The sequence below is a fragment of the Oryx dammah genome, unplaced genomic scaffold, assembly GCF_014754425.2.
Source record: "Oryx dammah isolate SB20612 unplaced genomic scaffold, SCBI_Odam_1.1 HiC_scaffold_3, whole genome shotgun sequence".
Taxonomy (NCBI): domain Eukaryota; kingdom Metazoa; phylum Chordata; class Mammalia; order Artiodactyla; family Bovidae; genus Oryx; species Oryx dammah.
Window position 1 is genome coordinate 107525053 of NW_024070187.1, and position 72089 is coordinate 107597141.

A 72089-nucleotide genomic window follows, 5' to 3' on the forward strand; every position below is an offset into this window, starting at 1 on the left:
CAATTCCCAGAGTCCACCCAAACCCATGTCCATTGAGTTGGTGATGCCATCCAATCATCTCATCCTCTTTTGTCCCCTTCTCCTCCTGCCCTCAATCTTTCCCAGCATCAGGGTCTTTTCAAATGAGTCAGCTCTTCGCATCAGGTGGCCAATGGAGTTTCAGCTTCGACATCAGTCCTACCAATGAACACCCAGGGCTGATTTCCTTTAGAATGGACTGGTTGGATCTCCTTGCAGTCCAAGGGACTCTCAAGAGTCTTCTCCAACCCCACAGTGCACAAGCATCAATTCTTTAGCACTCAGTTTTCTTTATGGTCAAACTCTCACATCCATACATGACCACTGGAAAAACCATAGCCTTGACTAGACGGGATCTTTGTTGACAAAGTAATGTCTCTGCTTTTTGATATGCTGTCTAGGTTGGTCATAACTTCCCTTCCAAGGAGTAAGCGTCTTTTAATTTCATGGTTGCAATCACCATCTGCAGTGATTTTGGAGCCCCCCAGAATAAAGTCAGCCACTGTTTCCACTGTTTCCCCGTCTATTTTCCATGAAGTGATGGGACCGGATGCCATGATCTTAGTTTTCTGAAGACATAACAAGATCTAATTACAAAATGAAATTTATATTCAATTACATTAAAATTAATCAAAAAGTATTGTAAAGAAAGTGGCAAGATAAACCCTTGTTGTGTGTGTGTGTGTGTGTATTTGGCAGGGTGGTATTTGCAACAGGTTTACATGAAGGTTTATTGTGCAATACATAAAGACATGGGCTTCCTTGGTGACTCAGTGGTAAAGAATCCGCCTGCCAAGGCAGGAGACGTGGGTTCAACCCCTGGGTCAGGAAGATCCCTTGGAGAGCCTGGTGGGCTACAGGCCATGGGGTTACAGAGTCAGACACAACTTAGCGACTAAACAGTAGCAACAGCAATATAAAGATATTTTCAATATAACTTTATATAAAATAATGCTTAAATATATATCTTTATATTAAATATATAAAGGGCTCCTACAAGTCGGTAAGAAAAACACAAAGAACCAATTGGGAAAATGACATGAACAGGCCTATCATGAAAGAGGAAATAAGGATAGAAAATAAACACATGAAAAGATGTTCATCCAATGCAACTGGTTGTAAGCAACGCAAATGAAGAACACAGTGAGATATTTCACATCCACTCCATAGGCGAAAATCAGGATGTCCTATCTCACCGAACATCAAGGGAAGGAAACACACTGCTGGTAGGAGTCCAACATAGCAAAAGCATTTGGGAAACAAACTGGCATTATCTTCTAGGAATCGGCTGTCAGACACTGGAGCAGAAAGCTGGGTGTGTCTCAGTGTGGAAAATGGGGACATATATTAACCCTTTAGCCTTTGAAGTGGCTGAGTGGCCTCTGGTTCACAGGCTAATGGTTACCTCAGGCAGCCGCCAGCCTGCTCTTTCTGCTTTCCTTGATGTGACAGTAAATGTCATTTTCTATGTGTACAATGATTAGTTTGGGAGGCTCTGCCCACAAAATATCATAGAATATTCACAGAAGCAACCTAAAGGCCAGTAACAGGCAAGTGAACAACTTAGTATATTGTGATGTGGACTTTGAATGGAATCCTATACAGCCTTGAAGATATACTAACCGGAGCTATGCACATTACTATGGATGAATTTCAAAGCACAGCATAGAAGGAAAAAGCAACTCAAATGAACCTTAAAATAGGATTCTATTTATAGTTTAAAAATGTATTCAAAACTTAAAATATTGCTTACAGGTGTGTGTGTGTGTGTGTGTATATATATATATATATATATATATATAGTAATGTGATAAGCTTGTGTTTAGAATGGTGGTAACCTTGGAGGGCTTCCCTGGTGGCTCAGAGGTTAAAGTATCAGCCTCCAATGCGGGAGACCTGGGTTCAATCCCTGGGTCTGGAAGATCCCCTGGAGAAGGAAATGGCAACCCACTCCAGTATTCTTGCCTGGAGAATCCCATGGAGGAGCCTGGTGGGCTACAGTCCACAGGTTCACAAAGAGTCAGACATGACTGAGCGACTTCACTTTCAACCTTGGAGGCATACAGGAAACTGTCAAGGTGTTAGTTAATAATAGTATTGGCGTTATGTTTTCAATGTGTTAGGGGCTGTAGCTGCTGTATTAAACTGCAAATATACAGATTACAACCTGCTGAACGAGGCAGCGTAAATTACCCCCATGGGGTTAGCAACAGCTCCCCCGCATTGGAGCCCCCACCCTGGGGAAGTGAAAACCCTTGGGTCCCCTTGATTGAACACATCCTCTGGGGCTGGGTGGCAGCCCAGTGCCCCACAGCTGTGTGCTGCCTGTCTGGCCACCCTCATGGTTGTGGCTTACACTTGCAGCCCCAGTGCTGGGTGAGGAGCAGCACAGATGTGCCTCTTCCCGCCCAGTGGGCCCAGTGGGAAGTTGGGAAGACGCTGCCTACACAACCATCTCCTTCCTCTGAGAAAAATGCCTCTGTCAGGGTATGGTCAAAAAATTCTTGTTGTTGATTTGGCTGAAAAAGTTCTTGTTCTTGATTTGGCTGCACACAAATAGCTCAGCAGCAGTTTTAGGGAATGAAAGATGCTCTTGCACGTGGAATGAACAGTGCAAAAAAAAAAAACAAAAAGCAAATGAGAATCAAACCATTGAGGGGACCTCCCTGGTGATCCAGTGGTTGATTTTGTGCTTTCAATGCAGGGGGCATGGGTTGGTTCAATCCCTGTTTGGGGAACTCAAAACCCACATGGTGTGTGGTACATGAAAAGAAAAAAAAAGTAAAACACACACACACATTATTGGGCTGGAATCAGCTCCCACTCCACCTCAGATCAGGTAGGTTTTATCAGCGTGTTGTCTGGGAAACCTCCACTGTCTCATGGTCTGGCCATCTGTCAGTGAGCTGCTGTGGAGGTAGGAAGACCTGTCTTCCCTCCCGTGGGGCTTGGCAGAAAAGAACCCAGACCTGGGGTTAGAAGACAGGAGGGCTGTCCCAGCTTGGCTGCCGCTGTGAGATCACAAGATCGCCGTTTCTAATGGGTGGCTTTGGCACTCTGGGGCTGGTAGGGTCTAGTCTTGAAGGGGTCCATGTGATGGTGGTCTAGCAGGATCACCCCAGGGAAGGAGGCCTGAAGCAGGGTGGCAAGGGCCAGCTTCTGCTGCAGGGGAATTGGCCATGTCACTTTCACTCTGGGACATGCTGCTCCTTCGGGACGCCTCGCCGGATGGGCCCAGCCTCATGTCAGCTCCTCAGATGGGCCACTGTTCAGGTTCTTTATGGAGAAGCAGGGAGGCATGGGGGTTGTCACTAAGCTGAGACCAGGGAAACGTGAGTTTGAAGCGGTGTGCCAGGGTTCTCAGGGGGCGCTCGGGGGGCAGCCCCTGGAACCTCGGGCTGTGGGGTCAGGGGCTGTCCTGTGTCTTGCAGGACGCGCGGCACTTCAAACCTCCTCCTTCCTACAAACGTGGACCGGTGTTGCCAAACATCATGATGCCAAGGACCGCCTGCATGCATTTCTAGAGCCTCTCGGGGTGAAACACGGGTTTCAGAACTGCTGGAGCTGCGGTGGCCCAGCTGAGGTCTCCAGCAGGCAAGTCCTTATGCAGCGCTGATGTTTGCTTTCAGCTTTGTTAAAAGAGCTGCACCCCCTTACAGCCCAGCTACGCCATCTGGTAAGGCTGGGGTGGGCGGTCCTAAACTGAGTAACACGTGGAGAACACCTTGGATAAGCAATTCTGGTGAACCAACCTAGAACCATCGAGTGCAAAGATGGTTCACCTAGGAGTATGGAGTCTTGCAACACGGTCTGGCTTCTTATCCTTAACTAACTCTAAGACAGATCACTTTAGAATTTTGAGCTTTGGTTAAATTCAAACATATCATGTTCCTTGTCTCTGAAGCCCCTTCCAGATATAACATTAATTCTACTGAGAGAGGCCATAGCCAACTCAAGTCTGAATGTGAAAATGGAATAAATAAGACCAATTATTTAAAGAGATGAAACAGCTTTCAGAGGGAGACATTTTAAAATAGGGGGGAAAAAAATCTTGACACTCAAGTTTTGGGAAACATTTTATAATTTATATATAAAATCTCAGTAAGAAACAATGTAAAATGACAGAAATATCCACCTTACATTAAGAGTCAAAAAAAAAAAATTCACACACACTGAATGTAAATTTTAATTATAAAACAAGAATATGAACAAAACATTTTAAAATAATCTCAATTATTTGGCAACTCATCACATCATTGCTAGAGACAAATTTGATCTTAAGAAAAGTTTAATTTTATGAAAAACTTAAGTTGGACAGTTTGCTCATATGGGAGTTAAAACATGTTTAAAAAAGAATCTGGCAATAAAGCCAGGTTCTATCTTGAAATAATTGTGTATAAAACAACATATAATCCTGAAGCTCAACAGACAGGGGTGACCTAATCTTCAATGCATTTCTCTTTGCTGAAAAAGACACTGTGGGAAGGATGCAGGGTAGCACAGGGACATGGGTACCGACGGGGTTTCTGCTGCAGGTGACGGACCCAGAACCCCTGACGCCAGAGGGGCTGGTAGTAAAGTCACAGATGTGAGCATCACCTACAAACGAGTTACATTCTTAAAAAACACAGTCACAACTGTGAAAGGAAAAGCAACGGAGACCCTTTCTTGAGCTAACCTACTTTACTCGGATACATGCGAGAAGCGTCTGTATTTCCTGCCAGATGAGATTCAGGTATTTACGGGGGAGGCAGAGCCCTAGAACATCTCTACTGATGACTGCATAGCATTTAAAACCCCCCTTTTATTAAAAAAACAATAATAATAAAATAAAATAAACAGATATAAAGTTCACAGATAAGTTTTCTCTGTAAAATAAATAAAGTGTTCATTGATTAGCATCATACATAGAGTAAAATACAACCTATTTTTACATGTTTATATATTGTACACAGATTACCAGTGGGCAGCCTGGTGTCTGATGGGCTGGAAGGGTTTACATGAGTGATGTGTCACATCGGGAAATCCCAATTTCGAATGTTAAAATATACAACTACTTTGTTTTGTGTTCAGATACAAAGTAAACTTATTTTCCTTTATCTGAAATTAATGTACATAATACCTCTATGAACAATAGTTTATAAAGCTGTTTAGAACGTAACAAGAAAAAGCTTGCACCAAGGTTCTTGGCGCACATGCACGGCCTTCCCCCGGTTAAACACTGCGGCCCACGGCCCCGAGGTGCGTCCCTCTTCTCGGCCCCGTGGCCCCTGCGGACCGGGTAGGGTGGCCGCGGTCCCGTTACCGCTTTGCCTTCTTCACCGGGGTCTCCTCCACCCTCTGCTGGCCTCTGGTGCGTGCCCCGGGGGGGCTGGCTTCTCTCTTGCGCTTGGCAGAAGGGGAGAGCTGTGCCTTCGATCTGCAGGAAACAGAGGTCAAGGCTGTGATTAAGACTCGACAAAAAGGACCTGCTTCAAATAATCTGGGAATTCTTCAAACACTGGAAGGTTTTTGAACTTGAGAGCCAAGAAGAGGAAAGCTGGATAAGGGCTACATGGGAAAAGGGGACTCTGGAAGAGCCTGTGCTGACTGGCTGTCTACCGACAGCCTCACTCCTAACAGGCCATGAGAAGGAGTCAGGAAGCCCCAGCTGAGGTTCTGGGTGGGTGTTGACCTTGGTCAAGTCCACTTTCTTCTCGAGCACCTAGTGCTGGTATCTCTACAGTAGAGACATCAACAACCAGTCCTGTGTTGAAACGATCATGAACACAGCGGATGGCATGATCTGAGCACACGCACACCTGTGCTCAGAGGATGCTCCCAGAGGAGAGCTGGCAGTCTTAGAGAGGGCGTGGGAACTCAAGAAGAGCTCCCCATCCAGTCTCCCGGCCAGCAGCCCAGCCTAGCCCTGCTCTCCGTCCTGCCTGCAGAATGACTTGTTGGAAATGTCAAGTTAATCACATCCACGTCATCATCTTGTTTATCTCCATCCTCAGGCTGATGCCTTCAGTGCACAACCATCCGGAGCCCAACAGAGTCCCTTACCACCTGCCCGGGATACCCTCTTGGACTGCAGCCCTGACAAAGCAGCCTCGTTTCCTAACACGCAGTGTTCTTTCACATTGTCTACTTGGGCAGGTAATTTTTTTTGGCTTCCCCGTGACTCAACGGTAAAGAATCCGCCTGCAGTGCAGAAGACACAGTAGACACAGGTTTGATCCCTGGGTAGGGAAGATGCCCTGAAGAAGGGCATGGCAACCCACTCCAGTATTCCTGCCTGGAGAGTCCCCACGGACAGAGGAGCCTTGGCGGCCTACAGTCCATAAAGTCACAAAGAGTTGGACACGACTGAAGCAATTGAGCGTGCACGCAATTTTTAAAAATACCCCACATCTTCTATCTGGCAAACTTCATTCTGGAGCTTCAGTTCAAAAACAGCTCCTTCTGGGAACAGTTTCTCATCACAGAGCAACCTGCCCTTCGGAAAACCTGCAGACAGCACTTTCTGTCTCCACCACTGCACTTCTGGTTGTTCGTTTGTCCACTGGGGTTTTCCTAATTGCAGGTTACAGCCTTTATTTTAAAACAAAGTATTAACAGAACACAATAGAAAATACCATTGTTGCCATGTCTATTTCCTGGTGGCTCAGACGGTAAAGCATCTGTCTACAATGCGGGAGACCTGGGTTCGATCCTTGGGTCGGGAAGATCCGCTGGAGAAGGAAATGGCAATCCACTCCAGTACTATTGCCTGGAAAATCCCATGAACAGAGAAGCCTGGTACGCTACAGTCCACGGGGTTGCAAAGAGTCGGACACGACTGAGCGACGTTCCTTCCTTCCTTCCCATGTCTATTCAGTTTGGACATGAAAATTTTGTTTCAGTGACAGAGGCAGTATTGCAATAGACATTCTTCCTGTGAGCCGCCTGCTGTCAAGGGAGTTTGAAAACCAGCTACACACACATCCCCCCAGTTAAGACAGGATGTTTCTCTAGGGCAGCTACAGAGGTTATTCATTTTCCTTTCTCCAAGGCCTAGTAAAAGCCCAATCTGTGTATACGAGCAATAAATGTTATACCAAAGAATGAAGATGCTTGGATAACTAAAATGACAGAAGATGGAGAAATGGGACTTCACTGATGTGAAGACCTGTCTACTCGCTGTTCCTTTGACAGCAGAGGTAAATACGCTCAGACTGACTCAGATAAAGCTGAGTCAGGTATTGTTGTATACGATGCAGTTTTAGCGTAATATTATCTAAGCATGTGTTGAGAACGGCTAACAAGCAGTTGCTTGTCAATATCCCATTTCAAGCTGTGTCCACGGAAAGCCACCAGCCAGAGTGACCAGCTGTTTATCCAGGAGTGGGTGTGTTGCCAGCACAGTGCTGACGCCATGCAGTGGAGAACAGAAGCTTGGCACAGCGGCTTCTGCCCATGGGCGTGAGCTCGGCCAGGCAGGCCCTCTCTTCCCGCCCAGAGGGTGGCCTGTGCCCAGCGGCCCTGGCAGCACCTGGGAGCTGATCAGCAATGCAGACTCTCAGGTCTTGCCCCAACACTACAGAAGTGGAGCCTGTATCTCAGCAAGAGCCTCTGTGACTGGCCTGTACATTTGAGTTTAAGAAATAACGAACCAGACCTTTGTGAGATTCTTCTCAAATACACAATAAAGATAAATACTATGTTTTACTTACTGAGGAATAATGGGAGAGAATCCACATGAAAGGTGCCTGGCATTCCAGTTTGCTTCCCTTTCTGTCATGGGGGAATAATAGTACGCATGCGTGCACACACATGCATATGCTGTGAAGACCTAATATGATTCAAGATACCTAAACAGCCTTTGTATACTGGAAGTCTTATTTTTTGATGCTATCATGTACAGAAGGTAAGTCAAGTCCCTGACCTCAAGGAAGAAGCTCATTGACCAGGGAGGAAGACAAAACGAACACCCCCACAGCAACGTCACATGCCACTGCCCACCGCACAGGCTGGGCTGGAAGGGCAGAGGACGGGGATGCGGCCGGGCGGAAGCAGGCAGGGGGTGTGTGTGCAGGACGGAGGACCTGCTGACGGGGGGGCTGGTGGCGAGCGTGCTCCTTAGGGAAGAACTGGCACAACCTGCAGGATGTGGGAAGGTGACTCGGGTGGCATGAAGGTGCCCACTGGCCCGCAGCTGTGCCTCAGGCGGGTGCCCTCCTGCTACCCCATCGCCTCTCCAGTGTTCTATGCAAAAGAGAGCTGGCTCTGGGCTGTAACCTGCTCGACCACGCTGCACTGCTTTAACCTAGCACCCAGCACTGTGCCCACTTGAGGAGAAACAAGGCGTGCCTTTGGTCCTGAGGGGCAGGAGCTGATGGCAAGGAGCACAGGATAAAGCTGGTGCAGGAGTGCTGTGAGGCAGGGAGGCCTGGCGAGGCCACTGAGACTCCCTCTGGGAGTCTCTCCTGCTCTGTCTAGAGTAGGTTTCCACTTGGGAAGCTGAGGACCCCCAAAGACAGCTGCGCGGCAAGCCAAGACTCTTAAAGAAACTTAGGGAAAAAGTATCGGTGCACCACAAAAAGCTTCAGGGGGTGACTTCAAGTGTCAGCAGAGACTTTTCCTTCCTAATGGGGGGGAAATTTACTAACTTCTTCACTGGCAGATAATTTTTCTTTTGCTAATTTTTGGTGATATCTAGTAGAAACTATTCCTGGGCTCCCAAGTTTGGATGCTGTGCATGTAGATAGCTCTCCATGCTGCTTTCTGAAACAGATGACAGAAACCCTGGGCGATGGCAGCACTGAACACCCCAGTCCCTGAGACTAGAAAGGGCGAGGCTCCTTGTGGGCAGGTTAGAGATGGGGACGAAAAGCAGGAAAATGCCTGGTTTTCTGGGTCTTGGCTGATGAGCAGAACTTCATGTCACCCAAGACTAACTGCTTCCCTGACTCCGGCTTTGCTTTCACTGTGTGGGATACTTGACCATGATTGAGAGAAAGATGAACCTGTGATAAACAGAAAACATACTGGCTGATGAAGTAAGATCCCACAATGCTCACCAGAGTAGAAGGCGGGCCAAGAGGGATGAAAGCACAGTGTGAAGGCCCGGGGACCGAGTCTAAGCAGCGGGGCCCGCACAAGCAGCAGGTGAGAGAAGGTGTGCCTCACGGGGACAAGGGACACGCTGAGCTGGTGCGCAGCCCAGGCGGAGGGAGCCCAGCAAGCTGGATGCAGGCTGAGCTTGGTCTCTAGGAAACAAGGCGGAAAGTCCTCTTCTGGATCCGTCAGCGCACACCTGGAGTCAACATTTGCTTCGTAAAGAGAATAATCAATAGATAAACTGATGAGAACAAACAGGATGATGAGGGGCCCAGTGCGAGAGAAGACCTGGAAGCTGCCCTCCGGTGTTTAAGCCAAAGTGGTACAGGAGGCTCTGAGAGCAGAAGCTATGGGGAGGCCAGTGCCCACTACACACGGAAGAAAATCTTTCCCACCCTAGGTAACACGCAGAAGCAGAAGGACTCTTCCAGAGCAGCTGGGGCACTGTTATCGAGACCCTGATGGGCCCATAGAGACCCCAGGCGACCCTGAGCACCTGGGAGATGACACAGGCACCACAGCCTAGAGCCGAAGCTCCAGCGCCAAGGTGTCTAAGGTGAGAAGGGCCCATGTAGAGACCACAGGCTGCCGCAGTGAGCCGGGAAGCATCGATGAGCCGGGGGATCCCAGAACCGTAACACAATTTACTTTGGAAGAATGGATTTGGAAAGGCACACGTCTCAGCTGCTGCCGACGCTCACTCGAGGGTGCCTCGGCGGCCCGCGGCGCGTCCTGCGTCGGGCCCTGCTCCACTGGGTGATCTCCCGTGACGCACAGAGGGCGTGGCGGCGCTGGGGGTCTGTATCTAGAGGCGCCCCCACCCTCTCGGTGCACAGTGAGGTGCACTTCTCAGTCAGCAAGTATCTTGGTTTTGTGATTTCTAGTTATCTGAGCTGCCCCGCCTAGAAAACCTTACTTTTAGCCCTGTGAGCTCCTAACATCTTTTGCCTCTAAAAATCTGACCAGGCACAGATAGCTAATGATGTCCAAGTTTAGAGAAATTAGAAATAGGCTGATTTTAAGTCTTTACATAAACACATCAGTGTCAATGTATGGCAAAAACCACTACAATAAAGTAATTAGCCTCCAATTAAAATAAATAAATTTTTAAAAAGGCAGGCAAATAAATAAATAAACACATCAGAACTACTATACTACAGTGACAGATGTTAATTAATGATACTCTTGAAATCAATATTCCTCAACTTTCTAATCGTGGATAATGAAATTATAGAAGATGGTACTAAGATTAACAGCTTGTGAATCACATTAAAAATGGGAAATATTCATGCTTCAGAAGTTATAAAACTATAAAGTGATAAAACATTTCTCAAAATGTGCTGTGGGAAAGGTACGCTGATCGATGCTACCAGGTATAACGACACAGGGAGAGGGGGTGGCACAGTAAAACTGATAAAATTGGGCAGCTTTCCTTCCTCAGGACCACGGCAAGTGCATTATAGTGGACACTGCGGCTCAGAAGGAGGGACCTCACGGGCACTCCCCAGACTCACTAAGCCCAGCCTTCTTTTCTCCAGAGGCTTCCGGCTACGTGAGGGCGTGGAAGCACGCCCCGTGGGGAGCGTAGGACGTCCCCAGCCGTGTGGTGGAGAACGGGGCGCTCGGGTGGTCTCCTGTGATGGACCTGTGACGCGGCGCCGGGAGGGGCACCGACGACGGGGACGGGTCCCAGCCTTCTCCCTCGCAGCAGCTAAGCACGCTGCACACACAGATCGTGCTGTACGCGTCCGTTTCCACCGACCGTGCTCAGCATGGCCTCTGAGATCTAATTGTACTTGATAAGTATTCATAAAGGAACTGAATAGGTTCCACCAAACAGGCATCGAAGCCTGGCAACGATTCTAAAGGGCTCCTGGAAAATGGTTTCAGAGGGAGAACAGGTTTCCCTGGGGGGGAACTGAGATGTCAGAGGGCTGGGAGCACGTGGTCTCTCTCTGGTGGGGTTTGTGTTTTACGCAAGGAGAGGGCTCACTCTGTGGCACGAGTGAGGCAAAGAAATGGAGCCCTCGCTGTGGTCTGATGGAGAGCAGCGGGAAGGTTCTGGAAGCTCCCCGCGGCCCCATTACCTCTGAGCCTCTGATCTGGTGCTGGACCTTGTGGTGGCTCCCGAAGGCTCCTCGTCCTCGTCTTCTTCCTCCTCCTCCTCAGACTCCTGGTCTTTCTTGTCCTCAGCCGCTTCAGAAACTGATTTCTGACGTTTGCGCTCTGGCTCTGAGGATTCTGTTCAGACAGAAGGGAAACATCTGGACTGTACAATTCCCAAAGACACTTCCAGAGGACAGAGTCGCAGAGTTTAGAACAAAGGAAATTAGGGACTTGGAGGCAGAAGAAGTGGTTTTCCACTTCCTTTTTGTTTCAGCACTTGCAATTCACAACTGTTTAACTTAATCTCAAACACATTTGGGATAGTTTACTTAGGCGGTTCACAGCCAGCATTTGCGAAAAATTCACATGTGCTCAGAAAAGCATCTGGAATGTGCCATTTCTGACACAGGATTATAGCCATTTCACACATATTTACGAAGCATTAATACTAGCTGGACCCCACTGGATTTTTCCTCATCCAAAGAAAAAGTCTTAAAAAGGTGACTCTGACATGATAAGACCTTGCCGGTAACATACCAGCATCATCTGACGGCGTGAGCGAACGCTTGGGCTTTCTTCCTCTCCGACGCACACCTGCCACAGATTTTTCTTCACTATCATCCTGGAAGAAATACAGTTAAAGTGGAAAGGGTGGTCACTTGAGCATTTACTAAGTTTTATTTCTAAAGGACATGCCTTGATCATAAAATTTACACTTACGTTGCTTCCACTTCGTTCTTGAAGGTTAGGTGTTTCTTTATTGGCTTCATCTTTAAGAAAAGAAAGATTTCTATATTAATATTTTATTAGTGTCAAATTAAATTTCAACAGTTTGTTGTCTGTGAATGTACCTAATTAGTGCTAATTAAGGTATCATTACACAATTCATCATTGCTTTCTTGTATCAGCCAAACAAAGATTGAGATGGAATACCTGAGCAGAGAACACATCAGAATGAAAGTCAGGACACCAAAGTTTGCATCTCAGACCTGGCATGCCTGGCATGAATAAGCTATGTGATCTGAGCCAATCACTTACATTCCTAGAGCCTTGGTTTTTTTATCAGTGAGAAGGAGTTGGGTTAGAACGCCTTCATGGTCTCTCTCTTTCAGCTCAAATATCTGAATCTTTTGAAAGGGAGGAGGAGGAGGGTATCTAGGCAGCCCCCGATACAGCAGGAACTGCAGTTCAGGATTACAGACTTCACTCAAATCCTAACACAGCTCTCTAAATAGTTTTTCCAGAGTCATGTACAGATGTAAGTTGGACCATTAAGAAGGCTGAGTGCCGAAGAATTGATGCTTTTGAATTGTGGTGTTGGAGAAGACTCTTGAGAGTCCCTTGGACTACAAGGAGATTCAACCAGTTAATCCTAAAAGAAAGCGACCCTGAATATTCATTAGAAGGACTGATGCTGAGGCTGAAACTCCAATACTTTGGCCACCTGACGGGAAGAACTGACTCATTTGAAAAAACCCTGATGCTGGGAAAGATTGAGGGCAGGAGAAGGGGACCAGAGGATGAGACGGTTGGATGGTATCACTAACTCAATGGACATGAACTTGAACCAACTCTGGGAGATAGTGAAGGACAGGGAAGCTTGGAGTGCTGTAGCACATGGGGTTGCAGAGTCAGACATGACTTAGGGACTGAACAGCAACAAACAGTACAAGCACCATTTGACAGGGAGGAAAATGAGGCTTGAGCAACCTGGTTAAGTACTTTGTACATGGGGTGGGAACTGGATTCTTAGGACTCCATATACTTCCATGATGGGATCTAGAAAAGTATACCGGATAAGTCTATTTTAGGTTGTGTATACCTATTTTTTATGTATTTGTTTCCTGTAGATGTTACCATTTTCTGAGAATGTATCTGGTAAGAAAAGTGAAATTTACTTCAATGCACTATTAGAAGCCAAAATTATGAACATGATTAGACAACTCAACAACTCAGAGGTGAACTTATCAGTAATGAAGACTGTACAGCTGCCCTTTCTGAAAGTTCACTATACGAACGATGCCAGAGTTAAAAACCAAGAAAAAGGCCCACAAAGAATCTAGTCTTAAACTGGTCATCATTACCCAGATTCAGAAAACTACTGCTGAACAACAGCATGAAAACATAATTATGCAGCTTAAAACAGAATCTTTAAAGGGCATTTAAGTTATGGAGATTTCTCCTTATGTGGATTTAAACATACAATTATGGATAAAAAGATGGTTAAAAACAAAACATTCTTTTTTTTTGTTAAAAAGAAAACCTTAACTTTCAAAGAGATAAGAAAAAGTAAAGTATGATCATAAGATCCCACACATAGGATTAAATGTGGAAAAATTCTCAAATTACACATTTGCTGTTATCTTGCTGATCAGAATATATATTTCATGATATCACCATGCTATTTATTTGATCCAAAATAGCTGTCATATTCTTTTTTTTTTCCTAATCAACACTTAAAGCCCACCAATGGCTCTTTTTGCTTGTATGTAAAAAGAAAAATTTAAACCATGAAATTAAAATATACACAATGTAAAAATTCTGGAAATGCAGGCACTAGTGAAAATATGAAATCTTCCTATTATTTCACCAAGGTGGCTCAGAAGATAAAGAATCTGCCTGCAATGTGGGAGACCTGGGTTCAATCCCTGGGTTGGGAAGATCCCCGGAGGAAGGCCTGGCAACCCACTCCAGTATTCTTGCCTGGAGAATCCCTATGGACAGAGGAGCCTGGCAGGCTACAGTTCATGGGGTCACAAACAGACACGACTGAGTGACTAAGGACAGCACAGAACTAATCATTATCAACATTTTGGGAATATTTTTTTCTCCTTGGACTGAGGAAAAAAATACCTCATCAAACAATTTTATCTCTTGCATCCTAGCTCTGTAAGCAGTACCAGCTGCTTCTGCTGAAAACAACAGGCTCTTGGGCTGAAATTTTATCTTCCTGATAAGAGCTCTCAGTCCCCAGGTTCATCAGTTTTTCCCTTAAACAAGTCCAAGAAAGTAGGGTCTGGATGTGGCCCTGCTGCCCCCCTCCTCTTTGAGGCTTCCTGGACTGACAAAGACAAGAGTGACTCAGATCACAGGAAAAACCAGCTACTAGACTCTCTCACGGCTACAAGGGCAGCTGCCTTTACCAAGGAAGCCACTCACTTCATTGCGAAACAAGGACACCCTAAACCCTCCGCAGCCTGCGGTTCCCCCGGGGCCGCCCCCTCCCTTAGGTTACACACAGAGCGATGCTTTCAGGTACACACCCGTTTGCATGACTTTCAGCTTGCTGCCAGGTGGAGATTGTTCTACCTAAGTTTAAACAAGGAAAAAAAAGAGAAGTCACTGGTTTGTGATCATCACACAGGAAATCAATCAACAATGTGAAGAAGGTTCAGGACCTCTGTTTATTATGTAGGCAGAATATCTGTAACCTCCTTCCTGAAGTGGATTAAATAGACCCAGCAAATATGGATGGCTACGAATCTGAACTCACGGGTCTTTCCACAAGGATTAGGGCTGCCACACGCCTCCTCCCCAGTCATGCTACTGCTGCTGTGAGCACTGGAGGTGACAGAGGCCTGCAGTTAACATCCCCTAAACTGGCAAACCATCTTCTGTGTGCTAGTAAAGGCACTCACACTTTTATATATGGCTCTTTGGTTTAGCTGTCTTGTACGAATTCTAGTGAGATAATGATTTCTTCGTATCCAGGGAAATGGGAATCTGGAGAGGGTCATGTGACTGGCCCCGTGTCACAGCATCTGGGAGCAAGTCATCAGTGAAGACATGTCTGTTCTCTTAATAATGCTATTACTGAAACTCATGCAATGACGTCTTGGTGCAATGATTTTGTTGGGTACACACTTCAGGGTCAAAGACAAAGAATGGTAAAAAAGATCAAACTTTCCTGCACTGAAACTAGTGTCCATTCTAATAAAAAAGGAACTCCATTGAAAGTAGTAAGACAGACACTCTGGAGGTTCCATAAAGAAGCTGTTTTCTATGTTTTAATCAAGGATGACAAGAAGATAAGTCCCTAGATAATTTTTATACAGCCGATCTGACAGGTGAGGATAGAGTCAAACTAAATTACAATGAATATAATTATGTTTATATGATGTTATTAGTAATTAAAATATTATCTGAATGGTTATTTGAGGTTTTATTTTAAAAAGTTTCTTTAAAGCTTTTCAAATACTTAAAAAAAAAAAGCTATTTGAAAATGCTAATACTGCAGTGTACTCTTTCAGGTCTAGAACAGCCAGTTGAAGAGTTTTCATCTTTCGCAATTACTTACAGTGACAAGGCCAGCATCTGTTTTGCAGTCATCTTCTGAAAAACAGGAAATAAAAATCCCACTTAGAAAATCAATTGGAAAATATCTTGTGTGTGAAATGAAAGCACACCAAATACCTACTTGTTTTTAATGATGTTTCTACAGGGTGTTTACGAGGTCTTCCTCTTTTCCTTTTAATAATTACTGGTTGATCTTCCTAAGGAGGAAAGGGAATAAAAAAGTTCTATCATCTATTACACAAATAGGCTGCTTTCTCAAAATGGAATGTAGAGTTCCCTCCCAAGAGGGTTCAAATCCCAGCTTTGTCTCTTAAGAAAACACGTGACCTGGGGCTCAGTGGTTCATTTTTCTCAGTGCAATCACTTTGAATTCATGGAGCCCCGAGGACTATGAGGTAATGAGGTAATGGGAGTGCTCAGGGTCAGCTTTTACTTCTGTAATAAATATGCACGTCCACTTCGTGTGGATTTATTCCTGGTCACTTGTGATCAAATGCCATCCCTTACAAAAAATAAAGGAGGCCTGTGAAGACAAACATAACTATTAAAAAGCTGTATCCAGACAGGCAAATTTGGCGATGGCTACCTAGAGGATCTGGCTGGGGCACAGCTTGTCTCCCTTGATTTACGGGCCATCACCTCAGGTCACTGCGACTCTGTGTCCAACTGGGTTGTCTGCAAATCCCAAGGGGCCTGGAGTAGCAGAACTGGAGGTCTGCCTCTCCTGCAGCCTCTCAGGAGTCCCTGACCTCGCCCCGTCAGGCTGGGTCCCAGCTGGCCCTTGCGGCCGGCGCTCCGCACAGCCTGCCGCTGCTCCCGTTTCGTCCCATGGGACCCCGGGGCTTGGGAGCCCCATTCTCTGTGCTGAGCTGGAGCCTGGCTTGGCTGTGCTAAGCTTCCTGGTCAGGAAGGGACATGGACACTGAGGTACAGATCTGGGCTGAACGGGGCTGACAGAAGGAGGTCTCATACAAATGTTGGGAGAAAATGAAGACACAGAGGACAAAATACATCAAAATGACACTGATAAAGTGCTCTGCGTGAAATGCTGTCCGCTGCACTAAAAAAAGAGCTACTTCAAAAGCATTTAGGAACAACTCCGGGTAAGAGCACACTGATGCATTCTGTTTTTAGTACTTGAAAAAACCTGAATAAATATGAAAAACATCTCTACCTGAGATTTTATGGTGTCATCGTCATTCTGCTCTGCCTTTTCACCGGCAGCTTCACTGCTGCTGGATTCATCTGCAGAAAGAGCAGAGTTCGTTCACTGCCAGGGCCACCCTCAGCCTCAGTGCCAGGACGCCCACCAAAGTGACCCAAGTCATCCGCATGCACACAGACTCCGTTCTCAGGGAGACACACTAAAGTGCACTAGCCAGCGTCTGGTTAACCAGTAAGCAGCACACTTAGTGTAGAACAGGACCTCGATTAAAAGCAATCTCCAGCCTGTTACACTCAGCATGACACACTGTGCTATATGGAGGGAAGAAAGATCAGCAAACTGCAGTTTCAGCTGGCAAAGCCTGGTGAGAGAGGTGCTGACTGCTTTGAAGGATTAGTCTCTCTCAAAACAGTTTAACTGCAGAGATGTCTTACTCACCTTTTTCTTCCATGGCCCTTGAAGCAGTGCTGTCTGTCTTAGAACTTGCTTTAGATAACTCTTCCAAATCTCCAGAGTTCTCTTCCTATGGAGAAGTTGAACAAGACAAGAAGCTCCCTTCTCATACCCATTTCAATATAATTACTTCAAAAATAATTTCCTAGCCTGTTTTTTGGACATTTTTTTTAAAAAAGTAACTATTTTGCTGCTTGGCAGACTATACAAAAAGATTCAAATTCTGAAGGCAGAAAAACACAAGATAAGGTTATAAAGCAACAAGGCCATTATTTTTACCCCTGCAAAATAGAAACTGCTCTTTTTGCTGACCCTGGACTTTTCAAGAGAAACTCCAAAGAAAGAACTTAAAGGAATTTCCAAGAGATATTTTTCTCTTTGCTGGTAGAGGGGAGGGACCAAAAGGAAGGGATAAAGGAGAAGGAGCCAAAAAGAACTTCTGGTGTCCAACTGGGATGATTTAGATAAACGGTCTATCAATGGTTATATTATCTGCCCTTAGTTGCAAAAAAATTTTGAGCATGAAATAACCAGTTGTTTATACTACAGTATTAATATAATGTATACACAAAATTATACAAACTAAATTTAAAATCAGAGGACTGTTTTATACATGGAATTTTTAAATACAAATAATTTAGTCAGAATATATTTAAACTTAACATTAAAAACCTTACATGAAGTTAAAAGTGAAGTGAAAGTCGCTCAGTCGTGTCGGACTCTTTGCGACCCCATGGACTGTAGCCCACCAGGCTCCTCCGTCCATGGAATTCTCCAGGCAAGAATACTGAAGTGGGTTGCCATTCCCTTCTCCAAGGGATCTTCCCAACCCAGGGATTGAACTCAGGTCTCCCGCACTGCAGGCGGGTCCTTTACCATCTGAGCCACCAGGGAAGCCCTATATGAAGTTAAAGAAAAACTTAAAAGCTACCCTTTAATCTGCTTCGCTCCAAATTATGGAGTATTGGCTTGAGATTTTTGTTTTCAATAGGTCAGGGGAAGGAGTGGGCTTTTGAAAACCTCTTTCTTTCCTTGGCCATGACCAGTGGAAATTCATGACAATGTATGACCTTCACCTCTTCGGTTGTTAAACTTCTTTTACTACTTTTTGCTTAGTATATCAGTTACTGGGGGAAAAAAGGAGACTATAAACTGGCTTCAGTGGGCTGGCAGTCAGCTGAATATATTTTTGGAAGCTAACTTAATATTTTTGGAACAAGCTGGAAAAAAATAGATTAGGAAAAGAGGGAGAAAGAGAAGATAGAGGCAGACTGGAATAGTCAGTAAGTATTGAGTCTCAGGAATGTAAGAATATCTATGAAGAGGAGAAACCTGGCCTAGAACAAAAGACAGGATGAGAACAGAAATAAATATTTGTGAGTTACTTCCCCAAGGTACAAGATGAAAGTAAGACCACAGGAAAAAAGGGCAACGAGTGAGGCCTCATCCTGGGACAATCTATGTATTAGGGGCTGGAGGTAAGGTAAAGAGAAGCCTGTGGAGGTAAGGTAAAGAGAAGCCTGTGTATTAAAAATTTTATATCACATGTATCACTGTATTTCACTGTTCTGATACAAGTATATCTGTAATAAAGCTTATTATACTTGGGAACAAAGGACCTGAAAGTCTAAAGAAGTCAATAATACCACTGAACAAAAACCTAAGCAATGATTATATCTAAACTGTGATAGTAATACAATCTTGCAGTTTATGATTATAAAGCATAACATTTTTCTTTGAGTCTAAAAACTATACACCTTTTACAATAAATACACAAAATACATATACACAGTGATGTAAACAGGCTACTCCTAAAACTTAAATTTAATATGTGGAAAAAATACCTTCGTATCCTGTGGCTCAGTTCCAGAACACTGCCTCTGTGCTGTTTCTATTTTGGAATCCAGGACATCTGGGGTATCGTCTGTAAATCAGTTTAAACAGAATCACAAAGGAATAAAAGCTAAATGAAAAATGAAATGCACAGTTCTATTTCAAGACAGTTTAAGATTCTTTCTTAGGCTTATGATACAGTGAAGCCAAAGTAATCCTGAATGTATTTATAATGTCATGTGACATGAGCACTGAGCACTGGCCTGCTGCTGCTGCTGCTCAGTCGCTTCAGCCGTGTCTGACTCTGTGCGACCCCATAGACAGCAGCCCACCAGGCTCCCCTGTCCCTGGGATTCTCCAGGCAAGAACACTGGAGTGGGTTGCCATTTCCTTCTCCAGTGCATGAAAGTGAAAAGTGAAAGTGAAGTCACTCCGTCGTGTCCGACTCTTAGCGACCCCATGGACTGCAGCCCACCAGGCTCCTCCATCCATGGGATTTTCTAGGCAAGAGTACTGGAGTGCAGTGCCATTGCCTGGGCCTTAGCAAAGCCAAAAAATAAACGACTCCAACAAAACAGGAGGTTCTGTGGAGAGGGCTTAGGGCATAGAGTTTCTAGACACACTTTTTAACTTCCTGAACAACTTACTGTCTAAGTGGTATGGCTTAGTGATGAAGATCATGATCTTGGGAATCAGATTTACTTGATAGAGAAAAAGTCACAATTTCTCAAAATCTTAATTTCTTTATTTATAAAATGGCAATATCTGACTCACATAGTTATTGGGAATGTGTATAAAGTACTAGAGACAGTATCTAGCTTTGGTATGAACTCCATAATTACTAAACATGTTCCAAACCAAAAAAGTAAAGTTTGTAACTATCCATTTTTTTCTCACATATTATTTAATATGTTATTTACTGAGTTTGCATTTTGTGTCAGGTATTAAACTATAAAAGTCTCTGCAGTGTCCAAAATGGGAGCCACAATGGCTCCTGAAATTCATTAAATTCAAATACAACTAAAAACTCAGCCTTTCATTTACAGTGACTACATTCAAGTGCTCAATAGTCGTGTGCCTCGTAGCTGCCAGTAGACAAAACAAATATGGAACGTTTCCACCTCTGAACAAGTTCTATGGGCTGGCATTGTTACAGACCGAGAGAAAATCAACAGCATGAAGCACAGAAGGGTTATTATTACATGCCTGTTACTAGAGTGCTTCACTAGTTCTGTGCGGCCTCCAGTTATGACATAAAATAAGGAACTCAGTGGCACCTGGAGCCCAGGTGACAGAGGGAGCCTGGGTTTCTGTGATTTCCAAGGGCTGGGTCTTCACCGGGAACAATCTTTCTAGATCAAGTCCAGAAAAGACCCTGGAGGAGTCAGGCTGGTCTGGAAACACACGACACTCAAGATTTGTAAACGATTACTACTCTCAATAATTTTCTATGCTACTGGCCCACTATTTGGATGTGGAATTAATAAGATTTTCAGAGACATTTAAAACAGGAACATGTGTATTCTAGATACCCAGTTCATCTTCTGAAGAGAAGTACTGCTTCTTTCTTTTTCTTTTAGGTATGTGCCTTTCTTCCTCTTCAACCTGGAATTAAGAGTGACTATATTAAAGGCAGTAGAACCTGGATCCAATTCTGCTTAAACGGGAGCACACTGTATTATTTCCTAGTCCTTGAGACAAATTTTTTGAAAAATCTAGAATGATACTCCTGTCATCTAGATTCAGACTAGAGTCATTCGTAAGGTTGAGTCTTTTTAAAGATTTGAATATAAACCCATAAAAAATATCCAAATCTATTTTTCACTACATAATGTATATCAACAATTCTAAAATATGTTAAAAATATCCTCATTTTACCACCTTTGAAGTCAATCTATGTTTTGCATTGATGGCACGTCATAAATTAATTGGCAGCATTTTTCTGCTCTCTTGGTAGCTCATTAAAAGGCTGATGAAAGGAAGTATATAAGAAAACAGTATCAGTTCAGTTCAGTTCAGTCGCTCAGTCATGTCGGACTCTTTGTGATCCCATGAATCACAGCACGCCAGGCCTCCCTGTCCATCATCAACTCCCGGAGTTTACTCAAACTCACGTCCATAGAGTCGGTGACGCCATCCAGCCATCTCATCCTCGGTCGTCCCCTTCACCTCCTGCCCCAAATCCATCCCAGCATCAGAGTCTTTTCCAATGAGTCAACTCTTCACATGAGGTGGCCAAAGTACTGGAGTTTCAGCTTTAGCATCATTCCTTCCAATGAACACCCAGGACTGATCTCCTTTAGGATGGACTGGTTGGATCTCCTTGCAGTCCAAGGGACTCTCAAGAGTCTCCTCCAACACCACAGTTCAAAAGCGTCAATTCTTCGGCGCTCAGCTTTCTTCACAGTCCAACTCTCACATCCATACATGATCACTGGAAAAACCATAGCCTTCACTAGAAGGACCTTTGTTGGCAAAGTAATGTCTCTGCTTTTTAATATGCTATCTAGGTTGGTCCTAACTTTTCTGCCAAGGAGTAAGCGTCTTTTAATTTCATGGCTACAATCACTATCTGCAGTGATTTTGGAGCCCCCCAAAATAAAGTCTGACATTGTTTCCACTGTTTCCCCATCTATTTCCCATAAAGTGATGGGACCAGATGCCATGATCTTCGTTTTCTGAATGTTGAGCTTTAAGCCAACTTTTTCATTCTCCTCTTTCACTTTCATCAAGAGGCTTTTTAGCTCCTCTTCACTTTCTGCCATAAGGGTGGTGTCATCTGCATATCTGAGGTTACTGATATGTCTCCCGGCAATCTTGATTCCAGCTTGTGTTTCTTCCAGCCCAGTGTTTCTCATGATGCACTCTGCATATAAGTTAAATAAGCAGGGTGACAATATATAGCCTTGACGTACTCCTTTTCCTATCTGGAACCAGTCTGTTGTTCCATGTCCAGTTCTAACTGTTGCTTCCTGACCTGCATATAGGTTTCTCAAGAGGCAGGTCAGGTGGCCTGGTATTCCCATCTCTTTCAGAATTTTCCACAGTTTATTGTGATCCACACAGTCAAAGGCTTTGGCATAGTCAATAAAGCAGAAACAGATGTTTTGCTGGAACTCTCTTGCTTTTTCCATGATCCAGTGGATGTTGGCAATTTGATCTCTGGTTCCTCTGCTTTTTCTAAAACCAGCTTGAACATCTAGAAGTTCACGGTTCATGTATTGCTGAAGCCTGGCTTGGAGAATTTTGAGCATTACTTTACTAGCGTGTGAGATGAGTGCAATTGTGCGGTAGTCTGAGAATTCTTTGGTATTGCCTTTCTTTGGGATTGGGATGAAAACTGACCTTTTCCAGTCCTGTGGCCTCTGCTGAGTTTTCCAAATGTGCTGGCATATTGAGTGCATCACTTTCACAGCATCGTCCTTCAGGATTTGAAACAGCTCAACTGGAATCCCATCACCTCCACTAGCTTTGTTCTTAGTGATGCTTCCTAAGGCCCACTTGACTTCACATTCCAGAATGTCTGGCTCTAGATGAGTGATCACACCATTGTGATTATCTGGGTCTTGAAGATCTTTTTAATACAGTTCTTCTGTGTATTCCTGCCACCTCTTCTTAATACCTTCTGCTTCTGTTAGGTCCAGACCATTTCTGTCTTGTTATCGAGCCCATCTTTGGAAGAAATGTTCCCTTGGTATCTCTAATTTTCTTGAAGAGATCTCTAGTCTTTCCCATTCTGTTGTTTTCCTCTATTTCTTTGCACTGATCGCTGAGGAAAGCTTTATTAACTCTTCTTGCTATTCTTTGGAACTCTGCATTCAGATGCTTATATCTTTCCTTTTCTCCTTTGCTTTTTGCCTCTCTTCTTTTCACAGCTATTTGCAAGGCCTCCCCAGACAGCCATTTTGCTTTTTTGCATTTCTTTTCCTTGGGGATGGTCTTGATCCCTGTCTCCTGTACAATGTCACGAACCTTCGAACTAGTTCATCAGGCACTCTATCTATCAGATCTAGGCCCTTAAATCTATTTCTCACTTCCACTGTATCATCATAAGGAATTTGAGTTAGGTCATACCTGAATGGTCTAGTGGTTTTCCCTACTTTCTTCAATTTAAGTCTGAATTTGGCAATAAGGAGTTCATGATCTGAGCCATAGTCAGCTCCCAGTCATTTTTTTTTTTTAACTTTTAATTTTATTTTTTTACTTTACAATACTGTATTGGTTTTGCCATACATTGACATGAATTGACTGTATAGAGCATCTCCATCTTTGGCTGCAAAGAATATAATCGATATGATTTCAGCGTTGACCATCTGGTGATGTCCATGTGTAGAGTCTTGTGTTGTTAGAAGAGGGTGTTTGCTATGACCAGTGCGTTCTCTAGGCAAAACTATTAGCCTTTGCCCTGCTTCATTCTGTACTCCAAGGCCAGATATGCCTGTTACTCCAGGTGTTTCTTGACTTCCCATTTTTGCATTCCAGTTCCCTATAATGAAAAAAACATCTTTTTTGGGTGTTAGTTCTAAAAGGTCTTGTAGATCTTCATAGAACCATCAACTTCAGCTTCTTCAGTGTTACTGGTTGGGGCACAGGCTTGGATTACTGTGATATTGAATGGTTTGCCTGGAAACCAACAGAGATCATTCTGTCGTTTTTGAACTTGCATCCAAGTACTGCATTTCAGACTCTTCTGTTGACCATGATGGCTACTCCATTTCTTGAGGGATTCCTGCCCACAGTAGTAGATATAATGGTCATCTGAGTTAAATTCACCCATTCCAGTCCATTTTAGTTCGCTGATTCCTAGAATGTCGACATTCACTCTTGCCATCTCCTGTTGGACCACTTCCAATTTGCCTTGATTCATGGACCTGACATTCCAGGTTCCTATGCAATATTGCTCTTTACAGCATCGGATCTTGCTTCTATCACCAGTCACATCCACAGCTGGGTATTGTTTTTGCTTTCGCTCCATCCCTTCATTCTTTCTGGAGTTATTTCTGCACTGATCTCTGGTGGCATATTTGGCACCTACCAAACTAGGGAGTTCCCCTTTCAGTATCCTATCATTTTGCCTTTTCATACCGTTCATGGGGTTCTCAAGGCAAGAATACTGAAGTGGTTTGCCATTCTCTTCTCCAGTGGACCACACTCTGTCAGACCTCTCCCCCATGACATATCCGTCTTGGGTGGCCCCACACAGCATGGCTTAGTTTCACTGAGTTAGACAAGGCTGTGGTCCGTGTGATCAGACTGACTAGTTTTCTGTGATTATGGTTTCAGTGTGTCTGCCCTCTGATGCCCTCTCACAACACCCTCCGTCTTACTTGGGTTAGAAAACAATATGGACATATCCAAATAATCCTGCAACCTGCTAAATTACCTAATCTTACAAAAGCATAAACAAGTAACACAGACATAGAGAACTCTTAATACCTATTAATACATTTAGTTTCTCATCTATACAGAGAGCTTAAAGCGCTTAGCACAGGAGAAAGCACTGTTCATAAAACATGAAGTGCTTGAGTTTCCTACGAAAACCCACCTCTTTAGGATTTGCTTCGACACTATGACATCTTATGGCTTCTGTGTTGTCTTTTCCACCATTGGATATCTCTGAGTAAGAAATACAAAAGAAGAAAGAAAAAACAAACCCCCGTAAGTATTCACCTCAAAACTTACTTTAGGCACATGTGTGGAATGGGAAAGGAAAAGAAGAAGGGACTTGACAAGCGATTGTGTTGTGATCCTTACACAACTACGTCCGGTTAAGTTCCACGACTTCCATTTCTAGAATGAGTGAGCGGGTTCAAGGCCGGGACAGGCTCACTGGCATTTACACGGCAGACCTCAAGGCCACTTCCCCCCAGCTCCTGAGCAGCAGAGCATGAGCAAGTGTCCAAGGAACACAGCACACCATGCATGCAGCTCTCTCTGGAACTCATGGACAAGTCACACTTGCACACTAAATGTTCACTAACAGAAGAAGCAATACAAATAAAAAATAACTGTACAGGGGATTAAGACCTCTTTCCCCATTCTTGGAACAGGTAATGAACAAAATCAGTAGGCATAAATACAACTCTGTATTTTGTTCTGAGAACAGAATTGTCCCTCTGGAGCTGGCAGTCTCTACAGGTTGCGTGGAGTAATGCCTGACTCCCGGGCAACGAGCACATAAACGTGATGGCCCTGGTCTGCTATCACACTGAGGCTGCTAGTCGAAAGGCAACACAGTCAACTACGCAGCACAGAACCTCCCCTATGAGACAAACCACAGGGGACTATACATTTTGTACTCACACTGGACAAACCCATTGTGAGGTTCCTGGCAAACTCTAGTTGTTATTTAAGGCCAAGGACCATTTATAAGGTTCATGACCTTGAACGAGCCACTGGCCCACTCTCTATGTCTGTTACCTCAACTACAGATGTGATGCTGTTGTGAACACACACTTTACTGGATTATATGAGTTACATGATTAAAAATTTTCCAAGTAATTATAATTAGCACAGGGCCTGCCACATAAAAGGCAGTCGACAAATGACAATTACAATTAATATTACAATTATACTATGAAATTCATTAACTTACCTTCTTTGCTATAAAATTTCCCATGAATTTCAGTTGTTTCTGAGCCTGCATTTTCGACCTAAACACACAATAGAAAAGCCTGTTTATGGATATTCTCACAAAAATCTTGAATATCTAGAAAATAATCTGGCCATTTATAAGAACACTTAAAGAGACTGGTGAACATTTTCTTTTAAATTTCACCCAGTTCAAGAGTAGAGGACACTTTCTTTTTGAAGAAGTTTCAGTTTAACAAATTAGCGTCCTACTGGGTTTATTCTTCTTGTTGTTAAAGCAGTTATGGTAAGAATAAGAAATAAAGAGAGAAAGAACTTTGGAAATTCTCTTCCCATCCAATGATCCTTCATGATTTTCCTTTTAAAAAATGTTAAGGGATTTTGTCAATCTGTTATAAGGTTTCCCTCAGGCAAACCTTGTCAATTTTACTTTATTTTTTGAGGGAAAGCCTCCGAATATCCCTCATGCATGCTCAGTCACTTCGGTCGTGTCCGACTCTTTGCCACCCCATAGACTGTACCCACCAGGCTCCTCTGTCCATGGGATTCTCCAGGCAAGGACACTAGAATGGGTTGCCATTCTCTCCTCCAGGGATCTTCCCCATCCAGGGACTGAACCTGAGTTTCTCATGTCTCCTGCACTGGCAGGTGAGTTCTTTATCACACTAGTGCCCCTGAGAAGCCCCCAGAACCTCCTACAACATTCTAAGCCCCAGCTACAGAATTTCCTATTTGGAAAGGACAGACATGCTCAGGTAGGAAAAAGGCAGCTGCTGGGGGCTTCAGGGAAACAAGGCAGAATGCAGCACACGGCGGGGCAGGCCTGGAGATACGCCACATTTCGAATCTTTTGAGCTCTTGAAGAGTAAACCCGAACAGAACCAAGTGGGGCTCTTCTCTCCCTTTCACTCAGCAGATTGGGTATGAGGGAGGTAAGCCCCCTGACACCACAGGTGTTTGGTGGGAAGCAGGACTCTTCTGAGTCTCCTAGTGACACCGGAAAGAATGTGACTATCTGTGATTCACAAGCATTTTACAAAATGTGCTCTTCTCTATGCATTAAGACAGACCAAAAAAAAAAAAAAAAAAAATTCCTTCAAGGACAAAAGGGATTATGAGAACCACAGCTAGGAAAAAAATATGTATTCATGGCAATTACAGTTTAATACATTCACAAACACTTTCTAAAGATATACAGTGAAGTTCTTAAAGTCGGTTTGGTCTATAGCACCAGGATAATTTAAAACACCACAGTCCAATTTGCAGTCCTATTATAGTAATAAAAAATAGAAAGCTCCCAATTCTTCAAAGAATTTCATTAAGATTACCAGGGGAGCTCCCGAGCCTGAGGGATCTGGACCTTCTTCTGTTTCCTTGGTTCTGTCTCATGATATTGGCCTAAAGAGCCACTAGAACACAGGGCTGTCGAATTCAGAGTAACTCCTTTTTTTCTGAGAAAAGCAACTAAATTTCCTGACATCAGTGGATAAAGTTGAACATGAAATTAAAGATGTGACTAGGTTGAACTTCAATGGAGAGCACACTACAAATGGCCTCATCTCCTAAAGAAATGCGTGGCCAGCCCCTCCCCTAAATGTAATCACTTTCAAAACCTCAAACCAAAATAATCCCAAATGATAACAACAAAATCCAAATAATTAAGGTGACTTACATTTGGTGATTCAATCGCCAGCGAAGGCTCCCTCTGCAGTTCAACTGTTCAAAGACAAAAATGAGAAATAAGGAAACTGAAAACTGGTTCTGAACTACAGAGAAACAAATTGAGAGCTTTTTAGTTAAGTGAGACTATGTCACTAAGTGGCCTAGCTGCCTTTGTGAATTATAAATTTTGGACCAATTATTTTCTATCAATACCATCTATGTTCTGTCACACGACCAGAAAAACAACAAGAGTAACGTTCCCTGCATTTTTAGAGTAATAGCAGGGATCCATTGGATCACTACAGTGATTTAACCATGTTGGCGATCTGAGGCTTGGAAGGAAGGTGGGGAAGGCCTGTGCTGTAACCGTTAGGTGACAAGATAACACTGGTTCATTTAAAAATAATCCCATCCAATGAAGAGTTAGAGCCTATCCCCTCAAACAGCAAAGGTCTATTTATATTCTTTGGAAGCCTGAAGTACAAGGCCTACTGTTTCTACTCAACAATGACAGAACACACATTTTTCTTTTAAACAACTTCCTTTTACGTAAGTAGATCTCTTATTGAACTGTACCTAAACACAGTCTGAAATACAACTCTGGGAACAAAGAACTTCAGAATCCAAAAATGTTACCTTCTTGACAATTAACAAATGGGATACTAATTATGTGTACTATAATACATACAGAGGAATTTTAACTAATACCATCTATCCAAGTTTTGGGAAGATTAGTCATCGTTAGGGTTTTAACATGTCAAGACGAGTGGCTTACCAGGTCTTGGGGTGGTCTTCCAGGAACCCCTGGTATTTCTGCTTATAAGGTTCCTGTGGTCATGTACTTCGAAGGCTGCCCTTTCAGATGGTTTGCCTTGGAAGGTCCCCACCCTGACAGTCCCAGATAGCCCTGGTTGAGGATTTATACACACCACTCCTCACACACTGCCTTTCTCTTTGCCTGGTCCACCAAATACACACCTACTTGTTCTTCAATATTTGTCTCCAAATTAGGGGGAATAGCAAGCGCTTGAAATGAAAATTTAAACATGTGTGTTCTTTGACCTCTCGGTTCGCTTTTTCAAAAAAAATTGGAGAAGTACATGATTATAGACATAACACTACACACACTGGAGGGCACTCAGAGACCCAACAGCAGGGGGGCCGTGTGTTGCAGACCACTATTGAAACAAAGGAAGCTGGTCTGCATACGCTGACAATGAAGGACGCCCACAACATACGGCTGAGTTTAAAAAAGAATTCTGAAAACGTAACTCAGGCACTTAAGCTGAATCACAAGTCTCAGGACTTCAGCCACGAGTGACAGCACAACGTATCTTCCTAGAGGCCAAGAATGGGAAAGCGATTACTTCTGCTGGGGATTAAGAGAGAAGGTAAGAAACTGGGCCTTTGAAAAGAGGTCTCTGCTCCTGGATCATGCTTTGCCTGAACTTTTCAGTGTTTTGAATGCTACAGGCTGGATGTTTGTGTCCCCTTCACACTGACTATACTGTCACCCACCCCATCTATTAAAAATGCAATCCCCAATGTGATGGTGCTGTAGTAAGGGTCTCTGGTGGGTGGTCAGTTTCAGATGAGGTCATGTGTAAAGTGGTCCTGAGACCGATGTGTTTGAGAGCTGCTGTCCTAACCCTGTCTGAGGCTGAGACCTTTCCCTTCACACCTTTAGTGGACACTGAAGACTGGTGCAGAGAGAGACTGAGAAGAGGCTCTGCAAGCGAGGAGGAGCTTCAGTGACACAGCAATGGCCAGATCCCAGGGGTCAAGAGCGTGAGGTTAAAATAAGTGGGCACACGGGTGCAGACTAGCCTTCTGGAAATGAGCTTGTGATGGCACCTGGAGGGACAGGAAGGGCCACAGAGACACACTTGTGGGCGAGAGCAAGGGTCTGCTCCAAAGCAGCTCGTTTGGCCACAATTATTTGGAGACATCAGATTTAAACAACAATCTTACGTGATTTTGACTGATGTTAATGCTTTATGAAGAAAAAGTATAAGGTAAAAATGAAATAGCCAAGAGTTTTCTCTAATCTATGTTAAAAAATGATAGGTAAATCCATATAGCCTGTCAATGTTTTATTACATATTAGCTATAAATTTTAAGTGGTAATAAAAGATAAACCCACACATAAGGAAAAAAAAAATGTGAACAACTGCTAAAGGAGTTTACCTGTTCCACTCAGCTTTCTCCCACCTGGATTTCCTGGTGGTACTGGCATTTCATGATTTTTCTCTTCCTCTGACGGCACAAATACCTAAAAAGTTCAAGGCACCATAACGAGGTAAATGAGGTTTTTGAAATAAGAAGGTAAGTTTAATTCACCTGAAGGGAATTAAACAAAACACTCAGCATCCTGTCAACCTTTAGGAACAAAAAGGTAAAACTAATCTCATATTTCACCCATCAGTGGCTCTCCTACTGCGCTCAAGTAAAATGCTGAGTACAACACACAAGCCGTTCCTGATCTGGTCCCATTTCTTCCAGAGGCTTGAGGTCTCAGCGCAGCTCATCCCCGAATCACTGCAGTGCCCAGGACTCACGACTGGCTCGTCCCTTCCTGTGACCACTCTAAAGGCCTCCTGCAAGCCAGCCTCTTGCACCCACTGGCCCTGCTGTGAGTCACAGCTCCTCTGCACTGCGTTCACAGCCCCCATGTCTACCGCTATCTTGTCACGTGGACTCAAAGGCGTCAGGAGATCAGGTTGGAAGGGGGCATGGAGACTAAACTGTTTCAAGCACATAGGCTGTGACAGAAGAACCAGAAAACCTCCTCCCAAACTAGATTTTATTCTAAATGCAATGAGAAGTCATTGGAAATTTCAAGCAGAGCAATGACATGACCTAATTTATGTTTTTCAAGCTAACTCTCAGGGCTGGGTGAAGACTGGAGGAAAGGCTGGAGAGGAAGCAGAATGGGGACACTACCTACCGGGGCAGAGGCTTAGACTAGGTGGCAGCTGTAGAAACAGAAATAGGTGGATTCAAGTTACATTTTGGGAATGGAAACTATGAGAACCAGCAATAGATGAAACGTGGCGTGACTGAGGGTGACCCTTGGCTTTCTGGTTTGAGTGGATGGAACTGATGATGGTGCTATCAGCTGAGACTACTGAGGTTCTGAACTCTTCCCTCACACGACGTGTCAGTAACAGAACTGAAATAGCTTCAGTACAGTGAGAGCCGGGACTGCACTCTGCTCGTGCACATGTATCTGTACATGGTGAAAAGGTATGTACCCCATTGGCAGTTCAGCATAACTGAAAGATCAGCCATACCTCAGGTGTCAAGTTGGTTTTCAGTCCCAATCTTCCCACAGCATTTGATGGAGACTCTCTGCTGCCTAAAGAAATGCAAACCATTCAATCAGTTTAAGAATTTGCTTGCAAACTACATCTTGAGTCAAAAGATAACAGAATGTCGTCTAGTTGTTATCTGGGGATGCTACGCCCTCCTCCGTCCTGTTTTAGTTTGCTGTCAGTAGAAAACAATAAAGGGGAATATATCCGAAAATTCTCAGATAAAAGGCAAGGGGTCATTCACTCATTTTGGGGGGATGGGATGTGTATAAAAATGTTTCTGGCTGTTATGCTGGCTGGCCACAAACAATGATATCCTATCATTTGCGAGGACGTCTTATGTCCAAGTATTTTTCTATAGATATCTATATCAAGCTTGTCCCTAAAAGAAAACATTCAAGGCCACTGAGACATTTTCTTAATAAAGACGGTGATTTATGAACAGATTCACTTTACTTGCTTGTGCTGACACAGCAAAGTTGAACACAAAGTTAAAAACTGTGAAACAGATAAAAAGGGAACAGAATTTTCCCTGGTAGACTCAAACCTATCCCTTTCTTTCCTTCTCTCCTCTGTCCTGAGACTTGTTCCTCTCACCTGCCCACACAGACGCCTCCCAAGAAAACCCTTCCTTTCTCCAGTAGGCTGTGGGCTTATTCCTTGCTAAAAGTCCTATTTCTGCTCCTTCAGAGGGAAGGAGAGGCAGGAGGCAGGAGGAATAACAGACTGTAGCAATGGCTGAGTCATAGAAACTTCCAGAGCAGTCAACTCACCCTAAGTTAAAGTCAACAGAAAAATTTAAAGTCATTTATTTCAACCTTGGAACATCTCTTAGTGTCACTTAAGTCCCCATAAGCAACAGGACTAAATCTACTGGCCTCAGACTCCAGAGTAGCACTTAGGTGATATCTCAGCTTAAAAGTGCAGCTTGCTCCCATTTACACAGAGTGGAGAGGAAGACAGCATCCCTGCTCACTTCCTATCCAGCCCACGTACCCCCTCCGAGTTCTCACAGCATCCTGTTAAGCCTGTCCTAAGCACCTGTCACAGTGCCGTGTCACAGCCTAAATACAATATGTAGCTGGATTCACAACCATCTTCCCATCATCTCTGAATCCACAGCGGTACCTGGTATAACGTGTCTGAAGTGGGTGGATGAGTGGTAATCAATGACTGAGCTCCAAGCTTACACCTTTGAGAAGTACCAACAAGTTTCCAACAAGACTGGCACTCTCTGGAATCTAGCAAAGATTCTTCAAATACTTCTTCAAATACTAAGCCAAAAACTAGCCTATTTACGTGGACAATAAACCCTGCTAAATAAAACATAAGGTACTTCCTCGATGAGAAGAAGCCAGCTAGACTGAACTGACACATACCTGGAATCTGTAAAAAGTCACATGAGGGCTGGAACGGGGCTTGTTTTGAGCTATTGTCCCCTTCACACACAACAGAAAGCTGAGGCTCAGATGTGATTTTTTTTTCCTAAGATGCATCTGAGTACCGTGCAAGTTATTTAAACTCTTTGAACTTTCATTTGTAAAATGAGGGTGATTTAAAAAAAAAATGCTCATCTCATACACTGCTGTAAAGTGCCTTCATTTTAATTGCTAAGAAGCCTGAAGGCCAAAGATGTTTAGTAACTTGCCCTGGACACTTGTCCAGCCGATGAGACAGCTGGCAGCCTCCTAACTGCCCACGTCGCACATGAGAAGTGGGTCTAAGACTAACCGTTTAAACATGATTTTAGAGAAGCCTGGCTCTCAAGTTGGATGACAGTGATTTTGCTATATTCTAGAATCAAAACCTCCCTGGTGGCTCAGACGGTAAAGTGTCTGCCTACAATGTGGGAGACCCGGGTTCAATCCCTGGGTCAGGAAGATCTCCTGGAGATGGAAGTGGCACCCCACTCCAGTGTTCTTGCCCGGAAAATCCCATGGATGGAGGAGCCTGGTAGGCTACAGTCCATGGGGTTGCAAAGAGTAGGACACGACTGAGCGATTTCACTTTCACAACCAAAACCATCTTAAATGTCCTCTACATACAATTATCTTTATAAAACATGAAAATTTACACTTAAAGAGTCTCACCTCGATCGCGCAAATTTTCTTCAGAAGAAACAGTGACTTGAAGACCTTCTTGCTGGCAGGATTTGGTCACGCTGTTACCTTCTCCTGTTTTCTCAGTGGATGCTGGGACAGTGCACTGGCCACGGTGGTCCCCCCTGCTAGTCAAGTTCTGCTCCTGTTTAGGAGCTGAGCGTGCTACACTGTAGGCAGTGGGAAGGGCTGCTGTGTGGGAAGGAGCCGTTTCTGACTCCTGGCCATTAGTACACGCAGCAGTGGTGGTTTTCAAGTGCTCCTCAGGCCCCCGCTGGTCATCAGCTTTTTTAGCGCCAGGAATGACTGCTGTCAAACAGCGCACACCGACGGAGGTGCCCTCGGGCGCCTGCTCTGGTCCCTGCAGGTCGACAGGCCAGTCCCCGCTCCCCCCTGCTGGGCACCTCGCTGGCGTGCTGCCCCCTGATGTCCCTGCCTCGGGCCTTTCATCTTCTCTCTGAACCCTGTCTGCACAGTCCTTGCCAGGCCTCTCGCTCTCTGCCACAATCCGGACACCTGCAGAAAGCATGCTGACTGACGCCTGGTCATGCCCTTCCCCGGTGCCCCCTGCCACCACGGGGCCCACTTCTTTTCCCCCTGTGGAGGGCCCAGGACACGGACACTTGTCTTCGGCCATTAGGCTGCACAGAGGGGCCTCAGGCTTGCTCATCTTCGTGGCTGATGGGGCATCCTTTCCTTTGGGATTGCCTGCACTCAGATGAACCTCTTCATCCCTGCTGAGGCCAGCGGGGGCCAGCAGGCATTCGGCTGTGCTGGTGGAGATGATAGCGGCATCGCTCACGTCCTCTGTGCCCGTGCCCGCGGGCAGCTCCTCCTGCGGGACGGCGCCCGCCATGACCGCCTCACAGCCTTCTGAGGTGCTGGTGGAAATCATGGCCGCGTCGCTCGCCTCTTCCGCCGGCGTGACCGAGGCCTGGGCGTCCCCTCGAGCGACAGCACTGGACACGGGGCCCTCGCAGTCCTCTCCCGAGCTTGTGGAGATGATGGCACTGCCGTCCTTCTCTTCCAGGACGGGTTGCTCATGCTCCCTTTCCCTAGCCACACCACACACAGAGGCTTCGCAATCTTCCGCGATGCTGGTAGAAATGAGCGCACATTCGTCCTTCTCCTCCTTGCTGGTTGAAGCGAGGGGGCTCTCGGCTTGCGCGGGCGCGCTGGGCATGGGCCCTTCGAAGTCGTCGGCGCTCACCGGGGCCAGCCCTTCGGCTCTGTCTTCCATGGCTGCCACTGGATGCGGACTCTGGGCAGCATGGAGGGCTGTTGCGCTGGAAATGGGCACTTCGAACTCCTCCCTGATGCTCGTGGAAATCATGGCACACTCGTCTTTCTCCTCGTTTCTCGCAGCCGTGAGTTGGCTCCTGTCACCCGATGCTGCGCTGGGCATGGGGGCTTCGAACTCCTCCATGTTCACTCTGGGGCCTGCCACGCTCTCTTCAGGTCTCGAGGTGCTTGAATGACCCGCCCTCATGTCTACCACGGTGTTGAGCTGTGGGGTGAGATCGTCTGTTGTGCTGGTGGAGATCACCAAGCCCTTCCCTTCACCTGAACCCCCAGCCACGCCAGCCTGGTTGGCGACACTGTTAATGGCTGTGGCAGCCGCAAGGCCATCACAGTCTTCGTTTTCTATGGAGGTGATGACACCCTCATCTTTTTCGCTCGGTGACGTGTGAGGAGGCTCATGTTCTGGGACAGCAGCGGACACGAGGGCCTCGTAACTGTCCCCCACCAGGCCGGTGGAGGGCGTGGTGTCGTCGGCTTTTTCCTTTCTGCTGAGCTCACCGTCCCTGCGGTCTGAAGCTGCGCTGGTCATGGGCCCCTGGCGACCCTCGGGAGTGGGAGCTGCCATGCCCTCCCCTGCAGCCCCGCTGCTCACGCTGCTCTCCACTACCCCTTTGGCGCTGGAGCAGATCTCCACGTCTTTAGCGTCCTTCTCGGCGCCGCTCACGCTGTCCACGGTACTCTCGTACGCCTGCGGGGCGGTGCCGCCTACCTCGGCGTCCACACGCCCCGCCGCAGGACCGAGCTGAGCGTCTCCTCCTGCGCTCTCGCAGACCGACACCCCTTCGCTCTCCTCCTCCATCCCTGTGCACGTGGATGCGTGCCCAACCTCGTTCCCCCGGCCCGTGCTGGTCACCACGCCCTCTCCTTCGTCCTCATCCTCCTTGGCGCCCGTGCTGGTCACCACGCCCTCATCGTCGCAGGGGCCGGGGGCCACCACCGGCGCATCAGTGGGGTCTTTGGCTACCGTACTGTCCATGGCACTCTCTTCGTTTTCTTCGGATTCGGAACTCAGGGCGAAGCCTTCGCCGCTCTCCTCCGAACCTGTGCAGCTTGCCAGGCCCTCCCCATCCTCCTCGGTTATCCCGGTGCTGGTGACGGCACTTTCACCCTCCGGGCCATCCATCACAGAACCGCTTTCCTCCTGGGCGGCGCTGGCTGCCGTGGGTGTGGGGGTATCTATGGGGCCCCCGGGGACCCCCGTCACCCTGCGCTCCTCCTGAGGCCCCACACCAGCTGCGGAGCACAGGACGTTGCCGTCTCTTCTGGCCCCTGCCCCTGTGCACGTCACCGTCCCCTCGCTTTCCTTCTTGGGACCTGCTCTCGGCGGGCTTCTCCGGAATCCATCCAACTCTTCGTTGCTTAGGGACCCCTCCCTGATGTCCATCCCCGCACTTGTTACTGCTCCATCGCTCTCAACCTCACTGATAAACCTGATCGTTCCTTCCACGAGTTCCGAGTCTCCACCTGAAGACCCATCGCATTTGCCCTCGGAACCTGCGCTGGTCACAGCGTCGTCCTTCTCCTCGGTCGCTGCGCTCCTGGCGTCAGCCTCGGTGGTCCCCACGGGGACTGTCGCGGGGTCGGCTGCTCTTTCTTCAGGCTCGGCTATGGCACATTCCCCACTTTCTCCTTCTTTGGTGCTTGTGAGGAACGTTTCGCTTTCTGCAAATCCTTCTGTGACGACACCCCCACCTTCCTCGGCTGCGGCAAAGACGGTGCCTTCTCTGGCTTCCGCCCCGACTTGAAGAGGGTGGTTTTCAGAGCAGCTGCCCGTCGTGAGGCCTTCATCCGCCTCGATGCTTGTGCAAGGCACAGCCACCCCACCCTCCACCATCTCTGCAGATGTGGTTGTGGCAGTCCCGGCCCTCACCGGGTTTCGGGGAACACCAATGTCCTTCCCCTCAGTGCTGCTGGCGATGGAAGCCTTTTCTCCTTTGCTAGGCCTGGCTGTCGGCATCTCAGCTTCCCCGCTCCTCTGATGTAGAACAGAGGGCACGGCACTGCTCTCAGCACTGGTGTCCACCTCACTGGGTCCATGCCTTCTGTCAGCATCAGCTGGTGTGCTTTTGACTTCACCTGGGCCTCTGCTCCGCTTAAGTCCAACAGTATCTGTTTCTGTACTCATGCCTACCACCTGATCAACAGCAACACCAGCCTTGTGGCCATTTTCTAAAGAAGCCCTAAGTGTCTGCTTCGAACTTGAGTTACTCCCTTTCCCATCCACATCCATCGAGCCACCTTCCTTGTCAACATTCTCACTGTCCACTGTCCTGTCCGCTGCCTCACTGCCAACAGGCATGTCTGCCTCCTCTCGTCTGCAGCACAGTGCAAAGGCCTGTGCCGCTTCTGGAGCGTGCCTTCTGCTCTCCACGCTGGCTTCTGCTGGTGCACCCACTGTGGAAACAGCATCGCCTTTTCTGCTGCCACCTGCCCTAGGGACTTCTGGTTCCTCAACAGTCCAGCTTTGCTTAGGGCTTTCAGAGTGGTGGACGAGCGAGGTGCTGGCAGTGGCACCTTCTGACCCAGTTCCTCTGTCAACTAAAGGAGACACCCTTGAATCGTGAGACTGTTTCTGAGGCCCAGCAGTCATGGAGCCTAAGGACGGGGTGGGATCTACCTTTGTGGAATGTTTAAGAGTGGGGTCTCCTGCAGCAAGGTGTTCTTCGGTGGGCCTGGTGGTGTTTTTCAAATTCTTCTGTGCCCCGTCACTTTCTGATGGGGCATGGGGTAACAAACAGTGACTCATTTTGGAGTCTACATTCATTTCGTTAGTTTCTTGTTGAGCGGACTCCTTCTCCCCGGAGTTAGGTTTGGACACAGAGCTTTGGAGATGCATTTTCTTGGTCAGGGTGCTTCTATGGTCAGCGTGCTTTTCGGAATTACCAACAGCTCCTGTTCCACGCCCTGATTTATAGGCCGGAGATGCTGTTTTTGACTCTCCCATGGGAGTCTGTAACTCCTCCTTTAGGACTGCAGTGGTAGTTTTTTGTTTCATAACATTTTCTGAGTCAAGTTCTTGCTGAGAGCTACTGCTGCCGTCTTGGGTTTTGCAGACTTCCGCTGCATTTTCCATGGCTGGCTCGGGATCAATTTCCATTGGCTCTTGTTCGGGCATCAGGGCAGGATCACAACTTTTTTTGAGTCTCTGAAGGGAGGAACTACTGGGAGCACCTGAAGGGTTTGCTGCTGGTTTTTCTTCTCCTTTAGCCATTTCTTGGGATACGCTGCCTCTTCGATTTTCACACAACCTTCTACTTAACTTCTTTTCTATGACTGAACTACTTCCTCTGGGCTTCTCATGACTGCCGTCAACTTCTTTTCCATCCTTGTCCTCTGCTTTGTTGTCTTCCTTCTTTTTCATGTCCTTACTACTGTGCTTTAAGCTCCTGCTTTTGTGCCCGTCTGACAACTTTCTCTCGAGTCTGGTGGAGCTTGACTCTTTCTCACCCTTGCACCTCTCCTTTGCTAGTGGCAACTTCGCTCTGTGACTAGACTCTCTCTGCACACTATGTGCTGAAGGGGCCACACTCTCTGACGTGGGTTCCACACCGCTTTCCTCAGAAGGTCTGTCTTCAACTCTGGACTTCCGCTGTCTCTCTGGCTCACCTTCTTCAGTGTTCTTCTCCTTCTCTGGTTTTGGAGTGGTCGCCAGTTTTGTGGTATTTTCTTGTGATTCTGTTTCAGATGCTTTCAACTGTTTGCCTTGGCTTCTGGACTTAGACTTCAACCCAAGTTTCTCTTCCAACAAGCTCTTGGTTCTTCGCCTCTCCTTGTGAACCGCCTCTTCTGGTTTTGAATTACTATCTGCGTTAGTCAAGTCATTATCACATTTATCCTCGGAGTAACTTTCGCTTCTTTTCTGTACTGTGCTTCCATGTTGCCTGGAGCTCAGAGAGTCCTTCTGAATTTTAGAATCACTTGATCTTCTTGATTTGTGCTCTGCCTTGGTTTTCTCGGCTGACCCGTGTCTCTCTTTCTTATTTTCTTTACGAACATTCTCGTCACTTTTTATAATATACTCAGAAACCGGTTTGCCATCTTTGCCCAAAACTGACAATTTCCTTTCATTCCGGTGTTTACTTCTTCGCTCAGCTTTGTCGTCTGATGAGAGTTTTGGCTGCTGACTCGCCTTCTGCGTATTCTCATCTTTCGAGCCTTTCTCGGGAGAGTGAAGCTCGGGCTCATCCCCTGCCTTATGCACACTGTCACCTCTGTACTTATGTTTTGTAGACGGTTTGTCTTCTGGCAGAGTTTTCTCTTTCTCAGGCTTTTCCTTGGAGGATTTCACGTCTTTCTTAGGCAGGCTTTTTAAATGTGGTGTTTCAGAATCATCTTTCTTTAGATGCTTTTCATTTTTAAGCGTGCTCTTCTGTTTCTGGGCTTCTTCTGTGCCACTTTCTGAGCGTTCCACTGGCCTTTTTCCATCCCTTGTGTCAGTCTCTTCCTGCACCCCTTCCACCACAACAGGGGTAGAAGTCCGTCTTTTGTGTTCCCTTTCTATTTTGGATTCGTTTTTGTTTTCATCAGCTGGATGCAAAGACTCTGAAAGTCTCCGAGCAGGTTTACTTGGTTCACTCTTTGCATGAACATGCTTCAAATCCTTTGAAGAAGATGCTTTTTCCTTTTCACAATGCTGTAAGAAAATAAAAGTTACAATATGAGACCTACTAAGATCAGTTTTTATATTCAATTCTAAAATTTGGGTGCATTTAGTATGCTGAACGTTGTAACACGCTTGCTGTTGTTGTTTAAGTTCCTAAGCCATGTGACTCTTTGTGACCCCATTGACTGTAGCCTACCAGGCTCCCCTGTCCATGGGATTTCTCAGGCAAGAATATTGGAGTGGTGTGCCATTTCCTTCTCCAGGCAATCTTTCTGACCCAGGGATCGAACCCGCATCTGCTGCATTGGCAGGTGAATTCTTTACCACATGCTACACCTTACTGATTTCACCTCTGCCAGCAGCTGGTAGGTATTATTAACTTATCTCTATGCATCAGGAACCTGAAACTCAGGATGGTTCAATAATGTGGCACCTAGCAACGAGTTCAGATAATTTCATTCCGGGTCTAATACTCTTCCCACTATATTGAAGCATCTTTATAGAGAGTATTTCTTTCTCCTGAGATGCGTCCAGGCATTTGGAGGCATTCTCAGACTTTAAATTGCTAAAGCCCAATAATGCCCAGTGGTCACTATTAAATAGAAGCTGAAAGAATGACATTAGTTCTTTTTAGTCCAAAGGCTTAATACCCAATGAAGGCAATTAAAATTTTTACAATGAAATAAAGTTTTCTTACATTTTAATTTAGAAATGCAAATTATCTATGGGAACTTCATGAATTTAGGTTACCTGTAAGACAGTTTATTTAGGAAGCTTCAAATGCACATAGAAACTCATGGTAACTAAAGTAACCATATCATATACATCAGATGTACATGTTCATATCCAAGGGAAGATACCAATAGACCAAAGCAGCCAAACCTTCCTCCTGATCCACAGTCTGGCACTGACTGGACTAATGTTAATGACCAGTGACACTTATTATAATAAGGACTCATGAACTAGCTATAATTATTCTTATTCACACAATGGGCTGAAGTCTTCAGAAAGCCCTTTGTGCCTCTGGGTCAGTTTATCACTGCACCTTTTTTACACTTTAACATGAAGATTAATACACTATTACTATAGGGACTGAGACATAGCAAGATCTTAAAAAATACTTTAAAATTAAATTCCACAAATTAAGAACTAACAGGGATGCCATCAACCTAATTTTACAATAAGTGCTAACCAGTTAATGTGAATACAATCTTGCGAGATCATTTTCCACAGGAATCTCTCATTAAATATTAATAATATGACATTAGAATATCAGAATATACTAAATGACTCTAATATCTACATAAAGACATCAATATTTACTGGCTATGAATAAATAATTACCAAATCATTACTGCTTCCTTTAGAAGTGTTAAGATATTCAATAGTTCAGCTATAGAATTAGAAATATGAAAGTATATAGGAAGATTAAAACCCAGTGAAAACAAAAGTTTATCACAAGTAAAAAGGAGAAGAATTGTACTTACTGAACATTTTGAGGGTATTTTTATTTCCATACTTTTACTATTTAAAATGATCACATCTTAGAAAACAGTCTAAGTGCTCAACTATAAGGAAATGCTTAAATTACAGTATATTCACTCAATGTAAGCTATATAATCATCAGAATATATTAATTAGGAAGTTACAGTGTGAAATGAGTATGGGGGGATGTTAAAAACACTATGCAAGATTACATTTGCTTTACAAGATTATGAACATATGTCGGTGAGAAATGGAAAACAATAATAAAATAATTTGTTAGTGGAGGGATTTTAGCTTTTTCCCCCTTTTCTTTTTCATTATTATTCCTGGCTATTTTGTTATCGTCAATTTAAGAAACAAGAGGTGGGGGAGTTGGGGGAAGAGAGAGGAGAAGAAAAGTAACTATTATCCAAATAAAGGATCATAAGAATCAACTTGCTAAAATAAAGAATTTAGACCATAATAGGGTGGCAGTGCTGGAATGTTGAATGTAAAAGACTTTTTATTCAAGGTAGAAAAACAAATCAGACTGTATTTGTTTACTACAAGTAACTGAACGGCTTAACAGAAGAGCATTTAAAGTGGGGTTTTACTAATTAAGACATACCTCACTTGTTTTGAGTGTTTCTCTGGAATCTTCTTCAGACTGCTGTTTCTTTTTAGAATTCTCATCAATGTTCCTAGGTGGGGCAAAATGTGAAATAAGAACTTTGGACCAAAAAATGTGATTTAAATTTCTCAGGAAAATTTTTTAAAAAGCTTAGCTTTTCTTTACTGTGAAACACTTAATTTGTACTTAGAGACTTGTGCACTTCAAATTAAATCCTATTCTTGGTTGACAGTGAAGAGCTAATCCCGAATGTGAAGTGGACCACTCTTGGTCCTACAGGAAAGTATTCTTGAAACAAAAATTTGTGATTTGTCACTTGAAGATGAATATGACATCGGCTACAATTTCATTTTGGAGGTCTTATTTATTCAGATCAAGAAGGCTGAAGTCTGTAAGAAAAATGAGAACCACCTCCTCTCACTGAGTTCTGCAGATTACTGGCTCAGCTAAAATCACTGATTTAGTTACCGTCAAGTCTAAGATAAACTTACAGAACTGCATGTTGCTGGTACAGCAATGCTATAGCCCACGCCTACACAGCCACCCTCAGTCTCTTCAGCTTTGTAATTCTTACAGAATTAACCGTGATCATGACGTGCTGAAAACAATGTCTGGCTTGGAACGCTGGTTTACGGAGAGAAGCACGAGATACTAGTGAAGTGTGTGGAAAGGCTAGAGAATGGAGGCAGTGCCGTCAGTAAGAGGTAACTGAATGTCCAGAAGGGGAATGGCTCCCGCGTGCTTCCAGAGGGTCTGCACACTCTCTGAGACTCTACGGACAACTGTGTGCTTATGCACGTGCATTTCTCTGGGCAAAGAGTCCAGTGGTTCCATCGGATTATCAAATAAAGTATGCCTCCAACCCCACAAAAGAAAAAGATTAGTACACACTGTTTTGAAATATCACAGCTATTAATACAATGAATTATGATACTGAAAAGAAAACCCTATTCCATGTTATTTCTTAAACATGGAATATATACACTCAAGGTCTGACTCTTTCCTGTCATTTTCAATGCCTCTCTTCTGAAAGCTTGTTGAGAGAATATTATAATGTGAATGTGGCCAAATAAATACGTACCTGGAATCCTTTTTCCTCTTTTTGCTTAAGGCTACCTTTTTCTCTAAAACTTTCCGTTCTTTAAGGACTTCTTTAATTCGGGGGGCTTTGGGTTCCAAACCTTTTGTTGATGATTCTTCTAAGTCTACATTACTTTTGCCTGGGGAAGAAGCAATCAACAAACTATGTTTCAAAACACAGTTTTATAAACAGTGTAATCTTTATTCTTCATTAAGATTTTATAATCACTGTAAAAATAAAAAACAGCTTCAATATCTCTAAGTTGTATTGGAATAAAAACATTTTATGTAGATGGAGAAGTCCTATATTTTTTATTATAAGTGCTCATATATGTACATGTGTGTATTTTACACCAAACAAGATGAGTGCCCAGAGGAAGTTCAATTTTGTCCAATGAAATATTCTAGATAAATGTTTGACATTTTAGTTAACGTAAGTATAGATGAATTCCATTAATATCACTGCAAGGCCTGAGGACTCACAGGTTAACAATAAATTTTCCAGAGATAATTCATTCCATAATCACTGGAAAATAAACTGCTATGATGTGAGTTGTATAATCTGGTATGTGATAGAATGTTTAACTTAGATATAGAAATATAATAAACAAGTGACTAAAGACATCAGATTAAAAAGGAAATCTTAAACATCTTAAAATATATAGTTTTAAAAATCTAAGATACAATTTTTATCACTTTATTTTAAAATTATATCTCATAAGCTATCTTAATATCTAGAAGTCAATGGGGTAAGTACATAGTTTAAAATATTAAAAGTTAAGATCTCTCATACCTTGAGTCTTAGCTTTTGAATACTTTGTCTTTTCTGCTTTCTGTTTTCGTTTTTCTTCAAGTTTTTCTCTATTAATTTGTCTTCTTAAAAGCCTCTCTTCTTTTTCTTTAGCCTAAAACCACAAAATATTCATAATTATGCTGACAGATTCTCAAGTAAGAGCAAAAACACCCTGAAAAAAAATATGCTTGCCCTTCAGATGTTCTTACAAATTAATGGGCTCTGTAAAAGTGCATACATACCACTATAAACACATCTATGTGTGTGCATGTGTTTCAAAAGAGACAGAAGGTGACATTTTTCCCTTACTAACTTTCAGAATGCCATCAATTTAAAGGTATCATTTGGGGAAATGGTGGTTTAATAAACTGTTATTCCAATTAAAAGGCTACCTATAAAAATATCTATGAGCATCAAGAGTAGAGGTAGGTCTTTATAATTATCCAATTTTCTCAAAGAAAGTTGAAATGCAGATTCAAGTGACCGGACGGTCCTACATTGAATGTTACTTGCTGGCTATACTCTCCGGACCCAGGGTTTGGATGTGGGGCTTCCTGTATTTGTATTTTAAACCAGGGAGGATCCAGTCATTGTGTTACTCATCTCTTTCCTGCCCAGAACTCAAAGCCTCAGAGTGTCAAATACCCTAAGCATGAGCATAACTCCTGATCAACTAACCTCTTAAGAGAAAAGCCACCATTAACATTTTGGTGCACTTCCTTCAAATCATTTTTTATGGAGTAGGATTCCCTTATTCTTTGATGCACAACTTTTCACATTTTAATGTTTCTGAAATTGTAAGCCAACTTATTAAAACTGATGTATAAATACAATGAGGTAGCAATTTCTCTAAAAAGCTGTTAATAATTCAGTGGTACATCTTAGAAGTACTATCAAATGAAGGAAATATGTGGATGACTGTGCTTCCCTCTTAATAATATGTTAACGGCTGATGCCATCTCTCTTTATGGCTGGATCCATACTCGGGTCAAACATTTCCATACTATGAAACACCAAAGGTGTTACCAGTTTTTCACCAATCATGATGATATGAACAGCTCCATCATGTTTTTATCTATTCTGCCTAAATGACAAGGTTCCTGAAGGTGGAACCTGTAAGTCACCGTTTCGAATGCTCACCAGTAGCCTGTGAACAGACTAGTCAAGTATGCCAACCTGATTTAATAGGTTAACATAACAAGAGCTCAGATCTGACTTACGATAGACTGCCGCCGTTGTTCCACAGTAAGTTCGTCATCAGAATCACTATAATACTTTGAGTAAAGATATGGTTTGTGAACATAAGCATGCCGCACATTTTTTGCTTTTCCTTCACTAGGATCATTGGTTTGAGTTTTTGTTTTGTTTTGCTTGTTCTTCTCTTCATCTGGAAGAAAGTCAGTAGAAAGAAGAGCATTTCTGTCAATCAGCAATTAATATCGACATCAAGTGGCAAAAGCTGTATCAAAGTAGTTTAAGGGTATTTGTAGGTCCAACAGGAGAAATATCAGTATGTGAAAATTCAGAAAATTTTAAAGGCTATAACTCATATCTTTATTTATTTAAATTTTCTTTTGTGTGCTTCTTTGGCTGTGCCACATGGCATGCAGAATTTCTCAGGGCAGGGATCAAACTCATGCCCCCTGAACAGGAAGCGCAGAGTCTTAACCAATGGACCACCAAGACGTCCTCCTGATTCACATACTGTTTCTTTCTTTCAGCTTCTCACATATCAAAAAGAAAAATTAGACCTTAAGAGTTACTTATGTTTCCTGGACAAATAGTTAATCCTCATTTGTATGTCAACAGACTTGGCATGAATACTTTACCAGTATTAAGTTGAACAAACTCCCTTCAAGCCACACTTTAAACTTGAGATTTTAATGACCATTTATGATCTTTCACTTATGGAAGAGGCAAGAACCAATAACTGGACCTACAGCAAGTATATACTAAAACCCCTCTACCCTGGGAAGGAAGAAAAGTTCTGCGTGACACAACAAGAAGCAATGAAGTGGTACTAAGTATTGCTTAGTACTCTCAAAAAAGCAGTCTTCTTACTTTTGGATCCCATACAGAAAATCTAGCCCTGTCCAGGAAAAATCTTGAAAAGACCCAATAAAGCATCTAGAAGTAAAATTTCCATTTGGTCAGAGAAAGTGGAATGTTCACAGGATAAGAGCACTCTTCTTCCATCAGTACTCAGAAATGACCTCATGAGGATAATTATGAAGAGGGAGGAGTGCTACTCTTGCATTTTGGAGGCTGCTAATTCAGTTTTTTAAATGGATACTAAGAAAATAATGAACAATGGGAGCAACTGAAAAATATTAATACATTTACAGCATTAAAACTTCCTACTTTCTTCTTGCCTATGATTTTCTCTACAGATATCCTAATTCAAGTATGTGTTAAGTCGCTTCAGTCGTGTCCGACTCTGTGCAACCCCATGGACTGCAACCCGCCAGGCTCCTCTGTCCATGGGATTCTCCAGGCAGGAATACTGGAGTGGGTTACTATGCCCTCCTCCAGGGGACCTTCCCGACCCAGGGATTGAACCCATGTCTCTTATGTCTCCTGCATTGGCAGGTGGGTTCAATCCAAGAGTCAGTGGCAAATTTACCAGATGCTATCTGCAGGCAATTGCAAATAGTGTTCAACATTTTTTACTTTTCAAAAAATCATAAACAAATATTTAATCACATGTTAAAGAGCAACGTAAGGTATTAGTTAGAAGCCCGGATGTGGGTTTGAAATGGTGCTGTGCTCACTAGCTTCGTGACTCCTGGTGACTATGTCATTCCTGGTGACAGACTATATAGCCTATTGCCTCTTCCCTTGGCTGATTTTAATGTGTCCCTTAGCTGTAAGAAACCATAAAGGGCAATCTTGTGGACTGTGTCCCTCCAAACACCACCAAAACATGGCATGTTCAAACATGATCTCATCCAACTCTTGTAACAATCCTAGGGAGTGGAGGTAAGAGATGGAGAACCTAGGCCTGTTGAGGTTTAGTAACTTACCAAGCTCACTCAGATAGACAATCTTGGAGCTGGGACTCAGAAACAAATCTTCCAACTAAAAGTCCCAAGCTCCTGCCACGGCGCCACACTGTCTTTCACGACACAGCCATCTGAACATACAAATACTGCTCAACAGGAAGCTTCACAGAGGCTTTACTAAGTAAAATGCTTTACCATCTGATGTAATCTCTCCTTCTTCCATGCTCTCAGACATCACAGCCTCCTCCTCAGTGTCTTCTTCAAAAGATGAAAGGTCACTGGTGTGGACGGAGCTAACTGTGATGTCTGTAAGTCCATCCACATCAGAATCTATCAAAGAGAAATCTACAAGGAAAATGAAACATAGAAAACAAATCGTCTTGTGGTAAGAACAAAAACAGCACCTGGTTCCTAAATTACATTAACATTTTTCTGCTTTAACTACTCAAAGAACTTCAACTTCAGAAATAATCTCTCACCATTAGTAACCAATATCAAATAAGGTAGAGCTGTTTTCAGAAAACAGAAAGGCAAGGTTAGCCTATAAAATTAATAAAACTGATAATTCATGATGTGTATGATATACAAAAAGCAAATATTATGTAACTAAAATATTCACTAATATTTTAAAGGTTAGGATACACAATTAATTGGCTTGGAATAATGTATGTGAATAAATTATGAGTTAAATTATAAGGCTTAGAGTGTCTCTGTTCATTTGCATTGTCAACTGGCACATGAGAATGAAAGGAAATATACAAATGCTTAATGCTCATCTTTTAGCAAAGAGAATATGAGTTTTCAGGATTTTAAAACACAAGTAGCAAATATATTTACAAAACGTTGAAGGCAAATTTGATGTGCCCTCAACAGACACCCTTTGTTCTTTAAACTGTTGTAGACTTGTCCAAGTTTTTACCTTCTTTTGTTCCTTCACCGGTTTTAGCTTTACTATTGGTTTTTTCCGAAGGAAGTTTTGAACATTCTACTTCTTTATCCTTTGCTTGTTTTTCATCTTTTAGTCTTTGTACATCTTCGCTCCGTTTTGAGTGATCGGTTTTCTTTTCAGTCTTTTCCTTCTTCTCCTTCTTTCTTTCTGCCTTTTCATTGCTGTCTGGCTTCTTTTCGCCTTTATCTGCTGATTTGCTTTTTTGGTCACTGCTTTCTTGTTGAGCATCCTTATTGAGCAGAACTGAACTAGTGCTTTCTCTTGTGTGATTTTTCATTTCTTCAGCTGGACAGGGGGGATCACTAAGTTCTTCAGACCGAGGGGCAGCTTCCTGCCCTTCCCCTGCAGAGTCAGGTGTAGGTTTGTCTTTATCAGCTGTGTCCTCTGAAGTCCTCTCTTTCTCAGCACCAGCGTCAGTGCTTGCCTGAGACGGGGTTTTTTTGGACATTCTCTCACTGGTCTTGGCATTCGACGTCTCTGCTGAAGCCCTGGCAGCACTAGCTTCTTGGTTGAGAGACGTGATGGTTTCCAAGATGGACATGGCATCACTGGCCACGTTTGCACTGGGCCCGGGGGCAGGGACACCTTGGAGGGAAAGACACGCTTTAGAACAAATTCGTGCAGAAGGTAAGCCCTCTGCAGATTCAAGGCCACCTGCCACCATCAGTTTTATGTGACATACACAGATACATTTTTAGTCTTTCAGGTACTGGTGCTACCTCTGTAATACAGAATCTTAGGCACTATGCAAATGTGAGAACAGTCTAGTTCCCAGAAAAAGAATATTTTCTCTATTATTGCCTCTACTGAAACACACACACACCCATCCACTACATTATTAAAATAACTGTTATTAAAAAAAAAAGAACTGTTATGCCAGTTTAAGAATCTGGGTGATAATTAAAATAACTACAGATGAATGGATAAGAAAGCTGTGGTACATATACACAATGGAGTATTACTCAGCCATTAAAAAGAATACATTTGAATCAGTTCTAATGAGGTGGATGAAACTGGAGCTGATTATACAGAGTGAAGGTAAGCCAGAAAGAAAAACACCAATACAGTATACTAACGCATATATATGGAATTTAGAAAGATGGTAATGATAACCCTGTATGCGAGACAGCAAAAGAGACACAGTCTCTTTTGTATAGAACAGTCTTTTGGACTCTATGGGAGAGGGAGAGGGTGGGATGATTTGGGAGAATGGCACTGAAACACGTATAATATCATATAAGAAACAAACTGCCAGTCCAAGTTTGATGCAGGATACAGTATGCTTGGGGCTGGTGCACTGGGATGACCCAGAGGGATGGTATGGGGAGGGAGGTGGGAGGGGGGTTCAGGATGGGGAGCACGTGTACATCCATGGCGGATTCATATTGATGTATGGCAAAACCAATACAGTATTGTAAAGTAATTAGCCTCCAATTAAAATAAATAAATTCAAATTAAAAAAATAAAAAATAAAATAATTACAATTTCATGAGAATGGCCAAAAAGAGAAATATTTTAACGAACTAAATACCCCTAACTTGGTAATCAGTGCAAGAAGAAAAGCAACAGAACTGGCCAAGAATGAAAGTAAAGCACCTTGTGTGATGGTGGAAGAGTCTGGTTTCTCATCATCGGGGGCTGTGCTGCCACTTGTGTCCTCCTTATGATTGAGTGTGGCCAGAAACTCGTGCACAGCTTTCTCCACCTGAGGTCTGAATGTGTGGTTGATCTTTGGATCCACAACCTGAGAAATAATTCGGTCAATACCAGACTCCAACATCCCTGATCTGAAACACAGGATAATTTACAGAAAGGTGAAAAAACAAAAACAAAAATTAATGTAGCACTAAACAGTCTCCTTTTAAGTAAAGCTGTATCAATTACATATATGTTCTTAAACTGCCTTCTCTCCATTCTCCTTGGATTACAGGAAGAATACATGATGGAAAATAAGTTTCACACTACAGTCGCATTTAACAAAGGATACTGCAAAAAAAAAAAATTACATAAAATATGTCACATCTCCACTGTGTCACTAGTGGAAATACTAAAGCAGACAGAACAAAAGCAAAACAAAATACCTTTAGAACTAGACAGAGCACAGTATCTAAAGGCCAGGCTTGTAGGTGACGCTTATCTTACCTCAATCCTGCCCATGGCAGACCGGAATAAATGACCACTAAAGCTGAATTCTAGGCACGAAATAAACCTATGGATTCTACAACTTTTTTTTTTTAAACAGAAAGATGTAAGTCTCTCATAAGTATTAGTGTGTCCACGAAAACAAGAATACACACCAAGTGCCATTTCCCCAAACTTACGAAAAAGAAAAAAAAAAAAAAGGAAAACTTTAAAAGAACAAAAACAAAGCTTAAGACTTGTGGCCTTCTTATTATCTTCTTGTTTTAAAGACTAAACGATTTATTCATTCAACAATTACGTTCTAAGTGTCTTATACACAACAGGCACCACACCAGCTACTGAGCCACTGCAAATCAGACCTGGTCTCTGTTCTGGTGGGGGTGAGAGACACAAAATACAACATGACAGCTGCTGGGACATACGATACACTATGAGAAAAGAATATTGTCATTAGTAGCGATCCCTGAGATGATTTGCGAATGCTTTACAAAGGAGAAGACATTTAACCTGAGTCCTGATTTCCAAAGAGAAGGGAACAAAGTGTTCAAAGAAATATCACACGTCAGAGACAGAGGAGCAAAAGGGCCAACAAAGGCTGAAACACGAAGAAAACCACAGAGGCCTTGGAACAAAATAGGAGGACATGCATTTATTTGAAGAATCGCACTTCAACCTTGTTTCTTTCTAACAGAGAAGCTGAGCAGTCACAGTTCCCTGGACAGTGTTGGGAGAGTGGGTTTGAGGCCTCCAGCAGTCCCTGCACAGGGCTGAGGTGTCTCTCTCTACGCTATGCCCTGCAGGGCTATGTCTGAGAGCCGTGCTGTCTGGAGTGGAGGATGGATGCAATTCGCCTTTCCCGAGGCACCTCGCAGCCCTGGGATACTATAATTCCATTTATGTGGGCCACAGAGAAAAATGAGACACCACTGCACAAAGTAGGTAACCTGCTTTCTAAAGTTCTAAGATTATTTAAAAAAAAAAAAAAAGCGAATCCTTGAACACCGTTACATCTTAGAGGTGTCTTTAAAATGTAGCAGGTGGAAAAGAAGCGAGTACAAGCAATCTGAAAAATGTTCTAAGGTGCAAGCACAAAGGCACAAAATAGAACACACCCTTCAGGTGCTTGCTTCAGTCTCGTTCCCTGATGCCTACGTTCTGGGCCTCCGTGCACTTATGTCCTTGCTCACTCAGAGGTCCACTCTGATCTCAGAAATGGAGGCCCACACTAACAACCACACTGCTCCTCGTGGGTTCATTTCAGTGACGTGTGGATGCAGCCGGGGCTGCCTCACCAGAGGAGGGGAGAAGTCATAGCTCCAGGTTCAAGGGCAAAGCCAAAATGCCAGCAGCTGGCACTGTCTTGGTTAAAGCCACTTTCTTGTCCTCCTTTAAACACCGTACAGTTCAGGTCATCATTTCTGAGCTCCCTTGCATTTTAAGGTTCTTTTGTACAAATGAATGCATAAACAGAGTAAAACTTTTTTTAAACTATTGAGCTGGCAGATTGGTTACTGAACCATGCAAAATTGCAGATATTAAACTATCTTGTCTTACGAAAATGGCAACTGTAAACAGTTCAATCTGAGTCAATTGAGTATTTCTCAAAGTATATGCAAAAAAAACAATCTGAGGTGCAAATACGTTCCTATACTATTAGTAGTTGTCGTTGTTTAGTCGTTAAATTGTGTCTGACTCTGTTGCAGTCCCATGAACTGTAGACACCAGGCTCCTCTGTCCATGGAATTTCCTGGGCAGAATACTGAAGTGGGTTGCCATTTCCTTCTCAAGGGGATCTTCCTGACCCAGGGATCAAACCCACATCTCCTGCACTGGCAGGTGAATTCTCACACACTGAGCCACCAGGGAGGCCCTATACCATTAGTTCAGTTCAGTTTAGTTCAGTCGCTCAGTCGTGTCGGACTCTGCGACCCCATGAATTGCAGCACGCCAGGCCTCCCTGTCCATCACCATCTCCCGGAGTTCACCCAAACCCACGTGCATCGAGTCAGTGATGCCATCCAGCCACCTCTAGACACAACTAAAAGTTACCCTTTCTTTAGAGTAACTTAAAAATGTTATTTAAGAAACATAAGTTTACTAATGTAATTTAAATGAAGAACAGTTCAATTAAAAATAAGTAAAGTAGCTAGAAGAAAATGTACAGATGTCCCAGTAAGAGCAATGCCTAAACTACCCAAGAGATGACGATTCGCCCGCTCAAGTGCATAGAGGAGGGTCCTCGTCACCCAAAGGCAGGCTGCTCTAGTGTTGACTGCCGACAGCCACAAGCACCCCCTACTACAGTGCGCAGCAACCCCTCACCAAACAAGGTTGGTACAACAATTTTAAGCGCTTGATTTTACATGGGCAAGATTGAGTTTAGCTCTTTAAAGAACAGAACAAATGACTGCTTCCCAGCTGTAAAGGTTTTGCATGCTAAGGAGTCAATTTCAAGAAATGTGCCTTCCATTCAGTCTCTTAACAAATGAAGAAAAAGACAGAATCTAAGACCCTCCCCTTTCCAAACACGCTTTTAAAACTATGCACACTGTTGCGGGCTGGTGCTCTGTAACTGTGGATAATGTCTGTAAGCCTCCTGCCACCCCCACCCCTGGCCCCCAACTGACCCCTAGCCTCTGACTTGACCCCTAGCGCCCTACCCCCTATTTTGGTTACTGTTCTCCTGGAGGTCTGGAAATGAGGGAGCCCCTAGGCCTGCTGCCCAACAGGAAAGGCCTTGACTTCTCCCCAGAAGCTATCAGATGCAGCCCTCTAAAGGCATCTTGTGATCTCACCTGGACTCTTTCACAGGTTCCTGAATATCTTTTAAAATGTAGACAACAAACCTACTGTCAAATTTCTCTCTTCCCTTCTCTTATTGACTAGGACATGCAGTCTGAGCCCCAGGTTCCTGGTTTCTAGGATTACCTGTGGCTAAATGGGTCTTTGAATCAGAGTGTAAAGTTTTATTTGTGGGGCTTCCTGTGGGCGAACTATCAAGGGAGCAATACACTAGGTAGGTTTGCACGGTTCCTGAGGGACAAGAGGGAATTGAGGGGCAACAGCTATAAATTGTGCTTCCCTGGTGGCTCAGACGGTAAAGATCCGCCTGCAATGCAGGAGCTGTGGGTTCGATCCCTGGGTTGGGACGATCCCCTGGAGGAGGGCATGGCAACCCACTCCAGTATTCTTGCCTAGAGAATCCCCATGGACAGAGGAGCCTGGCAGGCTACAGTCCGTGAGGTTGCAAAGAGTCAGACACGACTGAGGGACTAAGCACACAACTATAAATCAGATTTGTTTAACTGTTTAAAAAGCCACATTTCGTCCCAGTAGATGAACTTGAACATAAATATTTGTCAAGGCAGGAAGAATAGAGCATTTTTAAAATAATGCAGTCAGCTTTTCTGGGATGTGAGGCAGGGAAAGAGGGTTCCAGTCTTCTAACCCTGGTGAATACTTATATTCATGAACAATATTGTAAATCTGCTCTTTGGGGGAACAAATATGATCGTTTTAGGTCCATCTAAACATTCCAGCTTCTCTCACTCTGTGTTTGCCAAGAAAAGGACTCTGACAGGTCCAAATGCACCACCACTCCCTTGCTGGTTATATCATGACTAAAACCCACAAGCAAAATCTCAGGAAAATTAAAAACAAAAACAAAACAAACACAAACCAGGAAAGTCCCTGGTGGTCCAGGGGTTAGGACTCAGTGCTTTCACTGCTAGAGCCAGGTCCAATTGCTGACCGGGTAACTAAGATCTTACAAGCCACACTCAGCCAGGAAAAAGAAAAAGAAAAAAAAGCAAGCAGTTGTATTAGAACATAGAAGACACTGTCTCAAATCAGGAGAAAATGTTTCAATTTCAGTCATCTCTAATGTCTTTATTTGTAAACCAGGAATAATAAAGCCTACTCTTTCAGGGCCAAAAAAGTAACTGTAAATGTAACTGTATAGGACACACTGACCAATCTGGCATTTGCCATCCATTCGCATCAGATCTGGAGGGCTTTTTTTTGAAGTCACATAGTCGCTCCTTCACTATTTCCAAAGGTCTATAGGAACAATCAGACTGTCAAATTTATGAGGGAAATGTGAAGCGATTTAGAGTCTACTCTAAAATTACACTGTATCATTGTATGAAGTAGCCACACCAGACCTGACAAAATTATCACAAGGTGAACAAACTTCTGCAAATGTCTCTGCTTTTAGGCAAGGCACACTGTGACATTCTCAAGCTTTCCTAGGAACTCCAGTTCTGAGACTTACTTGAGCACTTGCTGGCGAATATTGTTTCTAAGCTGGTTCTTGTTGAGGTGGGGACTCCATGTATGAGTTGCTAAGTGGTTTGCAACAAAGTTGTCAACACGCTGTCTCAGATTCTGATAGGCAGGCTAGAGAGAAAGAAAAAGATATCAATGTTAAAAACCTCACTGTTACACAATATCAACACTAATATCCATAGTCTCAGGAATCTGAGTATCTTTAGCAGTGTTAACATTTCTTACAGCATCAATGTGGCAACAAAGTTTCATAGTTTGACAACCTTGTATTATCCTTCTGCTTCATGATAATACAAAACATTCAAACACCATTTATCTAAAACAAAATGTTTACAGATGAATACAAAGACAGATATACCTAATTATAGACAAGAGACTAGAAGATAAGATACCAAGAAGTGTTACTGTTAGATGATTTGGAGCAAAGAAATGGAGAAGAGCAGACAGGAAGTGAGCCTTCATTGAGAATAGGGCATCCCAGTTAGACCTTCAAAGTTTCACAACACAGCTGGGACGAGGAAAGGTGGGCTGCACAGGTACAGTGAGCAATGTAAGAGCAGGTGGATGAGAAAACGCGGAGTCAGGAGCGTTGGGGAGCCCCCATACCATTAAATGCAATTTTGTTGGAGGAGAGAAAACAAAAACAGAGAAATGAGATTGGAAACATAACCTGGAACCAGGGTTTAGAAGAATTTGGGGATTCATATATGAAGCCTGGAATTATGGGAGAGAGAATGGGAACCCACAGCACATCTGAGCAGTGTGGTATGTGATAGTTGACCTGATATTCCTACGGTGAGAGAGTAAATAGACTCAAGATATTCGCAGGAAAGCATGCAATAACTAGAAAAATGGAAATCTGTTCTGGGGTGGCAAAAATGGGCTGAAAGGCATGGATCCAAGAGAAATTAGGAAGGGACAATCACTGGAACCAGTGCTACATTAGATATAAGGCACTGGTTCCTAACTGGAAGCAATTTTGCCTCCCCCGACTCCACCCCAACCCAGGTGACCTCTGGCAATGCCTGGAGACATCTCTGATTGTCACTGCTGAGGGGAGTTGCTAGTGTTATCCTACCATGCACAGGACAGTCCCCCCAACAAAGGACTATCCAGCCCAAGATGTCAGCTGTGCTAAAGCTGAGCATTACTGATACACAAGAAGCAGGAGAGAGGACCCACGTTAACAGGCCATTTCTATGCTGCCTGGAAGGACTGTCTGACTGCATGCTTCCTTCCTACAAGCTGTCCCCACCACGCGTGCTCTTTACATCTTTTATGTGACTTTTAACGTAGATAAGTCTGAGTATTCTCGAATGATTTTAAGCAAAACTGTACAACCTCCGATTCTGCTGTTTGCTCCCTTACCCCTCAAAGTTTATTCTCCAGTCACACGTTCTCATGATTTTAATCGTGTACACTTAGCACTCCTTCTCCCTGTCTATCTGGCAAATTTCTCACCTTCAGAGCTCACCTAACCCGTAAAGCCATCCTGACACCCAAGGTAGGCTTCCACGGCCCTTCTCCTGTGTACCAACCGTCTCTGATATACACTGTCATTCAGGTAATTCTTGTGTTGTACTGTATTTGGTGGGGGGGGCATATTTATCTCCTTACTGAAGTGTAAGCCTCCTCTCACTCTTTTAGTCTTTGTTTTCACACTGCTAGGCAGATAAGCAATTAAGAAATAGTTATCAGATGAGATGACTGGGTAACCATCTAGGTAATGGAGATGAGAAAGATTTTATCCCTCTGTGACATCCCTTCACCCCTTCCAATTACCAGAATTTTGCTAATACCTATGTTCTATCTGTTATATTCTATCCTCTATTCTATACCTATATTTAGCTGGGAACAATAAAGGCAGAAGGAGAAGGGGGTGGCAGAGGATGAGATGGTTAGATAGCATCACTGACTCAATGGACATGAATTTGAGCAAACTCTGGGAGATAGAGGAGGACAGGGAAGCCTGGCGAGCTGCAGTCCAAGGGGTCGCAAAGAGTTGGACACAACTTAAGTGACTGGACAACAAATATTCCATCCGACCAAAACTAGTCTCGTGATCTCTTCTCATGTTCCTCTCCATTTCTCCAAAATTCATATGAACAAAACTAATTTTCTCCCCAATGATTCTAAAACATAATTATTCTTCCCAATATTCCCAAACCTCAGAAACATTAGGCTCAAATGTCACAATGTATTTAGCACTCTACTTGCCTATAAAACAACCTTCAACTTGAGCTATAAAAGTTAAATCTCTTGGTTTCTAAGCTCTCGTTTAGGTAAAAAAGCCTAGTGACTGCAATAATATTTTGGGCTCCATTACTCTTCTGGGAAGAGCTATCTCCTTTTTCCAGCAGTTCAGTCGCTCAGTCATGTCTGACTCTTCGACCCCATGAATTGCAGCTCGCCAGGCCTCCCTGTCCATCACCATCTCCCGGAGTTCACTCAGACTCATGTTCATCGAGTTGGTGATGCCATCCAGCCATCTCACCCTCTGTCGTCCCCTTCTCCTCCTGCCCCCGATCCCTCCCAGCATCAGGGTCTTTTCCAATGAGCTCCTGGCCAAAAAAGCCCTCACATCATCGTGACTCCTTCTCTTCCAGCCCTCACCCGAACCAGCAGCAAATCCCGCCGGCATTAGCCTCGGAATACAGTCAGAACCTGAGCACCTCCCATCCCCTCCACTGCTACCAGGCCTGTCCAGAGCATTCTCCTTTCCTTCCCAGATTACAGCTGCACACTGGCCTGCATCTAGTCTACCCTGCTATCTGAAGTCTGTTTTCCACAGTGCAGCTCATGCCGATCTTCTAAAGTTAGGGGGACCATGTCATTTACTGTCCAAACCACGTCACGACTGAAGTAAAGGAGGTACTGTTAATGACTCCACACGGTCAAGCCATCTAAGATGGAAGTCAGATCGCATCCTTCTTCTGCTCTAACACCTGCCAGTGGCTTCTCAGCTCCAGTGAGTGCCAAACTTACCAGGGCTCCGGCAGCTCTGTAAAGGGAGGGTGGCGCTCCTACCTCAGCTTCTAGCCCTTCCTCCCTCAGTAGGTTCTGCCTTAGGCCTCCCGCACTTGCTGTGCTCCCCAGTTGGCATGCTCAGGCCCCACAGCTGGAGAGCTCCTTCAGTGATGGCTCAAATGTCATTTCATTTGATCTTCCCTGAACAACTTACACAAAACACACCACCAACCCCTTCCACCCTCATCCTGCTTTCTCTCTCCCACAGAACCTCTCACCAGTGAGATTTACTTTCTCTGATGGGCTTCGAGCTTCACATCAGCATAGGGACTTTCTGTTCACTGCTGCGTCCCTGGTACCTAAAATAATGCCTGGTGTATAATAAGTATTTGTTGGGTGAATAAACTTACATTATTTCTGTCTGATGTTTCTTTTAAATCTGAAAAGAAATAGACAATAATTATGGTGACCAGGAGCCATTTCCAGCTGAGAAAGTATCCAAAAACCGGCCTTTACGACCTGGAGTGAAAGGGGCCACATTCACTTGGTCAGGGAGCACCCTGCCGAGTCCCTAGAGGTGGGCCTGCCTTGATTTTCCCTCTTCACGTGCCACTCGGTGCACAGGGGTCAGAATGGCTTTGAAACCTGGCTCCGGGGATCCGGAGACCACAGCAGAGGTCAGCATTAGCTGGATTTTGGGCTGCATGTTCATGTCAACCTGTGTACTTGTCCTAGTTATCATTAGATTGTCAAACCAACAGTGCTTCTTTCTTTCTCCCCAAGAAATGTTTTAGGACTCTAGTTTGAGAGGCTCTGGCAGGAATATTACAGGCACAACAATATTCAGAGGGAATGTGGATGCAGAAAAAGTTGAGCCTTAAATACTATAGCTCCCCCCCGCCAACTGCTGGTGTATTTGAATTTTTATCTGCATACACAATGATGACACATGGATTTGTAGGTTTCTAAGGACAGCAAAGTGAAATCTCTACTTGCCAAATTAAAAAAAAAAAAAGCCTTACTTTTTGACAGTTGGGTAGCATTTACTTCCCCATGTCCTGTGGGAATAAAAAAGGATGGAAGGAAGGGAGAGGGAGGAAGAAAGTCAACTGGCATCATTTTCAAACAGGCAGTTGTGCATATTCCCTAAAATGAAGTGAGCAAACTACATACTACCTACATAAATAAATATCCCCAGGAAAATTGAATTTCATGTGGTTCAGAAACTCCAACACCCCCAAAAGGCACATTCTATTTCTGATCTACAAGGTGGGCCAGAGTTTTTAAAAGGGAAGATGTCCCCAGACTGGCAGAAAGGTTTCCCCAGAGGAGATAAGGGAATGGTGTGTGCTTCACCTCAAAGCCCTTTCCTCAAAGAAACAAGCTTCTTTAGAAGAGCTGAACATGTTATGTGAAAGCCCTGACCCCACCGAAACTCTGAACCAATGAACCAAGCCAGATCTAAATTAAAAAAAAAGTTTCCCCCCAACTGTTTCCAACCAAAGCTTCCTGCTTCACTTGCTTCTAGACCTACTGGGTTTCCACCCGTCTACTGAATGCACCTTCCCGTTTTCTCTACTCAGCCTTTGCAGAACCACCCAAGATGACCCGCTCCTGCTAACCCCTCTTCACTTTGACACTTGGTACATACTCCCTTTCCCTTCCCAGCCCCGCTCTTTTTGTACAGGGAACCTTTCCCCATATACCCCTTACTCTTCGCAACTCTTCTGCCCAGTCCTTCTTCCACTTCAGTATCTGCCGTCACCTCTCCTCCGTCCTTTGCTCAGTTTCCTCTACCCCTCCCCTCTCACCCCTCCTCCCTTCTCACTTTAGAGACATGACTTGGCCTGAGCGATTAAATCAGCGTCCCTGGGGGAAACAAAAGCCCCATCTCCGTACCCCACCTTTCCACCGATCAGCTCTGCGCCCCTCACCAAGTCCAGCATCGCAACACTGCCAACAATTCGATTCATTACCACTTAGCGCTTTCTCCGAAGAACAAAGACCTGATCCTTACCAGCAATCTTCAAGAGAGACGGCAAAAATAACTTGGGACACAAAGTAAACTGGGGGGCGGAGGGCGGGGGGCGGTGAGTGGAAATCATAGACGAAAGCGCCGTTAGCCTTAGTACAGACGAGTCTCCAAAAGAACAGCAACTCGGTGTGGCTCATCCCTATATTCCCAGCACCTAAGCAGTGCCTGGAACGGAGGAGATGCTTAACGCTAGTCTGTTAAACCAACGAAAGGCTGAGCGAATGAATGAACACAGCGAGCCGCGCACAGCGCCGGGCACGAAGCGGTCCCTCAGAGAGGAAGCGGCTGAGCAGGGAACTCGGGGGTGGGGAGGCGGCGCGCTCCAGAGCAGCCCCGGGCTGGGGACGCCGAGGCAGCCGCCGGCCCACCGACCGATGGCGGGCCACCGACGGCCTGCCCGGCAAGGCGGCCGCCCGCGGGGTCGTCCCCGGTCCCCGCCCGCCCGCAGCTCCCCCGCGCGCCCCGCACCTTGGTGTCCACGTCGGCCAGGCAGTCCCTGCGGAACTGGTCGAAGAGCCCCTGGCTCTTGAGGTGGTTCACGATCATGGCCACGAGCTGCGGGTCCCCGGCGCCGGCGCCCGCTCCCCCGGCCCCGCCCGCGCCCGGGCCAGTCCCTGGGCCAGGCGGCGGCGGCGGCGGCTGCGGCTGCGGCGGGGGAGGCGGCGGCGCGGGAGGAGGTGGCTGTGGCTGCGGGTTGGTGGCCATGGCGGCCTGGGCCCGGAGAGGAGCCCGGTGATCGCCGGGCGGGCGGCGCTCCTGGGAGGCGGCGGCTGCACCAGTCCCGCCGCCTGAGGGAAGCCAACGGGATGTTGTTACGGAACCAGCAGATCCAGAGTGACCCCGGAAGTGAAAGGGAACTCCGGTGGGGGTGGGGGGAGGAAGGAGGGAAAAAAAAAAAGCGGTGACAATGGCAACAGAGGCGCGTCTACGGCGGCCGCGAGGGGCCAGTTCCGGTCTTCGCTGAGTGCGGGCACCCTCGCGGGGCTGGGCTGCGTGGGAGTCGGCGGCGTGAAGCCCGGCTGCTCAGGCAGCGAGCGGCGGGCGGCCGCCTGGGGCCTGGGCCTGGAGTCGGGCGGTCGGGCGTACGCCCCGGGGCCCGAGGGCCGACTGGGTGCCGGCACGCGGGGCCGGGCCGGCCGGGGCGGGGGAGCGAAACCTAGGACGGGTTCCAGCCGCGGTGGCGTTCAGGCCTGACGCTCTTGTTCCTGTTTGCCAGAGCGGTTGAGATCCGTAGACATTCCCGTGCAAACGCGTGGGTAGAACTGCTTGCTCTTAACTCTCCCAGACCTCCTTGTTCTCAGCCTGTGACCTCCCAGCTGCCCGCCCCGTCCATTTTTCCCTGGAGCATCCTCCGTTGCGTCTGTGGCCAAGAATCCGATCCCTCCAGCGCCTCCTTGCTACCCGGGAAGACAGACCCCCACCCCCACCCCACCACCCTTTCAGCTCTCAGGGTGTTGCTTCTGATTAGTTTCATCATTTGGCAGTGCTTTTAAAGCACGCTCGCTAGGTGCCAGGCGTGGCATTTGGTTTAGATGCATGAATTCACCCAGTCTTCGGAACAGCGGTAAACTAGCTCTCAGTTCAGTCGCTCAGTCGTGTCCGACTCTTTGCGACCCCATGGACCGCAGCACGCCAGGCCTCCCTGTCCATCATCAACTCCCGGAGTTTACTGAAATTCATGTCCATCAAGTCGGTGATGGCATCCAACCATGTCATCCACTGTCGTCCCCTTCTCCCGCCTTCAATCTTTCCCAGCATCAGGGTCTTTTCAAATGAGTCATTTCTTCTCATCAAAGTGAAAGTGAAGTCGCTCACTCGTGCCGATTCTTTGCGACCCCATGGACTGTAGCCTACCACGCTCCTCCGTCCACGGGATTTTCCATGCAAGAGTACTGGAGTGGGTTGCCATTTTCTCATCAGGTGACCAAAGTATTAGAGTTGCAGCTTCAGCATTAGTCCTTCCAATGAACACACAGGACTGATCTTTAGGATGGACTGGTTGCATTTCCTTGCAGTTCAAGGGACTCTCAAGAGTCTTCTCCAACACCAGAGTTCCAAAGCATCAATTCTTCAGCGCTCAGCTTTCTTTATAGTCCAATTCTCATATCCATACATGACTACTGGAAAAACCATAGCCTTGACAGACCTTTGTTGACAAAGTAATGTCTCTGCTTTTTAATATGCTGTCTATGTTGGTCCTAACTTTCCTTCCAAGGAGTAAGTGTCTCTTACTTAATCACCATCTGCAGTGATTTTGGAGCCCCCCCAAAATAAACTAGCTCTAAACTAGCACTAAACTACTATCACACATTTCCATATCAGGAGAATGAAATCCAAGAAAGATTAATAGTCCAAGGTTACATAGCAAACCAACTGATTCTGGACTGAGTCTTTTAGTCTTTAAAGTAATTATTAGTATGTGATCGAGGGCAGAAGGAGAAAGGGACGACAGAGGATGAGATGGTTGGATGGCATCACCAACTCAATGGACATGGGTTTGGATGAACTCCAGGAGTTGGTGATGGACAGGGAGGCCTAGTGTGCTGCGGTTCATGGGGTCACAGAGAGTCGGACATGACTCAGCGACTGAACTGAAAGCAAAGTGAATATTGCACATGTTAATAATTAGTTGATAAAATGTTAGAGTTATGGGAAAATACATCTTCTGGTGAAATGAATATTGTTGCTTTTTAAAACCCATAAATCTATGGATGAATATGTCTTACTGCTAGAATGGGAAGGACTGAGCAACAGTTTTCTTCATATTTCTAGTTTCTGTAGCTGTGTGACCTGAGAAATTGAGTTCATATAAACATGTACTGTACCTGGAAACAAAGTTTTATTATAGCGATATCACTCAGTTCTTGATCTCAAAAAATTAAATTTAATGATCTTTATGAGCTTTTTCAGTTAGACCCTGTTTCAATTTTGCTGAAAGTCAAGACTTGAAAACCACCCAACTTGCCAAAGGGTTACCTAGTCCTTTTATTTTCCATTTTTTCAGTTTTTGGAAAATATACCAGATAGGCTTTATCAAGACATCAAATGACAAGCAGTTAAAAAAGCAGCAAGCAGTTAAAGAAGAAAAACAAAAGTGACATGCAGTGACTATGAATTAGACATTAAAGAGTCGGACACGGCTGAGTGACTGAACTGAAGAAATGAGATGTATGTGCCTTGTTTATCCTGATAGTAGTCAAACTGGGAAATATCTAAACAGGGTTCATTTGCATAAGTAGTTCTGGATAAAATGCTTTTTTTTTCGTTACAGGTGGTTCAGTTTTGTTTTTGTCAGAACTTTCCAGCTAATGAAACAGCTCATTAAAGTTGAAACTGTCAAATATAGGAAATATTTGTTATTATAACCTAATCAACAGCTGTTTTCATCATCAGACTAGCCAATTAAGCCCCATTGGATTTACTTTCTGTCAGAAACAGTTTGACTTCATTGTTTCAATTCAAATAAAGTGTTCATTTTGAGGAGCATAATGAAGACTTGTTGTTTAATGGCTGAGTCTGTCTGACTCTTGTGACCCCATAGTCTGTAGTCAGCCAGTCTCCTCTGTCCACGGGGTTCTCCAGGCAAGAACACTGGAGTGGGTTGCCATTCTCTTTTCCGGGAGATCTTCCTGACCCAGGGATCAAATCCATATCTCCTGCTTAGCAGGCAGATTCTTTACCCCTGAGCTACCAGGGAAGCCCATACAGAGTATAGGAAATCCTAAATATTCTAAAACATAATAAAGTGAGAATTAACTATAGTTTAAATAGATAATTCACATTTGGTCTTATAAAATGTATGTTAGCTATCTTATTGAGTAACTCACACTTAATCTAAAAGAAATAAGAATATTTGTATCCATGGATTTGTTACACTGGGTACACACATCCTGGATACAGCGTAACTTTGAACAATTTTTTAGCCTTGGAAAACATTCTAGTTCCATTGGAAAGAATCAGGGTCCCTGACTGCACTGCCTTAGCTGTTCCAGCCTGCTCTTCTTTCCCCTTGAAGACAGGTCCTAGGGATGAGTACTGTGAATACATGAGGTGGAGGTGGGGTGACATGTAAATCTTTTAAAAAAGAAAAAAAGCTGTTTTAAGTGATTGTCATTTCTTACCAATGGCCTTGTTGTTTTGTTCTCTACTCTTACAGTTTCTTTAGAAACAGTAATATAATTTTTGATAATAGTGGGAGTGTATGACCTCTTGGCGAGGTCTTCAGAATAATTTGCCATTGCTATCCTACCCCACTGTATGTATGTCTGAATTCAGAGCATCTCAACTAGAATCAAATACTTTATCCCTGAGTATGACTGAGCTTTCATTTGATTTCTCACGTCTGATGCTCAGGTGACAGTTAAACAGATTTTGCAAACACTTTGGGAAAGAGAGGAACCATGGTGTGTTATTGGGCAGTCCTTTGTATCCTTGGGCACCAGACGGCTGCCAGCTATCCAACTCCTGTGGTTTCTTCTCTTTTGTACAGTTCAGCCGGCCCCACTACACATGCCTACCCAATCCCCCAGACCCTGTTTCTAGGGGCTAATCCTGTGAAAGTCAGACATCGCTTACAGTGGTGATCTCCTAAACCCATGGAGTCTACCTACTTATTCGGCAGAGTGGCTTGTTCCCTTGCCCTCACATCCCCAGGCCCCACTCCCAACTAGGCCCCAGGTCTTGCCTTCCATGATCAAAAAGCCAGTGAATATCATTTCCTAAGTGACTTTCCATCAGCTCAAAGTTCAGCTGAAATCTTGAAAGTCTGAGAACTTTCACTTGATCTGGGATGAGCCTCCCAGTGCCATGGGACAAACAATGGTCATGAAACATCTCTCAAATATTGATCAAATTTCGGGCCATGGAGAAGGACTGTGAAACGGACTATTTCCTGCCATGTCAGTAAACAAGGGTGTCACAGTTGTCAGTGAGTGCAGCCCTCCAGTGTGGGCCCTAAGGGAATTCAGGAAAGACAAGAGTACCTGCCATGTAACAGTTACCACGCTGTAGCCATCCCTATGGTGAGCCCCGAGGTAAGGAGACTCAGGATGTGAAGACAGGTGAGGTACACATAAAAGGAAGGGTTCCAGTGATCCCAGACTCCTGCATCTACACATACAAAGAAAAACATGAAATTCCTTAACTTGAGATACCTGGTTTTCCTTAACTAATAAGAATATTTTGATGTTCAGACTACCTGCCCCTTACTGCAAACTTCCACATAAGCTATCTCCTCCCCCTACCTCCTCGGAACAGTTCCCTCAGGGTCACTTGAGATGCTATCTCCCAGGCTTGAAGTCCTAAAAATTTCCACCAAATAAGACATAACTCTCAACTTCTAGGTTGTGACTAGTTTTTAAGGCAACACCTTTTTCAATGATAACAAAACACATTTTAAGGTGGGATTCAAAACACTCCCATTGATGATTTTTGTAAGAGGAAGTGGAGAGGATAATATGTATCATTAATACTTGTCTTTCCAGAGTGAACCCAGTGGTCACAGCTAATCTCTTATTTCTGTTGCAGTATATAATACTCAGTGAAGATGGAGTAACATTAATAGTTGGGAAGAGCATTATAAAGTGTTAATTTGAGGGGAGAATTGCTTTTTTTTTTTTTTTTCTTGAAAGAATTTGAAGGAACTGTCACGACTTGTGAAACAGGAGGGAAGAGGGCAGGGCACACCCTTTAAAGGAATGATATAGCCATAGGACTTGAAAAATCTTGGTTAGAGGGAATTCTCTTGTCCAGCAGTTAAGAATCCATACTGCAATGAAGGGGGCACATTGATCCCTGGTCAGGGAACTAAGATCCCACATACTGGGGAACAACTGGGTGCCTATGCCACAGCTGGAGAGTCCATGTACCTGCAATGAAAGATTGAGCATGATGCAGTGAGGATCCTGTGTGCTGCAACTAAGACTTGATCAAGCAAAAAAAAAAAAAAAAATCGGTTAGAACCAATCAGGTCCAGAATGGTGGACCTTCCAGTGGACCATGAACCAAATCAAATGCCCCTTGTAATACATTGATATAAGCTAAGTGACACACCCACCAGGACCAGGATGTTTCTGAGACTAACAATAAAATGCCCCAAAGTGGGTGGTGGCCCAATCTTTGCCTATTCCTCCAAATAATTGGAATAACCCACTCATTAACCTATGAAATCACCTAGCCTGTAAAAACTAACCACACCATATCTTGAGGCTGCTCTTACCTTCTGAGATGGCCCATGCTTTGTTTGTGGATTTGTGTGTGTGTGTGTGTCTGTGTATACTGTGCTCAGTCATTTCTGACTCTTTGCGACGCCATGGTCCAGGCTCCTCTGTCCATGAAATTTTCCAGGCAAGAATACTGGACTGGGTTGCCATTTCCTCCTCCAGGGGATCTCCCTGACCTAGGGATTGAACTCACGTCTCCTGTGTCTTCTGCCTCTGACAGGTGGACTCTTTACCACTCACACCACCTGGGAAGTCTGTGGAGTGTGTGTCTCTCTAAATAAATCCACTTCTTACCTATCACTTTCTCTCGACTGAAGCCTCTGCAACAAGACATCAGGAGCCTCACATTCATCAGGAACACTTAGAAGTGAGAGTGGCACAAGGGGATGGCAAGGTGACGAGGAGGAAGGACAGCTTGGGGACATTATTCTGCAGAGGTTGGAAACCCCCTCATTCCCTGCCAGGCTAGGAGTGGCCAGGAGTACCTGGATGAGCTGCAGGACTAAAGAGGGCAACTGAGTTCTAGAAGGTGGGAAGACAGGAGATGGGTTTGGGACAGCAAGATAGCAATGACAACAGAGAATGAGGACTGGACTTTGGAGCAGGAAACCCAGAGGAGCAGAAAATTCATGATTTGGGGGTAGGGTGTGAGTGATTTGGAGAAAGAGTGGGAGAGAAGTTTTCTGGTGAAATAGGATGTACTGATCGCCTTAGTTATTCATACTTGGTGTGGGAGAGTCCTGTATGAATCATCAGGAAGTTTAGCAGTGGCTCTCAAACTTTCAGTTCAGTTGCTCAGTCATGTCTGACTCTTTGGACTGCAGCACGCCAGGCCTCCCTGTCCATCACCAACTCCTGGAGCTTACTAAAACTCATGTCCGTTAGGTCGGTATGCCATCCAACCATCTCATCCTCTGTCATCCCCCTCTCCTGCCTTCAATCTTTCCCATCATCGAGATCTTTTCAAATGAGTCAGTTCTTCACATCAGGTGGCCAAAGTATTGAAGTTTCAGCCTCAGCATCAGTCCTTCCAATGAACATTCAAGATTGATTTCCTTTAGGATTGACTGGTTTGATCTCCTAGCAGTCCAACGGATTCTCAAGAATTTTCTCCAACACAGCAGTCCAAACTTTAGTGAGCATTAATGACTCTCTGGGAGGACTTTTGAAACTACTGCCCCCAACCTCAGAACCTCACTTTTGATAGGTGTAGGCCAGGGCCTGTTGCTCAGTTGCTAAGTCGTGTCCCCATGGACTGCAGCACACCAGGATTCCCTGTCCTTCACTCTCTCTTGGAGTTTGCTCAAATACATGTCCATTGAGTTGGTGATGCCATCCAACTATCTTACCCTCTGCTACCCCCTTCTTTTTTTGCCTTCAATCTTTGCCAGCATCAGGATCTTTTCCAATGAGTCGGCTCTTCGCATCAGGCAGTCAAAGTATTGGAGCTTCAGCTACAGCAACAGTGCTTGCGGTGAATATTCAGTGTTGATTTCCTTAAAGATTGACTGGTTTGATCTCTTCAAGAGTTAACAAATGCCCATGGATCACCATTTGAAAAACAAGGGACTAGACTCTGTCTCACAGGCCTTTATCTGTTTTACCTGTTTTTAGAAATAAAGTTTTATTTAAACCCCATTCAGTTTGCTTCCACCGCCCCCCCACCCCCCCATTGTCTGCGTCTGCTTTTGCTGCAAGGCCAGAGCTGAGGCAATGACTGCGTGGCTTGCAGCACTGAGAAGATTTATCATCTGGCCTTTCATAGAAAAGGTTTGTCAATTCCTGGAATAAAAGGAGGCAGTGAAGTTGTGATTGTGACCCTTCAGAGTTGGGAAGCCTGTATTCAAGAACTTCTGCCTTTCACTAGATAACAAGTTGCTTCTCTGAACAATGAAGATAATGTCTAGTTCACAGGGCTGTTGTACGGCCAAGCCAACTCACGCAAATGACAATGTGACGTATATCATTTTGTTATAGGACAGTTTGTCATATGCTGCCCAGATGAAATGGATTGTTAAGAATGAGTGGAGAGACTTCCCTGGTGGTCCAGTGGCTAAAACTCTGTGCTCCTAATGCAGGGGGCCCGGGGACTAGACCCCATGTGCTGCTACTAAGATCCAGCACAGCCAATTAGATACCAAATGAATAAAAAAAAAAGAGCGGGTGGGATTTGGACAAAGAGAGGGGAGATTCTGCATACTGAGGAAGGAGCACGTTAAAGAAAAGCGTCCAAGTTTGCCTTTATTATATGGTACTGGGTGCACAAGATGTGCTCACTAAGTGCTCATTGAGTTAGTATCATATGTTTATTTCATTTTTGTCAGAAATGTTCTGTGACGTAGCCCAGCCAGTCAGTGCTCCCTTGTGTCTGACTCTCTAAGACCTTGTGGACTGTAGCCTGCCAGACTCCTCTGTCCATGGGGGTTTTCCAGGCAAGAATACTGCAGTGGGATCTTCTCGACCCAGGGATCGAATCTGCGTCTTCTGTGTCTCCTATATTGAAAGGTGGATTCTTTACTGCTGAGCCACCAGGGATGGAGCCCATCAATTATCTGAACTGTCTGTGAATGTACAGGCAGATTTGCTACACTGTGAAGAAACTGCTTTCAGCTTTGGGGGCGGAGGTATGGCAGGAATGTGTACGTGCGGGCTCAGTTGCTCGGTCGTGTCCGACTCTTTTCGACCTCAAGGACTGTAGCCCACCAGGTTCCTCTGTCCATGGGATTCTCCAGGCAAGAGTACTGGAGTTGGTTGCCATTTTCTTCTCCATGGCAGGTATACTTAGACAAAATTCTAAAATACAAATTTTCTCATCAAGGTTTGGGAAACTCTGAAGGTCATTTGTAGCCCCCTTATGTGATTTTGACCTTTTTGTCCCATTTTTATTCCATGTTTTCTAGTTTTAATGTGTTTTTGTTTTCAGAAGGTAACATTACTTTTTATGCAGGTAGCATTACTTTTTTCGTATTTCTTTGCTTTCAAGATTTAAACATCTAGCAGCTATAGCAACAAAATATATAAAAGTAAGATTTATTACGAAGTTAAGAAGCAGTTGTCTATTAAAGTTACTGAATTGCTAGCTGTTTTGACAACTGGAATGGCAGTTTATCAAATGACTTGAAATAAAAGGTACTCCTTTACGTGCTTATAAAAATGGAAAGGAATTTTGCGTTTAGAAGAGTTAGTCTTCAATATTACTGTTTTAATTTTAAAAATAGCCTTAAGGTGTTTGAGTGTGCATTTCATGAATATTCTAAATAATAGTTGGCACCCTGAAAACTGAGAGTTACACCTCCTGGAATGAAATTAGAAAAAAGTAGAAATGAAATAAGATCTGTAGAAATGATGTAATATTATCTGAATCACCTAATTCCAATCCAGGTCTTCTGGGTAGAAATTCTGAGAGGAATGAGAAAACAGTGATTATAACCAAGAAATTGTATACCTAAGTGGTGAAAGCATTCTACCTCTGAATAAAGAATCTTTTCAGAGGGGAAATGGCTGGAATGTCATCTATGAAAGCGATGGATCCAGTGTCTGGAACTGACCTTGTTTCTACAGAAAGCATGCATTTGCCAAAGGGCACTCACCACTGAGATCAACTAATTCATTCCTCTCTGACTCTGTGATCATTAGACAACCTTTGAGTCAAATCTGGCTTTATATTTAACTTTACCTCTAGGAAGAAAAATTGCTGATCAGCAAATATAGTAAGCTCTTCACTTGGCACTTATAACACTCCCCAGGAATGATTTTTTTAAATTTATTTTTAATTGGAAGATAATTGCTTTACAATGTTGTGTTGGTTTCTGCCATACAACAAGATGACTCAACCATAAGTATACACGTATTACCTGCCTCTTGAACTTCCCTCTTAGCTGCCCCATCCCACCTCTCTCGGTTGTCACAGAGTGTGAGTTTGAGCTCCCTGTGTTATATAAAACAGTAGCTGTCTATTTCACACACAGTAATGTTTCAATTCTACTCTCAATTCTTCCCACCCTCTCCTTCCCCTGCTGTGTCCACAAGTCTGTTCTGTATGTCTTTGTCTCTCTTCCTGCTCTGTAAACAAGGTTCATCAGTACCATCTTTCTAGATTCCATATATATGTGTTAATATATGCATTTGTTTTTCTCTTTCTGACTTACTTCACTCTGAACAGGCTCTAGGCTCATCCAGCTCAGTTCAGCTGACTCATATCTGTCCCTTTCTTTGGCTGAGTAATATTCCATTGTGTATGTGTACCACAACTTCTTTATCCATTCATCTGTTGATCCATGAATGACTTTTATGCAGAAAGCTCTAAGAGCTTGGTTAGTGGTGAAACCATGTGGGATTCAGGTCCATTCTTCATGTACTGATAGCCACCTTCTGACCCTGCAGGACGGAAGACAGGACCCCACACTGTGGTGAACAAATTGAGGTGTTGCTGAGGAACTGTTCCGGATGTGTCTGTCTCAGGTAACCTCAAATTTTCTTGGCTACATTTTAAGTTTAAACTCCACAGGTTCCTTGTAGAAAATGAGGGCAACACAGTTTATTGACAACAGCTAATCATCTAGAAATAAACCCTTGATATAAGCTGCATCAATCAGAATGTTGACTAAAAGAAGATGCACAATGTTGAGAGTGTGAGTTAAGTTTTATTTGGGGCAAAATGAGGACCGCAGCCCAGAAGACAGCACCTCAGATAGCCATGAGAGACTGCTCCAAAGAGGTAGAAAGAGAAGGTCAATATATGTGATTTTGGTGAAGGGGGAGTTCACGCAATCAAACACTCATCTTAACAAAAGGTTTTCTGGTAGCCACAAGGAACTGGTGTCACCATAAAGGGACTTAGTGCTTTTCTGGACGGGGGGAAATGCAAGGATTGGGATCAAGAAATCAGTTTCTAAAAATATCTAACTATCTAAAGACCTGTTCCACCAGTTTTCTTGGTGCAGAGTGTCTCACTCTCCATGCTGAACTCCCTTCAGGGTGTGTCGAAGGTCAACAGCTGCAGGAGAACAGAGCTCAATCTCTGGAAGAGGCAGATGGCAAATGCCCTTGGCAAGGGCCAATTTGTAGTTGACTAGACCTATGCCTGGAGTTTTTGAAGTCTCCTTCTCTGGTGGCCACATCGTAAGCAGATGTCTGGAGCCACCAACCACCAGGCCCTCTGCTGTATGGATGGAGCCAGTCTGCAGAAGAAGAAGAAGAAAAAAATCTGCCAACCTGCAGAGCAAAGCATGGGTAAGAGATGCTTTGTCCTCCTGAAGGGGAAAGGTTAACATTTTACATAACCTCCTGCTCCTTCTGCCTCTGTAACTCAGCTTGCTCTTCATAAAGTCTGGATCATGTAGGTCACATAGTCTCAGAAAGTGGGAATTCATAATACTCTGAACTGGAGTTTATCTCACTCACCCTTGTCCTGCTCTTTGCAATCGCCCCACCCCTGTAAACTCACAAACCCACTTAATCATGCCTGTCCGTGTATATAAGCTCTGTAACCCCTTTGTTCATGGCTCAGAGCTTGGAGAGTTAACTCCTCTGGGCCCGCTGGTGTAATAAACCTGAGTTCTCCAACTCTCCGGGTGTGGTGCTTGGTTTCTCGAGGACTGGTTTCTGCAACATCCACTTGTTCCTGAGGCCCAGCTGTACTTGTTCTTATCCATCGTTTGATTATGTGAAACAAATACCACAAATTCAAAGTCCTATTGCTTAATATGGAATACACCTTGTTGCAATGATGAGGAGGGACCCAAATGAAAAGGGATTGTGAAAAATGATGGCATGTGCTTGGAAGCCTGGTGTGCCATCATATGCCCCCTTTGTGTACTTCCCACATGGTTCAGTGGTAAAGAATATGCCTGCCAATGCAGGAAGTGCAAGAGACGTGGGTTCGATCCCGGGGTCAGGAAGATCCCCTAGAGAAGGAAATGGCAACCCACTGCAGTGTTCTTCCCTGGAAAACCCCATGGACAGAGGAGCCTGGCAGGTACAGTCTATGGCGTTGCAAAGAGTGGGACACAACTGAGCATGCACACCCCCTTGGTAAACTGAGGAACTGGATTGACCCTTACTACTAATCCATGCTGGCCTACATCAAAACATCAATACAAATCTGGTATTCTTCAAGCCAAATGGCTTGCTTTTTATCGTATTCATGTCTCGTTACATCAGGGAGACCATGGATCGGGTGGGGCTAAGTCACTTCAGTCGTGTCCGACTCTGTGTGACCCCATAGACGGCAGCCCACTAGGCTCCTCTGTCCCTGGGATTCTCCAAGCAAGAATGCTGGAGTGGGTTGCCATTTCCTTCTCCAATGCATGAAAGTGAAAAGTGAAAGTGAAATCGCTCAGTGGTGCCCGACTGTTAGTGACCCCATGAACTGGAGCCTACCAGGCTCCTCTGTCCATGGGATTTTCCAGGCAAGAGTACTGGAGTGGGGTGCCATTGCCTTCTCCTGGATCCGGTGGGGACAACTCTTTAAAAGTGTTGCCAAATGCCAAGATCATGTGCCCAAAGAAAGGTGAGGCCAGACAAATGGAAACATCAGACTGTGGAGCAAAGAAAGGTTTATTGCAAGGGCCAAGCAAGAAGGATGAGTGGCTTGAGTTAAAAAAACCTAAACTCCCTGATGGTTTTCAGGGAAGAGGTTTATAGGCAAAATTTGGGGTGAGGGGGCTTCCCTGGTTGTCCTGCCAATGAAAGGGATGTGGCTTTGATCCCTGGTGCAGGATGATCCCGCATGCCATGAAGCAACTAAGCCTGTGCACCGCAAATACTGAGCCCCCGGCTACTACTACGGAAGCCCCCGCGCCTAGAGCCCATGCTCAACAAGAGAAGCCGCTGCAATGAGAAGCCCACACACCACAACTAGAGAAAGCCCTGGCGCATCAGTGAAGACCCAGCACAGCCCATAAAGAAATAAATGAAATGTTGTTTAAAAGACTTTCTTCTGATTGGCTGGTGCTGAGGTTAACAGGTTGCTGTTCCAGGAATCTTGGGCTTAGCCTTCCATTTGGGGTGGGCGGGCGGGGCTTAGTTCCTGCAAGAGAACTCAAGGGTATATTTTATGCATACTCCTTGGAGAGGAACCAGGACCCGGCTTTATTGCTGCACAATTGTTTCTTGACTTCCCCTCCATTGTTTCGGCATTCTGTCCGGTCCCTAGTTGGTTACTATTTGAATCTGCCCTTTGGAACTCAGGGAAGGTCTAGGAGGCCTAGAACTTTTCTCTACAAAAAAGAAAGAAGACATGGAGAGAGAGCCCTTGCAGAGTCCTCCTTGATTTCAAAAGTGGGAGCTATTTAATTAGAAAGATCTGACTCAAGAATGATGTTCACGACTTCCCTGGTGGTCCAGTGATTAAGAATCTGCCTTGCAAGGCAAGGGACACAGGTTAGACTCCTGGTGAGGGAATCCTATGTGCTACGGGGTGAAGCCAGAAAAAGAAAAATAGGAAGGGTGAGGGCAGAAGCTTGTGTTTGCAGGCATGATGATGAAGAGAGAGAGCATGGGGCATTTGGAACCACAGCTGGGTTTGTATTCCAGCTTTGCTGTTTTCTTGCTGCAGGATTCTGAACAAATCTATAGCTTCTCTGTGCCTTGTTGTTTTATTTGTAGAATACAAAGAGTAATAGACCTGCCGTAGGGTTTTAGGGAAGACTGATTGAAAACATTCATTTATTCACTGCAAGGAGATCCAACCAGTCCATCTTAAAGGAAATCAGTCTTGAATATTCATTGGAAGGACTGATGCTGAAGCTGAAATTCCAATACTTTGGCCACCTGATGTGAAGAACTAACTCACTGGAAAAGACCCTGATGCTGGGAAAGATTGAAGGCAGGAGAAGGGGATGACAGAGGATGAAATGGTTGGATGGCATCATTGACTCTATGGACATGAATTTGAGTAAACTCTGGGAGTTGGTGATGGACAGGGAAGCCTGGTGTGCTGCAGTCCATGGGGTTGCAAAGAGTTGGACACGACTGAGCAACTGAACTGAACTA

General features: G+C 44.6%; 1 protein-coding gene across 1 annotated transcript; it reads right to left on the reverse strand.

The window, feature by feature from the left end:
- Nucleotides 1-4191: 4191 nt before the first annotated feature.
- On the reverse strand, nt 4192-58593 carry BOD1L1 (biorientation of chromosomes in cell division 1 like 1). Its single transcript, XM_040237539.1, has 26 exons — nt 58342-58593; nt 52858-52982; nt 48039-48229; nt 46413-47027; nt 45689-45838; nt 43712-43878; nt 42492-42603; nt 41700-41838; nt 40616-40688; nt 32610-38553; nt 30499-30563; nt 29393-29477; nt 27216-27259; nt 25548-25605; nt 24498-24568; nt 20485-20557; nt 18964-19043; nt 17105-17189; nt 16676-16746; nt 15623-15698; nt 15503-15537; nt 14469-14514; nt 11926-11975; nt 11743-11827; nt 11187-11340; nt 4192-5437 (listed from the first exon to the last, which is right to left on the reverse strand). Exons 1-26 carry the CDS (start codon nt 58576-58578, stop codon nt 5320-5322), a joined length of 8949 nt encoding a protein of 2982 aa, XP_040093473.1. The 5' UTR covers nt 58579-58593; the 3' UTR covers nt 4192-5319.
- Nucleotides 58594-72089: the final 13496 nt, after the last annotated feature.

Bases quoted from the DNA above. Each gene is read 5' to 3' on its own strand.
- BOD1L1 (XM_040237539.1), bottom strand. From the start codon at position 58,578: ATGGCCACCAACCCGCAGCCACAGCCACCTCCTCCCGCGCCGCCGCCT. The intron at 47,028-48,038 runs GTGCTTTACTTT...TTTCCCTCCAAG, and splicing joins CTCTTCCACCATCACACAAG to GTGTCCCTGCCCCCGGGCCC. The intron at 38,554-40,615 runs GTATGTCTTAAT...ATTTTCTTACAG, and splicing joins AAACACTCAAAACAAGTGAG to CATTGTGAAAAGGAAAAAGC.